Source organism: Hydractinia symbiolongicarpus, chromosome 8 (genome assembly GCF_029227915.1).
Source record: "Hydractinia symbiolongicarpus strain clone_291-10 chromosome 8, HSymV2.1, whole genome shotgun sequence".
In the NCBI taxonomy this organism is placed as follows: Eukaryota; Metazoa; Cnidaria; class Hydrozoa; order Anthoathecata; family Hydractiniidae; genus Hydractinia; species Hydractinia symbiolongicarpus.
Window position 1 is genome coordinate 4,543,335 of NC_079882.1, and position 61,819 is coordinate 4,605,153.

The following is a 61,819-nucleotide window of genomic DNA, read 5'->3' on the forward strand; positions in this document are numbered from 1 at the left end:
CTTTTATACCTTTTACGACGCGCAAAACTGGGTATGGTCCAAACGACTTCACCAACTTATCAGGTTCCTTTGAATTCAAATCAAATGTGCTTAATCCTGTCGGTGTATTGCCATTCGTTGTCAGTTGGTTCAACTCGTTTCCTTTTGTTCCTGTCCCACCGCGAGTGTGAATGGTGAATTTGTATAAAACATCCCCGTTCCCTGCGTACAATGTGGCAGTTGTTTCGATATTCCGATCGCGGTGGATAGGTACATGCAGTTTATACTTGCACCAATCAGGAATCGTCCCATCGTCCTTATACTGATCATGCATCAACAATTCGATGATTTTTTCTCCACTTGAAGGATTCAAAACTCCATCAACAGGTGTCAAATCAACGGATTTTTGAAAATACCTTAACGCATCTTCCGTACTTTTGTCAAACTCTCCGTTCGCGGTAAGATTTATGCCAGGATATCTTCTTAAAAGATTTTGCAGTATAACCACGTCCTTTCCTTCAGTTGCTGGATCAGTGAGCTTTAGAGTTCTTTTGAAGGGCAATGCTTTCGTCCAGTCGTCACCCATGATAGGATGTTGATCAATTTTAGATATACACTGAAACAATAATAAGAAAACGATCAATGCAACTTCATTGTGCTCCATATCTGCGTCCAACAATCTTAATATTAAAATTGAAATACATATATAAACATATATCAGATTGTCAATACTCTCGTGCCTTTCACACTATGTAGTTTCAGCCTATGCAATTAGCGTTTCAGCTTGCCCTCCATCGCAGCTGATTTTATTAAATTATAGCACATGATGCTGCTAAAAAAAAAAAATCTCTACCGCAAAGGTTTTTATACTTTCAATAAAAATTTGAATAGCTCAATAAATAAATTTAAGCAATTTCAAGATATTGACCCATCCATGTGTAGTCGAAAACAATCAACGACTACATTCTATTTGAGAAAACAGTTCCATTTTAATGCTGACTGTTGATCTCTTTATGCTTGCTTTGAACTTTAACGACTAACATATTACTATCGTTTCATATCACTTTGCTGTAACTATGCTTCTATTGCGACATCGTGTCATACTATTGACAACTTTTTAACCAGGCATAATAAGGATGTCTGCAGAGTTTACTTATTAAAATACTGGGCACAAGTTTACACTTTCAGATTTTTATAAATACTTTGCATAGTGTAAAAACAAGTCTTGTTTATACAAGTCATGGTTTTTCTCAGAATATTTAAAAATGAAGATAAATAAGTTGTTTATATTTAATATTTCTTTGGCAATATTATTTTGTTAAAGGCTAGATTACTAAGCAACTAATTTCTAGAGTGGCTCATACTTTTTTACTACACTTAGTATAAACTTTAGACATAACTAGCTGGGATTACTTATTCGCAACTATTATCCGCAATGTCAATAAAAATGCGCTCACTCGCATTTCTTTATTCCGCATTTTGCACTCCCGATTTATTTTCTTCCCTTATATTTGACACAAACCTATTTTTAATATATTGCCATGTAATCTGGAAATGTAGCGTTTATTAGAAAAAAAGGTTTTATAGTATGTAAGCCATTGTCAGAAAAGAAAAACAAAAAGATGAAACAATAAATGAATTAGCACAATTAAAAAATAAAAGTAAAAACGCTATTATTGCTATATTGTGGAAGAACTACTTTGTTCATCACTAACATACTGCCTGGCAGTGAGCAGGATTCGATCCGCGGTCCCCAAAACTGGGAGCCGCAGACAAACCCACTACACTACGTGCGGCAATATGTTAGTAATGAACTCAGATAGTTTAACCGGTTGGTGTGTATATATAGGTAAATATTTATCATTGCATATCCGTATTTCATTCTTAACAAAGAATGCTTTACCTCGATCAGACCTCATTATTATTGCTATATTGTAGAAGAACTACTTTGTTCATCACTAACATACTGCCTGGCAGTGATAGCTCTTCTACAATATGACTTACACGCATTATACTCGCCCGTCATGATCAGAGGTCTGATCGGGATGAAGCATTCTCTATTGAGAATGAAATACGGATGTGCAATGATAAATATTCACCTATGTACTATTATTGCTACTTTTTTGTCAGCTTACCGCATATACTCAAACGGGCGCATCCCTTCAAAGAGCGCTCCCTGTTACTACCCATTAACTTCCCTTCATTAAGCGCTCTTGTTTTTAAACGGGAGAACTGGTTGACAAAAAAGTCAGAGATAGAACGCTCATCATGATTAAAAAAAAAACAAAATAATACAACGAAATTAGTTGTATTACCATTTGTATTTCGTACATACAGTTGAACTGCGATATGAATGTATAATTCGAAAACATTTAAAACAATTTAGTCACCGTGAAATTTTCTGAAATGCTCTTCAATTCATAAACAAAATTTCAAGTCCTTACAGAAAGATTTCGCTAACTCACGTTATTTAAACAAATGACTGACCCGTCACCTCCAGGTTTTTTGCGTTTTTTATATATAAGGGAGACGAGAGTGAATAAATGACGTAACCGTTTAAGGCACTCGTTTATGTTTTTTAATACACACGTTTTTAAAAAAATACCAAAATTTTAACCAGGCTGGCCATTATTTCCTTATTGTTCTAAACAAAATACGTATTGTTGAATCTAAAATCCTAGCCTGATATTTTTGGAAGTAAATGTGCTTTGCTTGGTTAACACCACCATGATTTTGAGGACTCTCGGTAGCCATCTATTTTTCCATTTATTGTGTCTCTTGATAAATAAAATTAATTACTTTGCTACTGATCTGAATTGATTCGTGATATTATTTTATTCATGCACAAGCTTCGGGACCTGCTACAGTATTTTAATAATAATATTTTTATTCGTAAATTGAGCACGTGTTAGCCAAGCATACTTCAGCAAAAAGTGAAAAAAATTATACAGACCATGGGTGTACAATTGCGGACCAGATTTTTAAAATTAATTGTGAAGAGAAAGTTTGGGGCCACATGCAGAGAAGTGTTAAGTGCAGAAGAGAAGTGTTTGGATCATAGAAGAGAAGCGTTTTTAAATTGAAAGAACCGTGAGCTAAAGGGACATCGTAGATGTTAGAAAGCATGGTTTCCGTTATTTTTAGGCTGGTAGTTTAATTCGAAGTACTTTTAAAAACAATTCCGTGGTGTAAAATATTTTTAAGCATACCTGTCACCAAACATGACTGTTTTACTTGGATTGATATCACACCTAAACATATGTTCAATGCATGTTATAACAAAAGACAAACATCTGATCTTAAACTCATAAATAATCAACATACAAAGATTTAGCTACGTCAAATAACAAACTATTTGGTTTCCCCAGAACGTTTGGTTCTCTTTGAGCTGCAGTTTGAACTGCTGAAACAATACAACCAGTACCTAATATAAAAATAAAAACGGTAGTTTAAAGAGAAAAATCAATTTCAAAACACAAAAGCAAAATTAAACAACACAAAAAACATTACAACTGTAATGTGTGAGAAGCTCTACCTGGTGTAAACATGCCGTTTCCTACAGGAAATCTGTTGTCAGTATTTGTTGCAATGAATGGAAGACCTTTGGCCAGGTATTGCATTGCTTGTGAAATTTTATTTAAATTAAAATGTGGATCAAATCCAACAACAACAGCCTCTACCTAAAAAAACAGATAAGATATACCAATGCAAAAGACAAGGAAAAAATATAAAAATCTGAAATGTCAAACTTTATGCAATTATTATGAAACTATTCCAATGAACAAAGTAATATCTTAAGGTGGTGCAGCAATTCGACTCTGCATTACAGCAAAGTTATTTCAAGCTTTAGAATTACCATTTGGTGATAAAGATACTTACATCATCTTGTACTGTTACGTCATAATTTAGACAATAATGTTTAGTTTGGTCATTTTCAGGTAATTGTGGCTGCAAAAAAATTTTATTACGGATATATATGATTTAGTACAATCAAAAGATAATATAATAATAAACTAGTCGTTAGCCCGCGGAAAAACCCATGGGGTCGCCCGTCCTTGAAATTAACCCATTGCAACAAAGTGGACAGAACAATATCGCATTTGGTATTGATGCGCATTTTAAATATTTTGTGTTTCCCCTACGGGACACGGCTTTCGCTGACACACAGAGACGATGGCTATTATTAAAGAAATTCTTATTTAAGCATAATAAAAAGAATCCAATGATAAATATCTAAGTTAAAAAGTTGGTTATTTTAATTATGCTTATAGTTTGTTTAATAATGTTTTTAAGTGATAGTACCACTGAAAAAAACTTACACCAAAACCTATAAATTCTATCCCAGCATTTTCAAATTCTGTTGCCATTCCAACATTTCCAATCATATATACTTTTCTCAATTTCAAAATATTTTTGACATAGGCTGCAGCTAAAAAAGCAGTGGATAATATTTCATTCTAAAAAAAATTGCATGAGAATTTTACACTGGAAACTGGAAGTAATGCTCAAAAGTTTCGTTTTTATTCAAAAACATAGCCTTAAATATTTAGTAACTAAATGGATATTAAACTTTGTAGAGTACATAAACGCATAATAATAAATATCTATTTCTTGTTTATGTGACAATATGTATGAAATTAAGGTTGCAGTGTAAACAGTATATTATTACTAATAAGAAGGAACTAACCTCTTCAATAGCAATTTCATATTTAAGGAATTTTTTTAAATAATCTTTTCTTGAGAAACTGCTATTATTTGTAACAAAGAATACCTTTTTATTCTAAAAGAAAACAAAAATTTTATCACTGTAAAATGAAAACTTGTCATACTGCATTCTATCAACTTGAGAAAAATAGCATGACTTGTGCTACAGCAGTAATTAAGAAAGGAAAGGGGATTTAAAATAACATTCAAACGATTTTACGCATATCAACATATGGAGGGTACCCCTCTTAATCCAGGCAGAAAACAGTTCTTACAATTATGATTACATATCTAAATTAAATAACTATGAAATACCATAAGTTTTAATATCTTGATTGTTTTAATAGCACCAGGAATAGGTCCATAAGAATTCCATAAAACACCTAAAAAAAAAATGTTTCCATAAATGCTTTTAGTTATCTGGTACTGCCAATCTACATAAATCCACAATTGTAAATGCAATTTAACTTACCATCACAATCAAAAAAGAATGTCTCTACTGTATTCATTAGGTTTTTAGCCACACTTTTGCTAATTTTATTAACAGCCATATTTGGAACCTAAATAGATAAAACAGATTCACAATAAATGCCTTGGAATAGTATAATTGGCACACAAGAATATATCAGAGGCAGGTAGTTAAAGGGGTTAAAACATTTTCATTTCCTGTGGGATGTCAAACAATGACACTAGTGTGTTGTAAATGCATTTGTTTTGTAAATTTAAACAAATATATAGTAGAAGTAGATTTCCTCTCTTTTCAGCCTTATGTTTATCATATTACTAAATTAACTATAACGTTACAATGTAATCATAATCTGAATCAGCCAACAAATATTTATTCTTTTTATCACATGGCATAAAATAATGAATTGTTTACCATTTTCGGCACCGTACAATTTAACGGACCAATACCCAGTATTTTTGGCTCAGTTTAAATAACGGTGTAACTAACAGCAAGGTTTAAGGCCAAGCTTCATAGTCCACCAACCACAGTCAAAATCACACTCAAAGGTTAAAAAAGGAGCAAAAAGTCTTCTTTTAGTGCCTCGGCTGTTTGTTTCATTCGAAGAATCCTGTCAACTTTTTCTAATTTTTTGTTTTTTATTTATTTGACGTATTTGGCTCAGCGCATTTCCACTGAATAAAAACAACTGAATGTTGTCTGGCCAGATAAGAAGATAGAAATATCAAGATTTTTTGACCTGATCCCTTGCTAAGGAAAACCCATAACCCAACAAAGCAACTGAGTTATTCTAGGGGCTAATTAATTTGTTATCCAAGTTCTAGGTATTTATTTAATTTTAATGTATAAATCTTTAGTAGCAAAATAATATATCACATCAAGTAGAGTAGTGGTAAAGTCATTCCTCACTCTGTAGATGATGTGGTAAAACTCTTTTTAGCTAGCTAACAATTCTTGTAATAGCATGTTGTGACATCAATCCTTACTAATGACATTCCAGACAGATGGATAGTTCTAACCGATAGATAGAAGGCGAAGATGAAACAGTTTGATCGATTACCATGGAGCACGTGGGAACTTTGTTTTTTATACGATTCGTTATACAATTCAACCGAAAGGGGCATCTAAAATTTTTCGCTTGCGAACCTAGGGGACTCAGTCCCACGCTCCGCAACACTTTCTATACTAGTAGCGAGAAACTTTCTCATAATGATCATTTGTTGCTGGTGCTTAAAAAGCTAAAACTAGGTCTATTAAACAAAGATTTAGCTTATCGTTTTGGCTTAATGGATCCCTATCATATCTAGAGAGACATGCCATTTAATAATATGGCCTGATAGAGAAGCATTGCAACGTCATTTGCCAAACAGTTTTTAAAAAAATTTTCAGAATTGTACATGCATAATTGACTGCACTGAAATTTTTGCTGAACGACCATATAACCTAAATGCACGTGCACAAACATGGTCCAACTACAAAAATACTTGCACAATGAAATATCTTATCGGAATAACACCAGCTGGCGCTGTTAGCTTTTTGTCACGTGGTTATGGTGGTCGAATTTCTGATAAGGAAATAACAACACAAAGTGGATTTCTTGATAAGTTGCAGCATGGTGATTGTATACTGGCTGATCGTGATTTTACGATAGCTCAAGATCTTGCTACTAGGGGTGCTTACTTGAAAATACCTAAATTTGCACGTGGGAAAGCACAAATGAGTGCAAGTGATGTGGCGATATCCCGAAAAATTTCCAATGTTCGTATACATGTAGAACGTGTTATTGGAAGACTTCGAAAGTTTCGTATCCTGCAGTCAATTATTCCAATATCGCAAATTGACTTAATAGATTCTGTTATGTCAGTTATATGTGTGTTAGTAAACATTAACAAAAGGGTTGTTGCACAATAGGTTCTTTATTGTAATGTTTTTTTGTTTTTGCATGTTTCGCAAAACCATTTTCCAGAAGGTGCACGGGGTAAATTTACACAGCAATAATGATACCATTCTATTGCACAATTTTTGCCATTGCATGCAATCATTGGTAGGAAGCTTGGTCTTTTGCAAATACAATACAGCTTTTCTGTCTTGTCACTTTCTTGATCCATGCTTCGTGTCACAATTTCTGGCAAAATTATTGTGAAAAAAACGTGCTCAATTTTTGATATTAATTTTTTACAAAATTCTGTGTCTTGAGGAACATTGGATAGTTTCTAATTTTTATCACTCCACACAAAAAAGTAACCAAATTTTGTGTTTGTAACAATCATTTGCTGTTGGATTTGGAAATAATACTGATGATTTGTTTTCATGTTGCCATCCCAATCAGTAGGGAATGTTTTATCACACTCCACATCATCCAAACCTGAGCTGTATTTATAAGGACATTTTATTTCTAAAACGCCTAAGCCGTGACATTTACACAAAACAAGAGCATCAGATGATGCTCCCATAAATGGGTATTCTTCTGACACATGTAAACCAGTTTCTTTAACAATAACGTTTTCATGGTTTTTTGTGAACACCTCAACAAATTTTTTTCTAGCAGCTGCTTCCTTGTCAATACCGTATTGTTGTGCTCTTACAGTTATATTTGTAGAATATTGCATGATTGATTCTGTAAATTTTTTTTTAGAATTTTCATTATTTAGGTTTAAACTGTATGCTCTTTTTGAGACAGATGCTGTGATTCTACCTGCTCTATGAATTTGCCATGCTGTTGACAAGCGCTGTTCTCTTATAACTTTCGTTAAATTTTTGTACTGACTGTCACAGTAGCCATTTTTGTATTCGTAATAAAACTCTCTGCACTCCGATTGAATTTCTTCAGGATTATTATTAATTAATTGTGGCTCAAAAAGGCTTGTCAAAGGTTCAGGAATGCTATTTAATTCGGTTTCGTCAGCAGTGTCAGTTTCACTATTGGTAACTGTAAAATCTTCTAGATCATTGTCGTATAGGCTAGTAAGAATTGCAGCATCTGGATTTACTGTATAAAGTTCTTTTAATTTTTGTTTATGAAACTCATTATTTAAATGTGTGGGATCCCTGAAAGAAAAAGGCTTCTTCATTCTATCCGATACAACTTTTTATTCTTTGGGTACTGTTTGCTTCTGCTTTGGTCTGCTGAAGTCTATCTCAGTCATAAGAGCTGGTTCTGCGAATCGTCTAGAGCGTTTCCAAGCGCAAAGTTTACTTGTACATGCAATTTTGTTTATTCCTAATAATGCACCGGCTTGCAGCTTAAATAATAGAGCCCCAACATGGCTGCATGCTGAACCAAGTCTATACAAAATGTAGTGTATTAGAGCTAGGTTGCCTAATAAGTTATATACACAATGTTTAATAACCTGCTTACCCGGCCATGCATGTGCAGTTTGCAGTAAGGACCCAGCCACCCTTCTTATGTAATGCAACCCATACTTCATATAGTTTTTGTTTTTGGCCTTGTCTTTGACTTGGTAAAACCTTTAAAATGCAAGTAAAGCATTAAGGGGAGCAGTCATAAAAAATAAAAAGCTAACAATATAGCAAAGGCAAACAAACCTCTGTTTTAATGTAACAAAATTCGCTTTTTGCATCAATGTTATGATAGTAGACGTCTTGTACATGACCACATAAAAAAACGTTGTATGAATCCAATGATTTAAAAGCCTTCATCGACTCGTGAGTGATACCACTACTAGGACTTTTCACTAAGTACATATGGTATCTCCAAATGTTATATCTGGTAAATACTTTGGATTGTTTTGCTAGTCTTTTTTTAAGGTATAAGGATCTGGCAATACCTCATCATTGGCTAGGGTGAGCTTTTTAATATACGAAGTTTTCTCATCTTTATCAAGCGAAAGAAAATAACTTGAATCTGACCACAAATTTCGGCGAAGGTATTTTTTGTAAGCCTTGGGAGATGTGAATTTGGTGGCCTATGAATTAGAAAAGCTCTATACGTGCGCTGGCGCTCGCTGTTTTTTATCCTGCCAGCTTCCACAAGGTCCGAGAAAATGTAAACAAATGACGTCACAACGCAAGCCGTCTATACTCCAAAATCAAATAATTTGCTATGTTAAACACATTTTCTAGCTGGGATAACAAACTAAATACTGGCCAGCTAGTTAAAAGCCATGAAATGGTATGTTTGACATAATTGCCATAATTTCCCTATTACTTTTTTGGTAGCTGTATAGCTAAATTCAACGTAATTCAACTCGTGTAGCTACCGTCTGCTTCGCTTTGACCGCTGTTTGTTTACATCCGAATGCTGGATCAGCATTAAACTAAGCAGCCAATAAAATGCCTGCATTTATAAGAACAAAGTCATTATAACTCTCTACGGAGTAATAACTTCCCCATCCTCATTTCATGCTGAATCATTCAAACAAAATGGCGAGCCGAAGGTGATGCTTCACGAGGGAATTGAAAAAAAGAAAACAACTTACATAAGCGTATTAATATATTATGTTTTAAATGATGCAGATATTCTTTAGTAATAAGTACATATTAGTTGATATAATAAAACTTATTTTTTTACCGGACAGTCCCTTAGAAATAATGTAACCATATTATGTTAGGGCTGTTAGTACATCTTTTTTTGTAAGCATTATTTTCTGACCGTCAAAACTAACTACAATAGTATAAATATACTAAGACGCTGGGCAATATGCAAGCCTAATATGTAGAGCTTGCCACACTTTTTCTATAAGTATTTCACAGTTTCTTAAGGCGGATTGTGGTTTCTCTGAAAAAATTCAGTTTTACACATGCTGCAGCACCAACTGTATTTTGTTTATGTCTTAATAGCATCTGCAATTAATCATTGGACACATGTAAAAACTTAAGATCTTGTCTATATTGCCACTTTTAAGGCTCTATTAAGTGTTTATATGTGAAAAAAAAATTTTGATAGCGTATTTGAAATATTGTTTAAGATAAGTATATATGTATCCATGCTTAGATGTTCAAAATGCTAAGCATATTGAGGCTAAAGCCATTTACCCCATTTTTATTAAAAAGTGTGTACTGGAGTGACCACTGCCTGAAAGAACTGGAAAATTTGAAAAATTGATTTAGTCCCTGGAAACATGAAAAAAAAGTCCTTTAATCTTTGTTCTTTCTTCTGTTCTTCCTCCGTTTTTTTCTCCTGTTGAATGCTGCCTCTAATAATTAAATGTGAGTTTTTTAAGTACTGACTTATAATTGATTACATTGAACTCTTTATTTTGTAACCTTTGTATACATTGCTACAACTCGAATCAGCTGTTAATTCAACTTGTTTGTAACGCAATTTTTGTAAACATTGTCCTTAAAAATCACTCAATTTCTATTGAAGTTGTTTAAAAAAGTGTTGGGAAGTCCTGGAATTTTGTTCAGAAAAGTTACAAAGGTTTGGCTAAATGATCAAAATTTAATTTGGTCAGTTGATTTTACGAGATTTTTGAAGTCATCGTTTCCTTTCACCCTAACATCTCATTCATCTCCAGCTCTAGTCGCTTGTTTGAAGTTATAAATATTGAATGTCTTTTTATTTTACTGTTTTCTGTTTTCTCCAGTTCAGTGGAGCTTAATATTATTCTTTTATGGGTTTATATAAACTTTAGTTGTTATGAATAATATACTGACTACATCTTGTGTTTTTCAGCAAGCCACAGAAACTCCTGCATCTGCAGCAAAACTGTCAGTTGCACATCAAGTAAAGAGCTCCTCGATGAATAATTTGTTGTCTTTGGATCATTCTGGACCAACCACACCAGATGTAAAACCGTCTGCAAGCAGTAATGATTTACTCAACTTCGGCGTAGTAAGTGTGTTGTTTATCACACGTGTGAATTTAGAGTAAATTCATCTAGCTATGGTGATATATCTAACTTCCAAGATATTTTTACCCTTTTTTTAGTTTTCTGATCCCGTTCCTACGCATCAAGCACCAGATCCGTTTCAGATGAATGATCTGTCAAATAGTTTACGGCAAATTCAACGTACAAACGACCTATTTCAAAATAGTGAAGTCTATTTTCACATAGATCCTCCTGTGGTAAGGAAAGGAAAATGATTCTGAAACTATTTTGACCTGAGGATTTACGTTCTGGGACGTTTCGAGAGATCCTCGCATCATCCGGCGATGCGAATTAGATGAAATAAAATAATACTATATAACGAATGTTTCATCTAAGTCGCATCACCCGATGATGAGGGGAGGATCTCTCGAAATGCCGCAGAACATAAATCCTCAGGTCCACCACATGATAAACCATCATATAGAAAAAGAGAAATGATATTACTGCAGTATTGTTTTAGAAATAGAATAAATGATTGACACCACCTGTAAACTGAAATACATATAGTGTTGTGGTGTGTTTTACCTTTATTGTTTTTCCTTTTCTAGATGCCGCCTCCTTACCAAATGGACAGGATGCATCTTAAAAATCAGCAACAAATAGTCTTAAATCAGCAAAGAGGTTATAACCCGCTAGCGTCCACTCGAGGTTTTAACCTACTTCAAGGTAATTACAATCAATTTAATTTTGGGAACAAGTTCACCCAGCAAGCTTACAACCCAAATATGTACGGTAATTTGATGAATCAGCAAATGGGAGGGTCTTTCCCAAGCAACACGCAACAAAGTCATGTGGGTAACACGATGGGACAAAATGTAATGGGGAACATTACCCCTTGGTCAGCTAACCAAAACATGTCTGAAGGAATGGCGCAACAACAACAGTTATAGTAATGTGTCGATGAACTTTAATATGAATAGTGGAATGCAAAGTATGTATGTACATGCAATGAATAATCAACTGTATTATTAGCTAATTATAGGTTAATTTCGTTAAGGTTATAAATTATTGCGGACAGTAATAATTGTAGCATAGATATTCGCAGTTTTCGACTTCGCTAAGGATTTTACGACAAATTATTCTGTGAGGTCAGTGTCAATTTTCAGTTTTTTTGGGGGTTTGAGGATGTACTAAGGATTTTGTTACAATTTGAGATTTCAGTCAATTTGCGGTTTGTAACTGTTTTCGAACGCCTATTCGTGTTTAAAATATCTTTGCGTATCGAAATTAAAGGCACTTTTTGCATGAACTGACATAAATTATGTCAATTATGCGCAAACTGACATAAATTATGTCACAATAATTCATATATTAATTTTTGTCCGCAATACTTTACAGCCTTTCAATGTTGATTTTACACAAGTTGTTTAGTGAAGTGAATTTCAAACCCATCCAAAGATAATTCTCTTTTCCTGCATATCATTTATTATTTTTAGATTTTAATCCCCCTATTATGTTTGCATTTTAACCTGATTTTTGTAGCATTTTACTTCATTGTTATTTTTCATCGATAATCAATATTTTTTTTTGATCAAACGTTTTTGTTGTTAGCCTAAAGTGAACGTGTGAACAATTTTAGCGGGTTTATTGAGACAAACTTGAGAAGCACTAACATTGTTATATATTTCTTTAAATTTGTAAATTTCGATTGGTTGCAGGGAAATGAATGTTAAATTTCATAGAGCTTTTTTGTTTTGTTTTTATTATTCTCACAAATAAAACTATCTTTTTTACCGCACGCTGATTAACTTTAAGTGAATTTTTTTTGGTGTGAAATTAATTTAAAGATTGATTAAAATGGGATTTCTGTTTTTTTAAAAACAAACTTTTCAAAGTAGAGTCGAAAATTGCGACATTTCGTTATTTTTTCGCTTTTGTCAGATCGCAAAATTTCCTTTTCAGATTCCTACATGACCGCGTAAACTGAAATTGAAAAATAATGCATTAACGCTTTTTCAACACAAAAAGAACTGTCTAGGGACGAGATTGACTTAGACCTATAGAAAAAATGTAGAAATTTGCGTCGACTGTTGTGAACTTTTTGTAAAAAAGGTTTTCACTGGAAATAGTAGGAAGTAAAAAACTGGCGCAATTAATGGGTTCATCATCATCCCCCCCTGAGAAGGTAAGCGTTGTGAGTTCTTTCAGTAGTGGCAATATAGAATCGTCCTGGGGTGAATTAACGTGTAAACGGCCCTTTAGTTTTAAATTTAAATCCAGGTAAGATATATCCCGCATTTCAAATTCAATCAAACTCCAAAATCACTAGCTTTTGTCAAAATCGTATGCCAACCGTATTGTCAAAAAAAAGGACCCGCGAACCCTATATTTTTCATCCATCCAACTCCTCCAATTTTAAGATATTTTTAGTTTGGTTATCAGTCTGTATTTTGGGTATTCTAAATGGTTGCGCACAGCTTTCTTCCAAACCTTCAGTATGCACGATTTTTCTTTTATAATTATTATTATTTTTCCGAATATTTATACAGGATATAGACACTTCAGTGTTGGTAACACTGTTATCAACGTGAGTCCTGTGTTTTACATATATACCTTAGGTATACACCGGGATTACCTACTCAATTTCCCATCACATGCCATGGGTTGACCTGTAGTTGTGGTGAAGACACTCGCTAAACACTCCCGCGCTGTGGACCGAACCCCGGACCTTGTGATTGCGATGCTAATTCCATAACCACAAGCCCACACGCCACAATAATATGCTTTAAGAATATAAGACAGGGATCACAAGTTTAGAACAATAGAGAATTAGGAGTAATGACCAGCCTGAACCAACCTCGAAAATTAATTTTGGGGTTTAACTTAAAAGAGGACGAGGACGAGAATGCATAGTTTGCACCAATTAAAGTTCAAGAATAACGATCCTAAAATCTTAACCACTTATCAACAAATTTGGAGAAAAATCCCGCAAAAATTTCTATCTTTAAGGTTTATACAAATTTCAAATAGGTTTTTAAATGTTTGTATCATTTAAGCAGCAGGTCGAGATTTGATCCAATTCGCGTTAGCGTTGCTATTTTGTAACCACTTAATTTCCGGGGTAACATAATACGACATTAATGTCTAGTTCACATTTTCCCTAATTATAATTATAATGGTATCTTATATTTACATCAGTCATAGTTTTTAAGAAACTAATTGATTTTTCAATTGAAATAATTCCTTGTGGCTGGTATGGATAGGGTAATTTACCGAACGGATTTTCATTGACAATGGCACCAGTTTTACTTATTAAAATGTCCACGATGGCCTTCTGGTCAGACGGGGCGACATGCATACAGCCATGACTATTTAGCATTGGTTCCCCTTCATGCCAGCCATCCCACTGGCCAGTGTGCAATAAAATCCCAGTTCTATAGTTACTCAGAAAAGTATCACGTCCATCTATACCAGTGTAGTTGTCTTTTCCAATTGCTGAATTCCCTTTTATCCCTTTCACGACGCACAAAACTGGGTATGGTCCAAACGACTTTACCAACTTTTTAGGTTCCTTTGAATTCAAATCAAATGTTTTTAATCCTGTCAGTGTACTGCCATTCGTTGTCAGTTGGTTCAACTCGTTTCCTTTTGTTCCTGTCCCACCGCGAGTGCGAATGGTGAATTTGTATAAAACATCCCCGTTCCCTGCGTACAATGTGGCAGTTGTTTCGATATTTCGATCCCGGTGGATAGATACATGCAGTTTATACTTGCACCAATCAGGAATCGTCCCATCGTTCTTGTACTGATCATGCATCAACAATTCGATGATTTTTTCTCCACTTGAAGGATTCAAAACTCCATCAACAGGTGTCAAATCAACGGATTTTTGAAAATACCTTAACGCATCTTCCGTACTTTTCTCAAACTCTCCGTTCGCGGTAAGATTTATGCCAGGGTATCTTCTTAAAAGATTTTGCAGTATAACCACGTCCTTTCCTTCAGTTGCTGGATCAGTGAGCTTTAGAGTTCTTTTGAAGGGCAATGCTTTCGTCCAGTCGTCACCCACGATAGATGTTGATCAATTTTAAATATAAACTGAAATAAAAATAAGGAAACGATCAACGCAACTTCATTGTGCTCCATATATGCGTCCAACAATCTTAATATTAAAATTGAAATACATATATAAACATATATCAGATTGTCAATACTCTCCTGCTTTTCCACTATGTAGTTTCAGTCTATGCAATTAGCGTCTCAGGTTGCCCTCCATCGCAGCTGATTTTACTAAATGATAACACATGATGCTGCTAAAAAAAATAAATCTCTACCGCAAAGGTTTTTTATACTTTCAAAAAATTTGAATAGCTCAATAAATAAATTTAAGAAATTTCAAGGACCCACCCATGTGTATTCGAAAACAATCAACGACTACACTCTATTTGAGAAAACAGTTCCATTTTAATGCTGACTGCTGATCTCTTTATACTTGCTTTGAACTTTAACGACTAACATATTACTCTCGTTTCATATCACCTTGCTATAACTGTGCTTCTATTGCGACATCGTGTCATACCATTACCAACTTTTTAGCCAAACATAATAAGGATGCCTGCAGAGTTAGTTTACTTATTAAAATACTGGGCACAAGTTTACACTTTCAGATTTTTATAAATACCTTGCATAGTGCAAAAACAAATCCTGTTTATACAAGTCATGGTTTTTCTCAGAATATTTAAAAATTATGATAAACATATTAAAATAAATAAGTTGTTTATATTTAATATTTCTTTGGCAATATTATTTTGTTAAAGGCTAGATTGCTAAGCAACTAATTTCTAAATATGACTTACACGCATTATACTCGCCCGTCATGATCAGAGGTCTGTTTGGGGTGAAGCATTCTCTATTGAGAATGAAATACGGATGTGCAATGATAAATATTCACCTATGTACTATTATCGCTACTTTTTTGTCAGCTTACCGCATATACTCAAACGGGCGCATCCCTTCATTAAGCGCTCCTGTTTTTAAACGGGAGAACTGGTGGACAATATAGTCAGAGATAGAACGCTCATCATGATTAAAAAAACGATAATAATACAACGAAATTAGTAGTAGTACCATTTGTATTTTGTACATACATGCGATATGAATGTATAATTCGAAAACATTTAAAACAATTTAGTCACCGTGAAATTTTTTTTTTACACTTTCTTTCCCTAATTCGAACTCTTTATTTCATAAACAAAATTTCAAGTCCCCACAGAAGAATTGCTCTTTTTAAACTGGCCATTATAACAGCATCAAATTTTGGATTATTCTCTTGGCTTTATCAATAAGTTCCAGGAATAAGACTTTAAGAATCAAGATCGGCTCCACCTAGAACGACCTCCCCTTGCTTGTAATAAGAGCATAAATAAAAAAGATAAAAATTCGTAGTCAAGTCTAAAAAGTTTTTTGAAAAAAGACTGGTAAATAAATATCCTCTTCCAAGTCCTCTAAGTATGGCATTTTGTAGGGCATCTTTTTGTCTTCCACGATAATTAATCTTCCAACGCATCAGCAAAGTCTTGTAACTAAAAACAAAATACAAACTTAAATTTCTCATTATGTGCCTAACTTTTTAAACATGTTTTCTCCACAATTAGAAGGGTTAGAATAAATGAATACAGAAAACATAACAACAACAAACAGTGTCGTATGAAGCTTTTTGTTCGGGAGAACGAAGAAACGATATTGTTATTTTTTATGTTTCTATTTTAGGGTAGCAACAACAATAGCAACAGCGAAAACAACAACAACAACAACAAAAACTAACACTATCTGCAATAAATTGTGGGTAGAGGTCTGTATCTTTATTTGACAGCATCGCTTCTAACTGACTTTCATTTGTTACACCTGATAAAACACAAACGGTTTGGAAACCACATTTTTTCCCAAATAAAATATCAGTTTCCAGCCTAAATGTAATAAAGCATTAGAATGAGTTTCTTCTGGGTGTCTTTTTAAAAGTGCATTTCAAGCTTTTATAATATTTATATTATTTGTAATGTTTTTAAATTGAAAGATACATTAGCCAAAGGGGCCATCAGATGTTACAGATGTTAGATGTTACAGATGTTAGAAAGCATGGTTTCCGTTATTTTTAAGCTGGTAATTTAATTCGAAGTATTTTTAAAAACAATTCCGTGAAGTAAAAAATTTTTAAGCATACCTGTCACCAAACATGACTGTTTTACTTGGATTGATATCACATCTAAACATATGTTCAATGCATGTTAAAACAAAAGACAAGCATCTGATCTTAAACTCATAAATAATCAACATACAAAGATTTAGCTACGTCAAATAACAAACTATTTGGTTTCCCAAGAACGTTTGGTTCTCTTTGAGCTGCAGTTTGAACTGCTGAAACAATACAACCAGTACCTAATATAAAAATAAAAACGGTAGTTTAAAGAGAAAAGTCAATTTCAAAACACAAAAGCAAAATTAAACAACACAAAAAACATTACAACTGCAATGTGTGAGAAGCTCTACCTGGTGTAAACACGCCGTTTCCTACAGGAAATCTGTTGTCAGTATTTGTTGCAATGAATGGAAGACCTTTGGCCAGGTATTGCATTGCTTGTGAAATTTTATTTAAATTAAAATGTGGATCGAATCCAACAACAACAGCTTCTACCTAAAAAAACAGATAAGATATACCAATGCAAAAGACAAGGAAAAAATATAAAAATCTGAAATGTCAAACTTTATGCAATCATTATGAAACTATTCCAATGAACAAAGTAATAGCAATTCGACTCTGCATTACAGCAAAGTTATTTCAAACTTTAGAATTACCATTTGGTGATAAAGATACTTACATCATCTTGTACTGTTACGTCATAATTTAGACAATAATGTTTAGTTTGGTCATTTTCAGGTAATTGTGGCTGCAAAAAAATTTTATTACGGATATATATGATTTAGTACAATCAAAAGATAATATAATAATAAACTAGTGGTTAGCCTGCGGAAAAACCCATGGGGCCGCCCGTTCTTTAAATTAACCCATTGCAACAAAGTGAACAGAACAATATCGCATTTGGTATTGATGCGCATTTTAAAAATTTTGTGTTTCCCCTACGGGACACGGCTTTCGCTGACACACAGAGACGATGGCTATTATTAAAGAAATTCTTATTTAAGCATATTAAAAAGAATCCAATGATAAATATCTAAGTTAAAAAGTTGGTTATTTTAATCAAGCCTATAGTTTGTTTAATAATGTTTTTAAGTGAAAGTACCACTGAAAAAAACTTACACCAAAACCTATAAATTCTATCCCAGCATTTTCAAATTCTGTTGCCATTCCAACATTTCCAATCATATATACTTTTCTCAATTTTAAAATATTTTTGACATAGGTTGCAGCTAAAAAAGCAGTGGATAATATTTCATTCTAAAAAAAATTGTATGAGAATTTTACATTGGAAACTGAAAGTAATGCTCAAAAGTTTCGTTTTTATTCAAAAACATAGCCGTAAAATATTTAGTAACTAAATGGATATTAAACTTTGTAGAGTACATAAACACATAATAATAAATATACATAATAATAAATATCTATTTCTTGTTTATGTGACAATATGTATGAAATTAAGGTTGCAGTGTAAACAGTATATTATTACTAATAAGAAGGAACTAACCTCTTCAATAGCGATTTCATATTTAAGGAATTTTTTTAAATAATCTTTTCTTGAGAAACTGCTATTATTTGTAACAAAGAATACCTTTTTATTCTAAAAGAAAACAAAAATTTTATCACTGCAAAATGAAAACTTGTCATACTGCATTCTATCAACTTGAGAAAAATAGCATGACTTGTGCTACAGCAGCAATTAAGAAAGAAAAGGGGATTTAAAATAACATTCAAACGATTTTATGCATATCAACATGGCTATGGAGGGTACCCCTCTTAATCCAGGCAGAAAACAGTTTTTACAATTATGATAACATATATAAATTAAATAACTATGAAATACCATAAGTTTTAATGTCTTGATTGTTTTAATAGCACCAGGAATAGGTCCATAAGAATTCCATAAAACACCTAAAGAAAAAAAATGTTTCCATAAATGCTTTTAGTTATCTGGTACTGCCAATCTACATAAATCCACCATTGTAAATGCAATTTAACTTACCATCACAATCAAAAAAGAATGTCTCTACTGTATTCATTAGGTTTTTAGCCACACTTTTGCTAATTTTATAAACAGCCATATTTGGAACCTAAATAGATAAAACAGATTCACAATAAATGCCTAGGAATAGTATAATTGGCACACAAGAATATATCAGAGGCAGGTAAAGGGGTTAAAACATTTTCATTTCCTGTGGGATGTCAAACAATGATACTAGTGTGTTGTAAATGCATATGTTTTGTAAATTTAAACAAATATATAGTAGAAGTAGATTTCCTCTCCTTTCAGCCTTATGTTTATCATATTACTAAATTAACTATAATGTTACAATGTAATCATAATCTGAATCAGCCAACAAATATTTATTCTTTTTATCACATGGCATAAAATAATAAATTGTTTACCATTTTCGGCACCGTACAATTTAACGGACCAATATCGAACCCAGTATTTTTGGCTCAGTTTAAATAACGGTGTAACTAACAGCAAGGTTTAAGGCCAAGCCTCATAGTCCACCAACCACAGTCAAAATCACACTCAAAGGTTAAAAAAGGAGCAAAAAGTCTTCTTTTAGTGCCTCACCTGTTTGTTTCATTTGAAGAATCCTGTCAACTTTTTCTAGTTTTTTGTTTTTTATTTATTTGACGTATTTGGCTTAGCGCATTTCCGCTGAATAAAAACAACTGAATGTTTGCTGGCCAGATAAGAAGATAGAAAATGGAGCTAAACTGCAAGTTTTGCTCATGTTAATTGTGTTGACAGAATTACAGTATTGCACAAGGAGGCATTAGATAAAAAGCTTTGGATATCTCATCAGAAGAGACATTGCATGTAGCCAGGTCAGTTCTTTTCATATTATTTACTATCTATTAATGTTAAGAGGAGAGTTAAGGCAATGTCACTTTTAAACTATAGAAGGCAAAGGGCATGTCTCTTGCAACTGTAGGCCCCAGCATAGGGTTAACAGCACACTTCTTTCTAATAAATCTGGTTAGCCGTGAAGGTATTATGGAATAGAAAGCTTAGTTATCCAAATTAGTTATGCACCTCTAGTAGCCAATATTGATTTTATGCAAGTTCAATTTGAACCCTATGGTTTTAATTCATCATCCTTTTACATTTGTTAATATTAAGTAATAGTAGTTAGGGGCTACAAAGGCCAACATTGTGAGTCGTGGTAGGTAGGATTATCTAACAGATCCTTAACAGGAAAACCTATCTGTTGTTGTGGCTCATTTTGCTTTATTTCTAGATTCACACACATATATATACATTCCCTCCTTTAAGTTGCCTAGCTTCCCTGTTTACATACGGTTGTTAACATCCTAAAACCTGTTCGAAATTCCTAGAACAACAGCGTCAGAACGACTACACATAGCTGTTTTATTATGAATTCCTTTACCAGGTGGTACTGCAAATAAAAGTTTTCTATATGCGAAGCTCCAATTCTTATACATGTTTATTTTATGAGCATGATATTTATAAGCATCCCTAGGCTTAAATTTAGTCATTTTAAGCATATATAAGCGTTATGTGAAGCCGAAGATAACATTCTTAAGTTTTTATGTTTTGTTTCGTTAGCAGTTTTTTCTTTATTCTTTATATCTGCATTAACCAGTGTGTCTTAAGATTTAAATTGCAATTAATGATGCTGAACACAATTAGACTATTTTGGGCCTGAACATGATTTTCATAAGCCTCTGTAAGCCCCATTTTATAATTTCAATTGCTTATATAAAAATTTATAAAGATACTTGGGAAACATGTAAGAAACATCACCAGGCTGAATTGTCAAAAAGTGATGTTTTTTATAAGGTTATCATGTGTTCTAATAATTAATTGATTAATATAAATATGCTCTGTATGAGATTAACAATACTTCCATCTCGTTTCAACTCTGTCTCGATTTTCCGTTTCCAAAAAGGTAGGACTGATATACTAGACCTGATCAACCATGGCCGGCCTCCTTTAACACTGAAGAATTTAATAATGTAATTTAGCCAGGCCAGTTAAGGAACACAAAAGAGACAACTCTCACAAAAATGAAACTTTAAGCAAACAATTCTTTTAACTAAATAGCTTATAATATCAATCTGAGTATCTGCAAACAAATCAAAGATGTTCCAATTATGATGGGCTCTTAAGTCGAAAAGCCTCTTAAAAAGGAGTTTAGCTCCCAAGACGATTTCATCTAAACACTTATTAGGGTAACATTATCAAACATCGATGTTAAATGCAATTTTGTGTCAAATTAGGCTACTCTTGTGCCTAGGTACATGACTTTTTGTCAATTTAGAACAATTTATAACCTTATTGGCTGATCCCTAGATCCTGAGCGATTGGTGGTATAAAACTAGACAGGATTTCCTTGTAATTCTTCTTCAAAATTAAGGAAGTGCATATTAACTTTATCATGCTTTTGCTATGACTTTATAACGTTCACTTGTTGTGAGAATAATAAATACAAATTCTGTTTTGCAATCATCACACAATTTTGTTACAATCATATAAATTAGATCACTGAGTGTTTGGAAATCAGGAAATAAATTGTTAAAAACGATCCTAGATGCAAAGTAAGTGAAGGTATAAATATGGTCAAGCTTTCCATTTACGGGAATTCTATTTTGGGAACACCCATAGTGACAAGGGGGTTCTTTAAAAGAAAAGGAAAATTACAGTACATTAAACACTTTATATGTTGGCATTCATTTGGTGTTACAAGAATTGTTAGATTAGGTCACTCTTGTGCTTTGACTGTGATGTTTATTGCATTATAAAAATAACTACTAATTTAATAAAATCTCACATTTTTTTAATTCATATACATGTTTTGAGCTACTCTTATGTCATCTTCAGTCTAAATATTTACATAAAGCTTGTAGTATATATAAGTACAAGGATTAACAGAAGCTAAATTTACAAACAATTTTATGAAAGTATTGGTTTTCGTGCATACAAAAGATTCTGCTATAAATTGTCAACACCTTTATTTCCACTTCAGGAATTAGGTTTAAAATCTTTGAGTACCTCCCTTGTGTCAATGGTCAAATAAAAACCATGAGAGTTTGTCTTGCTGGAGTCCAATGTGAGAGTGTTATTATGGTTATAACACAATGCCAAACATAAATAAACTATGCATGTTACACGGTTTTTTTTATAAGAAACCAGTCTATAAGAAACCTAGGCTTGGAAAGTCAAAAATTTTAAGAAACTTTTAAAAATTTGAGCAGGATGAGATAATCTTCAACATTAAGAAATTTATTTTCATATAACAGACAAAAGGGTGGACAGAATAAAAAGAGTTTCTCATAAAGTAGAATAAGAACACCAGTAATTAGCATGTACCTGACGCTCAGAACATGTTGATGCGCCTGACGCTCAGGGCATCTCTAGTGCAGTTGTCATGTGAATAAGAAACATGTGCCTGACACTCAGGGGCATGATGAAGCATCTGAAGATCAGGGCATCTCTCATACACCTGACGCTCAGGGTATGAATAAGAAACCAGTCTATAAGAAACCTTCGGCTTGAAAAGTCAAAAATTTTAAGAAACTTTTAAGAAACTTGAGCAGGATGATATAATCTTCAACATTAAGAAACTTATTTACATACAACAGAAAAAAGGGGGCAGAATAAAAAGAGTTTCTCATACATGCATCTATTTATCACAAACTAATTATTGAAATTTTAAACTCCAGGCTCAACGGACTGCTTAACATACATGTGTAACATGTACTTTGCTTACCAATTACTCCAGCTCATCTATCTGAAATTTTGTTGTTTTAGAGGGATAGCCAATTTCCTAACTACGATAAAACTATGTTGCATTACTTAGTATTAGTGACATTTTCAGCCATTTTCAGTATCAGAGTACATCTCTCCTACCAAACACAAATGGAATCCTCTCACAAACTTATCACCACATGATTTTAGTTCATAGGACAATAACATTCTTAACATTCATATCAAATTTCATTTGGAGTCTGTAAGATCTGGTTAGCCAGGATGTGACTGTTATCGCAGATATATTCACTTAATTACAATGTTTTAGAAAACTGGTCTAATAATATTGCCAATGATTAATAAGATCACTAGGCTATGGAATGTGAGGCTTCTTTAGTGTGTTCAGTGTAATTTGATGACATATTTAAATTGTCTTAATATTATTTAACGTTAACAGTTTCTTTATTCAAAATTAATTTTTTTTATGACTGCATTGTGTATTATCAGCTGTGAGTGTTGGTGCAAAAAAGTGTGGCAGTGTCAGTCGATTACATATGTGAATTTATTATTGTGTTATTACATTGTAGTATACATAGTGTGTTTCTTCTTGTTCCTTTTTACAATATGGGGCAATTTGGGTGTGTTGGGCCTCCTTCGTCAGCCATTTAGGCAAGTTATGTGTTGATAAAAGTCATTGTAGAAAAAGAACACAAGTAATTAGCATGTGCCTGACGCTCAGGACATGTCGATGCGCCTGACGCTCAGGGCATCTCTAGTGTAGTCATCATGTGAATAAGAAACATGCGCCTGACACTCAGGGCATGATGAAGCCGCTGACGCTCAGGGTATCTCTCATACACCTGACGTTCAGGGTATGAATAAAAACACCAGTAATTAGCATGTGTCTGACGCTCAGGACATGTCGATGCGCCTGACGCTCAGGGCATCTCTAGTGTAGTCATCATGTGAATAAGAAACATGCGCCTCACGCTCAGGGCATGATAAAGCCGCTGACGCTCAGGGTATCTCTCATACACCTGACGTTCAGGGTATAAATAAAAACACCAGTAATTAGCATGTGCCTGACGCTCAGGACATGTTGATGCATCTGACGCTCAGTGCATCTCATCTGTCTCATGCACCTGACGCTCGGAGGAAGGAGGCACCTTCATTCCTACCCATTCCCCAAAAATTTCCATAAATAGTCTACGCATACTGAATGTGTTGTATCAACTCATTCCAACAGAAATACATTGTTTCTATCAATTTGTGTTATTATTCTGGAACCCAAAGCAATCAATATCAAGATTTTTTGACCTGATCCCTTGCTAAGGAAAACCCATAACCTAACAAAGCAACTGAGTTATTCTAGGGGTTAATTAATTTGTTATCCAAGTTCTAGGTATTCATTTAATTTTAATGTCTAAATCTTTACTAACAAAATAATATATCACATCACGTAGAGTAGTAGTAAAGTCATTCCTCACTCTGTAGATGATGTGGTAAAACTCTTTTTAGCTAGCTAACAATTCTCGTAATAGCATGTAGTGACATCAATCCTTATTAATGACATTCTAGACAGATGGATAGTTCTAACCGATAGATAGTAAGTTTTCCCACACAACTTTCTTTGTCAATCAGAGATCTACCACTACTATATATATTATATCTAGTTAGATTTAGATTAATATAATAAGAATTTTTCAGATCCAGAGGTAAAAAGTTAATGATATAAGCCTATATATTCATCTTCCAAACAAAGTGTTAACACAGTAGTGTTCTAAAATGGCCAACCTCAATGACGTGCCTAATTTCTGGGACATTCGATCCATTTAAATTTACAGAGTTTTTGGCGCCGTAGATTAGTGGTTATAGCTCTCGTACTCTGTGCGGGAGACCGGGGTTGGATTCCTCTTGACAGCGATTCAACATGGGTGAGTGAATGTTACCATAGCCCTGGGTTAACCCATGCCATGTGAGGGAAATTGGGGAGATGGCTCCATGTGTGGGCTGTTGAATGTTGCCAGGAGTTGTCTAGTAGGGTGTGCGCCCTAATTGGGTCTGTGTAGCTCAAAATGAGCATTAAATACTCTAGGACTCTCCATCTAAGCCATGGCCCCTCCTGGAAATAATAGACAGGAAATATCCCTCGATATTAGTGAGACTAGTCATGTAAAATATGCACATCCATCTATCTATCTATCTATCTAGTGATCCTTGTTATTTACTGTAATTATAATTGCTAGACTAGGTCCTGTGGTTACGTGCACAATTCGTGTAGTATTATGGTTTTTTATATGTCAAGTATTATGATATTGTGTTTATTTAGCTATAGACTGTTATTTGCTTTCTATAGCTATTGTAAAGTTTTACGTGTCTCCTTTGTATGTATGTATGTATGTATGTATGTGTGTATGTATGTCATTGACGCATATAAGCCGGTACTCTTAATGACTGACTTTTTCCCATAAAATACCCACACTAATTTGGGGAAATTTGGGGATGCTGGGCTTCCTACGTCGACCATAAAACATTTGGACAGATGCTTGTGTAAGGCTTGTGTATCTTATTATTACTTGATATTATATCACTTATTATCATTACAGTGAGGCACATCCTTTTATGAATCCTGATATTATTATGTGGTAACACATGCTGGGCCAATACTGGACCAGCTTGTGCATTCTACCTTTAGCTCATGATTATTGTAAACATATGTTTATTGGGTGGAGAAGAAGACACCATATGTGATTATCAGTTTATAGTGAAGAGCAAGTGTACCTTTATGATTAAAGTGGAAAGAGAAACAAATATTCTTCATGCATGAGAATAAAATATTAAATAAGTATAAATAATAAGTGATAGGTAAATGTATAAATTAGTTGTGAAATGTACCTCGTGAATAGAGGAAATGAGTATGTAATTCATGCATAAAGAGATCTGGGTCATGCCTTGGAAACCATTATTTTATATAACAATATTATGATACATGAGGACAAAGCTTGTGGAGGGCAACCAAAACGTGCATACTCTAAGGAAATTACCCTTTTGGCCTTGGGCAAGCATTTTGGTGTGATTAGCTTGTTATGATTACTATAGCAGCATGCGTTATCTGTCCTACCTTACTCATTTATTTTCTTACCTGGCATCCCGATCCATTCCCCAAATTTACAAATTGCGTTCCATGCGTATGATGTTGTATACTAAAAATGTGCCATAATACAATATTCTAATTAATAAGGGTCTGTTTACTGAGTAACTAAGAAAATTAGTAAACACACAAATTTAATTATGAAAACTTTATTTCTGTAAAATAAATATAGCGTATCCATGCCTAAACTCTAAACACGTTTTTCTCTCACTGAATTTATCTCCAACAAAAACACCCACCAACGCTCTATGTTTTGTCGTTTATGAAGTAAATTGTTCTCTATATGAAGAGAACAATTTACAACACTGCAGATTCTTTGAGGCAACCGATCATTCACTTAAACTGGATCATTAAAGTACTTTTAGCTCCAGACAAGCAGCTCTAACTCTGAACATGGTATATTTAGTTAAATATATACCTGTTTTCTAAATTTCAGAACTATAAAATAACTACATGTTATTTTACGCTTTTTTTGATTTTATAATACTGGTGGTTCACCAGAGAATCACCAGTATTATGAAGCAACCACCAGAGAACCAGCTGTTTTTTAAGTAAACACAAAAAGACCAGCAGTAACAACCATGTGAGAAAAACAAACTTATATTTTCTGCCGGATGTCACAATGTTTCTCCACAACCTAAATTCATTCGAACTTTACTTTGTCTACCAAAAGAAAAAATGTCTCATTAGTTCGTTATTTAAAATATTATTTTGTTTTTGTTAATTCTCCCGTGTGGTTTTAAAAGCCTTCTGTCTCAACTGTTGCATAAAGCCTGAGTTACACCAGACATTAACATTTCAGAAAATGGGCCATGAACTGTTGTGTACATTATAAAATGTTTCACATACAAGCTGGTAGTTGCATTTATTTCGTTTTATCTATTTAATTGGTCGTTCTTTTGTGGTCACTTAAAAAACTTGCTGGTTCTCTGTTGGTTACTACAAAATACAGGTAGTTCTCTGGTGGTTACTTCAAAAAACTGCTGGTTCCTGCTGATTACTGCTCATTCCTACTTTTAGTATCTACAGTTATTTTGGCCAAAAAACATATTCATACAAAAGTAGTTTTTATTAAAACTAGATATGTTCAGAGTTAAAAGCAAAAAACACAGAGAATCCAGTCAACCTTTTTCTCTTGTCTTGAGCTAGGTGCATTTGAACTGTCCATACTATCATCAGAGCTAGAGCATCTTCAATGACTTTCTCATCTGTCTCGCTTTCTTCCGTTCGACTCATTATATATTTTTTCCCCGTATATTTATCTTGCAGTATATTTTTTCTATGGGATCTTTTTGTTAACCCACTCATTCCACCTCCTATATCATCTCTATTGTTCAGCTGGCATTCTTTGTTCAGGTCTACTTAAGATGAAGTGCTGTCCATGCCTGCAATTACATTACTTGTCTAAACTTTTAGTTTCTTCTGCTCCTTCACCTTCTTCTTCTTTTTCAACTTCTGCTTATCTTTTTCTTTCTTCTTGCTTTCTCCTTCTTTCTTACACCGGGACTTTGCTTTTTCCTCTACCTTTTTTAGGCCTAATTTTTTTTTGAATTAGAAATACTTTAGTGGAATTGGGTATGGATACTTCGTAGATTAAAGAAACTCATAAACGCCATGTTCCTGTTCCCAACTTTTGTCTGCTAAATTTATTTATCTTAAACCTGTAGTCAACCTAACTCTTGTTTTTAGCACATGAAATATTTTGCTCCTTATTTCCTCATTCTGCCCAACTAAATTCAGGCGCAGCATTCTCTTGCACCTGCATTGTATTTACTATACTGGCTCAGGGTATATACGCACATATCCATTATATACACAATATAATAGCCAAACATTCCCTAGCAAATAAAACATTTTTACTACCTTTGTAGAATGACCATTTGCTTAGACTAAAAACTTGCTGCTTGCCTTTAAGCGGCAAAGTTTTAGTCTAAACTTAACAAGTGCAAAGAAAGAGGCTAAAACACAGTAGCACATCTGCCCAATTCCATAAAGGATATTCAGTGGAATCCAAACCAGCATGTTGAAATGATGCTGGTGTGTCTTAAAAAAGGAAAGTATATAAATTATGTTGAATAGAATCTTTTGATATTTTATTTTATTGTCAGACTTATTTAGAAAGTAGGACATTTTTACATTTTTGTTGTATCCAACGTCATAACAGTAAATTTTTGAAATCATGTAATATAACTTAGAAAATACTATATTTTTTAGTTACAATTATATACATGTAACACTGTTTCCAAACTGTTATGGCTGATATCCAAGTTACTCAAGAGGTTGTTGTGGAACTGAATAATTTTTACAATGTTGATTTATTTCAAAGAGGGTAAGCTTCTTTTTTCCTAGTTAGTCATAATAAGGGAATTAACAATTATTTTCGCATTTTTTGAAAAACATTTTGCGCCTAAAGGGAACCTGAGGTATAAAATGATATCGGGCTTATATTATAGAGCTTAGAAAGTTAGCTAACAAGTCTTTTTAAATTTTTTAAAGAGCTCTTTTCATTTTTAAGATATTCGCATTTAAAGACTTTAAGTCCAGCCTGTTATTAATTGTTATTTCTTATCTAATAGAAATTGTTTTATATTTACTTTTTTCACAACAGATATTATCAGTTGAGAATCCATGTAGTGAATCCAACCAAATTAAGCTCCATCATAGAGTGTGAATTAGCAGAAGAAAATGAAGGTTAAAAATTATTTGTAATCCATGATTTTTTTAGATTTTTCTCTTGATGAGTAAAGCTGAAACATAAAAAAAAGTTTGGTCCGAATTATTATATTATTTATATATATATACATACACCTGTTACCCATACCACTTTGATTTTTTCTTTAGCTTCAAAAGCTGCACCGTGTTTGTTTAAAGCTTTTGTTGACAAGCATTCGCATTCAGGAATCTCAAAAACATTTGAAGTTTATTACAAACATGAAGAAGTTCCAATCAAAGATAAATTTGTCTTTAAAGTGCACATGTTAGTTGATGGAAGCAAGGTGAAAACAAAACAATAATTCTTTGATCGTTGTGAAAATATTTTTATTTTTTATTTTCACATGAAATTTTGCATTATAAAGTTGTTTATAATTCCAGCAATATCTCTTTACTTTAGCTTGAGTCTCAAATCCCAAGAAAATTGGATATTGTTATTGATTTATATTTTGTGGAATGTTCACGCAGATAGTAAGTATTAGGGCAAAAAGTGATATCTCACACATTATTTGATACTTTGTTCTAATGTAATTCATTTTTCTTTTTTAGTCCAGCCACGCCTAAATCATTGGACTTAGCAAGCTCTCAAGCTATAATTTTGCATTTGCCTTTTGGAAAAACATTTCATGCATATCGGCCTGTTCTGTTTGATTATTTTCATCTTGGTGCAGTTACATTTACTGTACACTCGTGTTTGACAGCGTTTCGTCAACCATGGTCTGCCTCACTCAAAGCAGTTCATCCAATTTGGAGTGGAAAATCTGGAAATGTTCGCCAATATTGTTACAATGCATTGTTTGGGAAGTCAAGTCAAATGGCACCAACACAGAAACTTGATAATAGACAAAAATCCAATGCATCATTTTTACATAGAAAACTTTGTTTGCAGCTGTTAAGACTTTATGAGCAACTTTTAACCTACTACCATTCTGCGATATCATGTTTACCTGATTATGCCCAAATGAGATTGAGCAAGGTAGATATCAATGGAAAATTAGATGTTCTAAACACTGAATTTGATTTACTAGCAACAGCAGAAGAAAATTATACCAGGATGGGGGATGACCTTTACCTATTAAGTACTGAACTTTCAATGTTATGGTTGCAATTTATAGAACAGTTTTCATTTGATGATTCTCTACTTGAACACTTGATTAATGAGCATCATATACTTCGGAAAAATCATATGAAAGAAGCGTTTTTTACCGAGGAACATCCATGGGAAGCGTTGTGTACCTCACTGGAATTAAGTACATCTCAACAAACAAAAATGTCGAATGCAGTTAAGAACTCTCTGTACTACCAATTAATACCACCTGTTAACCTTGAGTGCAACAGTTTAGATGGTGATAATACTACTATGCCTATTATTTTTGAAGATAAATATATTCCTGGAAAAAAAGTTGATCAAGGTTTGTAAATAATTAATGTTAAATGTTAGCAGTTGTGAATAGGAGTAATCTAAAAAGTGATTTTGTGTAGCTGCAACACGAAGGCTCCCTTTACCTTCACATTGCACAAGGTATGACGTATATTTTGATTTTTTGTAGATTTAAAGAGGGGTTCAAGTTTTTCTATGACTGTCGAGGAGTCAATTGTTGGCGATGATTTTGTGGATATGGATGTCAGCATAGAAGGTTAGGTTGTAAAAATTATAATAACTAAGGACGTTAACAAATAAAAAAAAATAAAAAATAAATAAATATTTCAGACTAAGAGTAAATCATTTAATGACTGAAGTATAATATTGCAATTTTTGAAATATATAGATTCAGCTGGTCATGTAACGAAATTAAAAACCTCTGATGATGAAAAAGATGGAAAAGATGAAAATGATGACGATGATAATGACGACAATGGATTCACTGTTGATGAAAGTTGTTTAGAACCCTATGATAAATCTAGAACTGATTCACTACTTCGAAAAAGTGAAATGATAAAAAAATTTCAAACTGGCAGTGATCAGTGGGAGTTAAGCAGAGAAAAACTGTCATACGCCAAAAATGTAAAGGAAACAGATTTAACTGGCTCCGAATATTCACCAAAAACAGAACATTATCATAAGGAATTGACTTCTACTACTTCGAATACAGGCTCCCCTCTAAAAGAGTTAAAGTCACCGAATTTTCCCAACAAAGAAACAGCTGTATTTTATACTAGTTTTGATGACGACGATTCCAGTGTTTCAAATCGATCAAAACTGCCATCTGTTGGAGAAGATGCTCTAACACTTGAAGAGCTTGACATAGACAACGAAACAGCGAAAGAGAAGCAAAAGCTAGACATACCAAAGAAATATTTAAAGAATTCAAAGCTTGCTATTGGCGAACCACCCTCGCCTTCAGATCCTCCCAAACCAAAACTATGGAGTTGTTTTCCAGCCCTTAAAACAGGTTCAAGTAAGCGCAACTCATACAAGATGGTTATGCAGTCTCCACCATATATGCCTGCACCAAAAGACAGCTCAACAAGGTATATTCTTTGGAAAAATTTCAAACTTAATTACAACACATTTAAATCAAAATTATATATATAAAAAACGTTTTTCGCTGAGTATTGCGTTTTTTGAGCTCACCCTGAATATGCTTAATCAACTAGAATCCGCGTTTTTAGATTGATCTAGCTTAAGTTTTCCTTAAAATTAGACGACGCTGGGAACTACTTATCCTTCTCATTTTAACCCTTCACTTGCTCAATTTGTAATTCTAATAAATAATTGTAAACAGTAACACACAAGAAATATTTTTTTATTTTGTATTTAATTTAATCTTACTTGTACCTGATTTTGTTGTTGATCTTTTGTTAAAATGTCGTCGAGATCTCCTTTGATTTGTTTAACACTAACTCACTAATATGTCACAGATTTCAGAGAGCTAAAGACACACTTGAAGCTACTGTTTGTAATTTACCTGGACATCGATACAGGTGAGACAACAGAATTCTTTTGTAGGTATTTTTTTAAATCCTTGTTGTTTTTAGTTAGCCACTATTAAATTTATTGATTGCATGTTGCTTTATCGGGGAGTATTATCAGTACGATGGTAATTAATGATAATTTATTTTCATTATTTTAGTTTTGTGTCCAATGCTATTACGCTTTTCTTTTTGTTACAACAGAATATATTTTTCTTGGGTTTATTTATTGGGTGAAAAAAATAAATATGTTATGTTGATTTGAAATCGTTTTCAACATCACCAAATATCATCACCAGATAGTTTTTTATGCTTGTTTTGTCTCTTTTATTCAACTTGATTAATATACCTCTTCACTTATTAGCCATCTCACTGAAGCAACTACAGTGAGACCATACTTCTCAGAACGTATTGTTGCGACAACAGAGAATGTCCATCTTGTTGTGTGTGTTCACGGACTTGATGGTATGTGGTTTATTTATTTATTTCCATTCCAACGTTTCATTCATTCATTTAACGTTTCATTTCATTCATTCATTGCCCAAACAAATTCCAACGTATAAATGTTTTTGTGATAAGATTCTTTTTTTTTAATCTTTTTGACCTTATTAACCGTTATGAAGTGTTTTGATTGATGTTAAGGCTGTGGACATACTGTACCAAATGGCATTTTAACTGGATTAAATATTTAGCCTGCCAATATAACAAAAATCCTCTAAATAAAAAGACTCGTTCTCTTGAACATCTCTTTCATAATTATTCCTGTGCCTAGTTCTTTATTTTAACTTTTCCCTGTTCCATCTGTTTTGTTAGTTCTTGAACTAAGTTGGCTTAATTTCTCACAGCGAATTTTATTTTTACGTTTTATTTTAACATTGTTAATATTTAATTAGGAAATAGTGGTGATCTGCGTTTGGTGAAATGTTATCTTGAAATGGCTTTACCGAGATCAAATTTTGACTTCCTCATGTCAGAAGTGAATCAGGTTAGAGTAAAATAAATTGATGTTGTTTATGCTCGTTCGTATAAAAGTGTGTTGGACTTTAACTGTGCACAAAGGTTTCACTTTAGATGTGTTTTTCTTCCTTTTTTCTTACCACGTTCTTTTGTTGCAGGATGACACATTTTGCGATATTGACGAAATGACGTCTCGATTAGTGCAAGAAATTTTGCGCCATATTGAAGAGCAAAACTTGGAAGTGGTAAAACTGAGGTAAGTAAAAAAACATGTCGTAAAAACATAATGAATGCGATTACATTGTTTCACGCGAGTGCACACATTTTTAGTATTGCGCGAAGCTTACGGTAATGACAAAAATTTTTTCCCAAGTTATAAGTAAACGTTAAATTTTCGCTTAAATTTAATGTTACCTTATCGGCAATAAAACCGGCTAAAAATCGTAAAAAAATTCGCATGAAGTAAAAATGGATTCTTAACAATCATATATGCAAAGGAGATCTACCTTTGATTTAATTAATTTTATTTTTGCCTAATTAATTTGGCGAAAATTAATTTTCGCGAATCAGTTATTTCGAGATTTTCCTAAAGATTTTTTTCTCGGATGAGCTATTTTAAGGTTGCTTTCCAGAAATTTTTGTCACGAATATGGTATTTTATGACACCTAAGTTATTTTTAGACCTCTTCATTAAGATAAGGTAGCCTTTAATTGAACTTGCTGTTTTTACCATCAACAACAAAAAAAGAAAGTTTACCGAGAAAAAGTTGAAAAGTAAAAAGTAAAAACAGTTTATTTTAGCAAAAAAGGCATTTCTAATACCTATGCGAAGATTTGTTTTTGCTGCTTGCCCTTTTTTTCGGATTTTTTCGCGCATATTGCGAATATTATTGGACGTACAATGGTGGATGCGGAAATTTAGTCGAATGCGTCCGGTTGTACCATCAAGAAACATGACGTCGCTAAAAGCAAAAAATACATTTCTTTATTTTTTTCAGCTTTGTTGGTCACTCTTTGGGGAACATTATCATACGCAATGCGGTTGCAAATTCATCACTGTTTGAATATCGAAACAAACTTCACACGTTTTTGTCACTTTCTGGACCTCATCTTGGCATGCAGTTTCATACTAGCAACTTGGTCAGCACAGGTGTGTGAAGGTGTAATCTGCAAAAATAAAGTCTTATTAGATCAGTTGTGAGAATGAGTTTAAATTACAATCATCAATTCTGTTTTTTAATTATTATCTTTAGGTATGTGGTTAATGCAAAAATGGAAAAAGAATGGTTCGTTGGTGCAGTTAGCGTTAAATGATTCCAGTGATCCTCGTGATACTTTTATGTACAGATTGAGTTTAACAAATGGTGAGTTCGTGTTGGAACTTTCGTGGTCCGTAATTGATCGCCATTCTCAATTTTTATTTTTTATTTTTGGTGGATTTAGAGCAAAAACGCGAAATTAAAGGGTTTTCTGCATTTCGCGAAAGTTTTATAGGAGAAAAATTCGTGAATTTTTTATGAATAAACCACAAGAAAATATATTTTCTCTGCTCGTTGGTTGACTGTCGTCCGCAAAAACCTACATGAATTGACAATTAGCATTCGAGTATTATACAGTCAAATCTTTCCATACCAAAATTTTATAAAATTTTAAAAAAGTTCTTCGCTTCTCGTCACAAACGAATCGTTAAGTTAAAATGATAAAATGACACTATACTCGTTTTTTTTACTCGTAGGTTTCCAATACTTTAAAAATGTCCTCCTCGTAAGCTCAGTTCAGGACCATTACGTCCCGTTTCATTCCGCACGTGTCGAGATGAGTAAACAAGTGGTGAAAGATCATTCTGAAGGAAGTAAGTACTTGTAGTTTTTCACAGCTGGCCATGTCTAAGAATATATAAACCAGGAGGATTACTACTGGATCAATTTTTTTTTTCTGTACACGCTTTTGTGAAGTCAAAGGACTTGTTGATTGATTTTTGATTTTTAAATTGGATGCAAAAATGCTCAGTGGTTGCGTTCCTCACGATTTCTATTGACTTGCAAAAGGTATTCGGAAAAGGGGTTTACAAAAATGCGTGTACAAATTTTCACGAGGAGATATTTTCGCGAATTTTGCCCAAGTTCGCGAAATTAAACCCTCGCGAAATATTACCAAATGGGAAATTCGCGAAAATGAATCCTCGCGAAATTTTTAAAATGCCTCGATTCGCGAAAATAAATCCTCGCAAATTTTCGAAAACCATTGATTTGCGAAATAAATCCTAGTGAAATGCAATTTTTTTACCTTGCCAAAATAAATCCTCGCGAAAATTTGTACACTTGAGGTAGATAACCAAAAATAGTATAATAGTATTTGTTTTATTCCGTTTCTTGTCCTTGAGGCAAAATATGTGATTGCTTAGGGGTCTGCATGAGGTGGAAGGTAGGCATTTTGTTATAATTTATTATAAATAGGTTGGTTAAGGGAATTCTACCAATTTTCTTTTAAAAGTGATACCTAATTTTTGATTTATTTTGCACCAGGTCGAGTGTATAAAGAGATGCTTGACAACATTATGAATCCATTGATGGTACAAGAAGAAATTAACATCAACAGATACAGTGTTTATCATCCCATGTCGTCCTCGGCTAACACTTTCATTGGACGCGCAGCTCATATCGCCATGTTAGATTCGGAATTATTTCTAGAAAAGTTTATTCTAATAACTGCTAGTAAGTATTTTGCATAGATTAGAAAATATTTTTATATTTATTATTTTTTAGACATAAATATATACAATATTAATTTATGATTACGTAAACAGTAGTCTTCTAGTTTTTGTATTTTAGCTTGGTGACACGAGATAAAGAAAAACAATATTTTCGAAGGGGTATAGTTTATGCACGGGAGGGGCACAAAAAGTTGCGGAATATTTTTTTCGGTAAACGAGACTTTAATTTATGTACATACATATTATTTTTTGTTCTTATGAGTTGGTTTTTCCACGACATTTAAATTGTATAAGTTTTATATTTCGAACATTTTTATTTTGGAGCGTGTTTCTTTTTCTACTTCGTTCGACACTTAAGCCACGAGACTACGATCATTTTTCTGGTGCATGCAGCAAAATCTCATTCCTTTATCCTCATCCAATTTATCAGTGGCGCCCTATCTTGCAACAAAAAAATTTATCAACAAAAATGGCATTGGAGCAAAATACACATCAGTTTACAAGATCGCAATACTCCAACGGGAACGAAATCGCTGCGTTAGGTGATGGCTTAAAGCCACAGGGATACCAGGTAACGTTGTAAGGCTATGGTAACAGGTTTACGTTACTCACTATCGCCTGAAAAAGTTGCTTCGTGTCCCGCTGGTTAAAGTGGCGATTTGAACAGGGCTGTTTTCACAATCGCTTTCGCAAACTGCTGCGATAGAGGAAAACCATTTTTTGATATTATTTGTGCCATGGATAAATTTTGTTGCAAATGTATAAAACATACTAAAAATGCAAAAAACTGCAGCAATATCGAATCAATTTTGATTCATGCTGGGTGAGGTTCTACAGCTAACTAGGATCCCTTTTATTAACGCCGCTTGTTTTTTTGCAAGAAAAATTTAACCTCTGTTGGAAACTAGAGTTTTCTACTTTTCTGTGTCGACATTTTTTCTGGACTGTATAATGCAAAGTAGAAACGGTTTCCATGCTCGTGTTTCGACAATAACACGCATTCAAAAAAAAAAAAAAAATGTCCCGAGTTTTATCCTTTAAAGCGAACAAGTGAAAGTTAAAAAGGAAAATATGTAATATCCTTTACAAAATATATTAACAATAAAAATTTTTCATAAAAGTCTCTATAAAATATACTATAAAAAAGCTGTAAAATATACAAAGAATTTTTAATATCTTGCTTCTTAAGTTTAATTTAAAAACAATTTTAAAATGAGAAGGCTTGAAAATTTCTCACACCAGGGTTAAGCATGATTCGAGAGGAGAAGAGTATCAAAGTTTTAAGTGAACCTGAAGTTTCTAAAACAGTACGCGTTTAAAATATTTCTTGCTTTGAACACCTCATGCGCTTTCATGGCTTACAAAACGTTTTGCATAATTCAAAACAAAAGTTAACCAATTTTCCTCTCAAAATACCAATTCTCAAACTCAAAATACCAAAATACCAATGCAAATTATTTTCCACCTATATATTTTCGGAAAAAAAAGAAAAGAATTTGTTGCCGAAAAAACTATAGTCACCTTTTCTCAATTGCGTTTTTCACACATACAGGTGTCGTTAAGGTACCGTGTAATTCACGATAAAGAATTTGGTAATAACATATATTAAATAGTTATATCTGGAAATAAATATTCATATACCAAAATAGTTTTACTTCTTCGAGATGAGGCTATAAAACAAAACAAAACTGAGCACTGGAAACAAGGTTGTCAGTACCACCTGACGTTGTGACTATAATAAGGAATTATATCAAGATGAAGAATACTTTTCTTTCGTTGTATCTTGCGAGATTATCTGAGTCTAAAAAAAAATAGAAAACGTAACAAAACAATCATAAAGAAAGTCTACTTAAAAACAACGGCTCAAGTAACATTTTTAAACTAAAAGAAGATTTTTGATCGAAGATCGATCTCTCATTTCTAGCTTGATTTTATTTCTTTATTATTCCAAAATAGCATTATTGTTTGAGTGTTGGGTGTACAAGCTGAGTGTAATCACGTTGCTTTTTATAGGTTTTCGCCAAAACAAGAGCAATCCCAAAAAACAGCCATGTTTCCTCTAAATTTATTATTTTTTAAGCACATCTTTTTCCACCGCAAATTTATTTGTAACCTGGAAAATAAGAAATCTCTTCGTGTGAGGACGACATCACATCACAATTTGTCAGTTTATGCTTCATGCTTGTGTGCATAAGAGTAAGTTAAAGAGTAACGCCTTTGCTGATTATGATTTGAAAGAAGTTTATGGCGCGCATTAAAATATACACTGTCAAATGTTTGTTGGTACCTACCGGAGCTGTGGGGACGCTGGATGGATGCTCAAAGTACAGATACTGTGGTACGTGCGGTTGCATCAAAGCTGGATAGGTGGGTGGATGCATTAAAACAGGTTGTCCAGGTCGATGCATCAGTGTAGGTTGTAAAGAAGAGGAAAAAATGGGTTGATGACCCTGTCCTTGGAAAATATGTGGCGGTATCAGTCCAGAATGTACAAAACCTTGATTTAAAGCAGGCTGTAGTAGGGTAGGTTGGCCTGGTATTTGTAAAAATGCTGGATGACCTGGCTGCATGTACACACCTGTGGGGATTAACATCGGTGTTGGAGATGGTGCTAAAAAGAACATAACTTATAGCAAAAGAGCAATACAACTTTTAAATTTCTAAAAATTTTCCTCGCCTTGGATACCGTATTTCCTCTAAAGAACGCCGCGGCGTTCTTTACAAAATGCAATTTTTAGGTGCGGCGTTCTTTAGAGGGCGGCGTTCTTTGGAGGGCGGCGTTTATTACAAAACCATGAGTGAGACAAAAAGCAGAAGTTGACGTTAAGTATTTTCTTTAAGATTAAATATAGATAACAAAAGAATTAAACTATGAAAAGTCTATTAAACAATGTCAATGTCAATGTCGCTATCTCCGTCCGAGTCTTCGTCGATAACATGAAAGGACTCATAGCTTTCATTTACATCACAATCGTAAATTTCAAATGGGTTGTCAGAAGATTGGTCTTCTTCCAATGCCTCAGTTGCTTTTTTCATTAAGGTAGCACCAGATGAACAGGACGATCCTTCTTTAAAACAATGGATTTGTCCATCCTCTGATCCATCAAGAGCTAAATTTAAACCACACGACTTGAAAGATTTGATAATCATTTCCGTGCTCAAGCCATTCCATGCGTCTAAAACCCATTGCACTAGCTTTCGTCGCGATAGAGGTTTCTGGTTTCCTCCTTTTGTGAACTGTTGAACACCTTCAACCATCCATTCGTTATAAAGATCGATCATCCGACTCTTAAATGGTTTATTCCATGAGACATCTGGTGCCTGTATATATTTAGTGCAGCCACCGGGAATTATGACATTCTCAATTCTGCCTTTTGACAATTCTTGTTTCACGGAATCCATCATGTGGCATTCAAATGAATCCCAAGCTAAGAAGCGTCGATTAAAGGAAAACTTTCCTAAAACTGTTTGCACATAGTGTAAGGTGAGTTCCTCGTTCATCCATGCATTTTTTGAGGACACAACTACGCATTTATTTTTGAATTCAGTATTTAGTTCTTTGCATTCGCGTTTTGCACCACCAAAAACAATAAATGGTTTAAATTTACTTCCGTCTGCCTTTGCTGTCAAGCATACAGAAATTCTGACCTTTTCATGACCAGTCGATTTAAGCATAATTTCTCGTTCGCCACGCTGTGACACCGTTGTAGGTGCTGTCATATCCGCCCAAACAGCAGTCTCGTCCATTGCAAGAATCGAACCGGCGTTGAATTGGTATTTCTTTGACATTCGGCGGACATGTACTACATACTGCACCAACCTGTCCACAAGATACGCTGGATCCTTTTGAACTGTTGTCGTTCTACGACGTAATGAAAGACAATTTCGTTTCATGAACTTTTCCAACCAACCTCGACTAGCCTGGAAACTATTTTTTGCAACAGTGTCCTCTCCAGCTTTTTCATCGTGCATTGCTTTTGCTTTTCTCATTATCAGTTTTCTCGAAACACGCAAAGAATTAGCTCTCCTATCATGTATCCATTCGAGCAAATCTTCTTCTAAATCAAGATTCTTGATTTTGCAACCTCCTCCTTCTAGTTTGAATCTTTTCGCTGCTCCTTGTTTCAACTTCTCCACATTAGCTCTCCATTCTCTTACTCTTTTTTCATCGACACCGTACTTTCTTCCTGCTTCGCGATTTGATGTACTAATTGCGTGATCAACAACTGTTGTCTTAAATTCAAAGGCAAAGCTTCTTCTTTTTTCCCCTTTATGGGATATTAACTGCTTCTCCTCGTTGTGCGACATTTTTCTAATGAACTTTCACTTACAAACATAAAAGTGTGTAAGGTTGATATATACAGATTGGGAGCAATTATCTTGTAGTATTGTTTACTGGTGTCAACTTTTTCTTTAAACACTATTAACAATCCAAGGGAGTGTTATTTTCGACGAGATCAAAAGCGCGGAAAATGATTTTGAATAGAATTTTTTCTCTATAAGAAAAAGTTCTATTTTTATCAATCGTTGATTGCACGCTCATACGAAATATATGATAGCTACACGTGGAAGTCAGAGATTTGAGAAGAACATGGCTCGAGTGATTCCTAAAACATTTGAAATGTATTTCATCATTAAATTCTCTACAAATATTCGCGGACATCATGTTTATAAAAATATATGGACACCCATTATAGGAGAATCTTTGGTTTGCAAAGAAGACAAGAGAGTAGAGGCTCAAGAACTGGACAAGAATGCAATTGGAACGTACAAACTCATGGACGGCAACGAAACCTTAGTGGGACATTTGCCAATAGAGTTGTCAAAGCTGATATCGTTTTTTATTGAAATTGGAGATAATCATGTAAATGCGACAGTTACTGGGAAACGAAAACGAGAGATTGGTTTGAGTGTACCTGCAAAGTTCATTTGTTTTACATCTAGCAAAAGTTATGCTAAAATTCTTCACGGTGAACTGTTAAAGCGTAAAACTAAATATTCGTATTTGTCATTAGATGTAGAAGAATTTTGTGAAAGAAAACAGATCAAATTGATATAAATACCAACCTTTACTTTCCCTATTAAAATGGGTTTTTTCTAATAAACGCCGCATCTAAGGTGCGGCGTTCTTTGGAGGGCGGCGTTCTTTAGAGGGCGGCGTTTATTACAAATTTTCATATAGAAGTGCGGCGTTCTTTGGAGGGCGGCGTTCTTTAGAGGGCGGCGTTCTTTAGAGGAAATACGGTACTCATTGGTCAAAAAACATAAAACCTTTCCTAACCTTAAATACTCATTGGTCGAAAATCTAAAAAAACATTTCCTCACCTTGGATACTCATTGGTCGGAAATCTAAAAACATTTCCTCACCTTGGATACTCATTGGTCCAAAATCTAAAAACATTATTCGTCACCTTGGATACTCTCCAAAATCTAAAATCATTTTCTTACCTTGGATACTCATTGGTCCAGGTACTGTAATCGAACTTTGTTTTCCAGCAAGTAAAGCATTTGCTACGTCAAAGCCACCATGATGAGCTGCAAGCATGCTGATACTAGGTGTAACCATGGGAAATTGGTTTGCCATTGTAGACATCAAGCTTGTTTGTCGAGCTGGCACCATTAGTTGGTGAGGTGACAGGTATTGGGGGGACATTAAAGGTTGATAAGTCGAACCACGTAAAAGAGATTTATCATTACCGAGGGTATCGTCTGCAACAGAATAAACTGACGTAAACTTATTTGTAGTAGTGCTTCCTTCGATTTTTACAGGTATAAGCTTCAAGCCGCCCTCTCCAGACACAGGAATCAGAGGTATGGTACCCATTTCAGTGTCGATACCAGCTAAGGATTTAACAGAGGTATCACAATCATTTGGAGTGTTATTTAACGCATGCAATGTGATATTGCCACCGATGATCTGATCAAGCACACTCACAGGGATGTTAACAGTAACTGTTTGTTGTTCCGCTTCTTGAATAGGCGATCGACAATCAGAGGAAGTTATAGGACTTGACCTGTTGCTTCTTGATCCATCCGTACTTACTATCTCAATGTCATTTTTAACAGGACTGACATTTATACCATTTGGCGATGTGGTTTGCTTCGAAGCAGATGCAACAATCGGCACCGGCAAAACGGGTGGTTGCATTTGGTGACTAACAGATCTTTCCTTCTTCAGTTCGTCTGCCGTAATATTCAAAGGTATAGCTTTTATGTTTGAAGGGAGTGTACTTAGAGCGAGAGACGATATTACTGGAATTTCATTATGATGAAGGGGAAATTTTGTCTGATTTAAACCAAGCTGCATTAACTCTGGAGGAGGGTGCAATGAATATTGTAGTGCTGTATGAGGAAATGAAACCGCTTGTGACGCGAGAAGTGAAGGGGTAATGGTTGAAATAGGCGTTGACGAAGCAGATTCAGAAACGGTTTTTGCAAGAAATGTTGATTGACGAACGGTTTGTTCAAGCTTCTGAAGTGGATTTCCTATGTAAATAAAATATTTTAGATCATCGTTTGGATGTTTACTTCCATCCGCAACTCCCTTAGGCATAAAGCAGTAAAAAAGGTAATAAGTCATACCTTCGTTGATGCCCGCCTCATGTTTTGAAGTATTTAGCGCCGCGGGCGCATCATCTGCTTCAATGTTCTCGCTCATTGTTGTCGTACATGCGGGGTGAAGATTTCGAAGAAGCGATGCGGCTATATCATCTCGATGGAATTGCCTTCTTTTAAATATTCCCAACTTTTTTCGTTCATTGATTTCCAAACGTTCTAAAGTGATAACACCATTGCATTAAACACCCACATTAATCCATAACGGTAAAAATCAAAACACAAGTAATACGGTATGGCATGGTATGCAGTGTACAAAAACTTTTAAGTGCACGAAGTGTTGTGGAATTACCTTGTGTTCGTGCTTCTCCGCCGGTCCAAGTTCCTGCAACCATTGGAAACCTTCTTGTTTTGGGTTTCTTCACCATGATGTTCGTGTTGGCGAATTTTTCAGCTAAATGTGTCGAGTCGAGTGGAATTATTATTTACGTTTAGATCAGCCAGTTAAGCTATTTGCTATAGGCTTCTTTCTCTCATCAACTTTAAGCTAACTTACATCTATTAATCTTTATTGATGATATATTTCTTTCGCGTAATACCTTTTGATGCAGTACATCTAAAATTATCAACGATACGTTTAAAAACAAAGAAATTATTTAAAAAAGGTAAGGATTAATTAAGTTCCTACCTATTTCCTGTAATACTTTGAACTAAAAGTACAAAGAATATTTAGCAAAACATATGTAGCGTGTCAATAAAAAATAACAAATGTAAACTTCAATAAATTATTTTTACTCCACTTAGCCTTACAAAGTGTCAATAGCCTAGACTTCACATGAAGCGACAACATAAAAGTTTCACAAAAGAAAAGTATTCAAAAACCTTTTCATCACTGAGAAGTTCTACTATGGCTTGGTAACATTTTTCTTGTGCTATCGCCAATGCTGTTTTATGAAACTGAAAATAACAAGAAACAATTTTAACAATTCATGCAATTCCTCACAAAACTCTCTCGTCTTCTTAGTTTGATTGATGTAGAAGTACCTAGAAATTTTGTACTAGCTACGTATATTTGTAATCACAAAAGTAATAATTTTGCTTCTCTTTTTAGACTGTTTTTTAAATTGTAATTTATTTGTTTTTATAGTGGAAATCTAATGATGGGACATAATTCTCAAAATTGTAAATACATTGTTTTGGAAAAACGATGTAGATTGTGTTGTGGTTGGTAAATCCTGCAAAGGTTTCAGTGATATACTTTTTTCATGAAGCATAACTGTTTGAAATTTATTTTCGACTTTTTTAGCATTTCCTTTAGTATTAGCTAAGCATATTCCGTTTTTAACATTGACATTGGGAGGAAAGAGAAGTTTAAACCTAGGAGAAAAGCTGAAACTGAAATTCCCAGTAAAATTCTTCAAGAGTGTGAAGGAAGCAAGTAACCAGTAAAAGTTAAAATAAGCGTAAAAATAAACAGAATTACTATGTAAAAAAGTATTATGGTAAATACTAGGAGGCAAATTTCTCAAGGTCGTTTTGAACTTTTCATGGTTCAACCGAAATACTCTCGTTCTCAATTTTTCCAAGGTTTTCAAGGCACGCCGTGTAGAGACAGCATCAATTTATAAACTTTCAACGCAGTAATAATATTCAATATATTCCTAACCTTGTTTTTCATGTCTGTCCTAACACCAGCCTTTAACAAGAGCAGACAAATATCAAAACTGTTAGCTTCTACAGCCCAGTGCAAAGGTGTCATCTTCAACTGAAATTAATTAAGCATATGATTATAGAGGTTCTATTGAAATCCCACAAAACTTTATTTTTATATAGCTTTGAAATAACTTCACAAGAAACAAGTTACTAACTAGATAATGCTTTGATTTTAAGCATTGACTATTTTAAACAACATCTCTCAATTGCTTGCTTGCAAAAAACTTCTGTTTACTGGTGCTTAATTTGAACATTTAAAACAAAAACCACCTCCTCTTATTTTGAAATATAGGCAGATATTTAAAAACAACAGGAAAATACGAGAGAAAAGCACAAACCATATCAGCAGCATTTACGTGGGCACCTTCGTTTACCAACATTTTAACAATCTCAAAGTGACCATGTTGGCAAGCAAAGTGAAGTGGAGCCTTGTCAACCTAAAAATTCAAGGTAAGGATGGCTTTGAAAGTAAATGTACAAGAAGCGTATTGGTAATAGCTAGCAGGAGAGATAAACAGAAGGAGAAGCATCGTATTTCGTAGCTGTTGATATCTATTTAAATTTTGTATTGTTTTAAAAAACAATTGAATCACAAGCTAGTCTCGCTCTTCTGAGTCTATCTGTTCAAAATATGTTCAAAGTGACTTTCTTCTAACAAACGGCGTGCAGGAAAGACTAGTAATTTGATGTCGATTCATTGTGCTTATTTCAGCAGTTAAACATATTTTGTAAATATCTTGTATGTTGGTGTATCAACAAATAACATGTTTGAGAAGAGAAACATTTGTGCGGAAGGACTTGAAAATCGCCTTTTGAAGCTTGTCTACTGATTTATGAAAATAAATTAAAAACGGCTGCAAAGGGGTTGCAATACGATTAAATTCCAAAGTGTATTGTCAGATAAAAAAAAAGTTGATAAACAAACTAGAAATGTGATTTAATTTCTCAAATTTTACAACATTCGAAGATAAACTGTGAACTCTGTGGTCAAGGTGATTGGAAAGATGGTACAACTATGCGAGAGATGACATGATGGCTTAGCAATTTTGTGTTATTGAATTACAAAATAGAACTGTTATGGAAGCTGTAAAATTGCAACTTGTAATATCCATTGGATGTATAAGTTGTATAAGGGGGGTCCTTAGGAATAAATGTTCTACAATAATATCCGTCTGGTCTGGCTGAAAGTCATAAAACAAATTTACAACAGTTGTCTCTTTACTTACAAATGTATAAACAAGGGAAAGAACATTTTTTCACTGACAAATGTAGATAAAATATTGAGAAAATAAATAAAGTGTTATGTTCACTTCTCTTGGTAACTCAGTTGGCAAAGAGAGAGAGTACGTTTCATGAGTTATTTATCTTCTAAAGCAAGTAACTCTATTCAAGGAGCTATTTTAACATTTTCGTATTTCTTAATGGATAAATTAATTTGACTAGAATAGTCGAATTAATTTAGCAACGGTAGTACACTCAGAATCCATTTTGAGGTCATAAAACAATTGCTAGGGATTAAATTTTGATTTCAACTAGAAAGTTTCCAAAGTTAAATATTTAATTTCAGCTTTAAAGTTGATTACAATTAGGAGGATGGTGAGAGAGATAAAAAATATTAAAAATTTGTTTTCCAGACTGTGCCATATTTATTTATGTCTTTTAGAAAATTAAGTAAAATTTAATAACCAATCATAGTGCGATGAATAAAAACAAATGAGTGCGCCATATTTCAAATTTCAAATAATTACACGCAGGAGCAAACAAACTTTAAAATTAAAGTAATACAAGAAAGATCACTTAAGAGACATGCCTAGCACAATGGAAATTAAAAAAGATGTTTCTTAAGTTTATTTTTCATATTACGTGATATTTATTTGTGTACATAAATTAGGTAAATTACACTAGCTATTTTTTCTTAAGATAGGTATCATAGTTAGAATTGCGCAATGGAAAAGGCAGGGTATAAGCTTAATTGGGGGCTTTTTATACACCTTATGACAGTATCTGAAAAAAAAGGTAGATCTTTTATATATAAATTGTCAGGTTGGGGCGTAATTATGTAAGACTTTTCAGTAACACGAAGTTTGCATGTATTTCAACGATAGACAAATTATGTATACTGCTACGTACATGGATAATATGGCTGATTAATGTTCAATTACATGTAACATCAATAATAAATGCCCATAAAGTTGTTGTTGTGTGAAGTATGTAAAGAAGTTTTGATAAGTGGTTAAAAGGATACTATTTTCTCCTTAGCATACAATATAGGAATGACTGATTTCTAAATTGGACACCCTGGTAGTACACTTTAAGTAGTCAAAAAATAACTTACAGCACTTCAACATACTGCAGAAAAAGCATAGGTACCTTTGTCCTGCCATCCCGGCTGATACCAGATTTTATCAATATCTCAGCGGTACTTGCATGTCCATAAATGGCAGCTAGATGTAGAGGAGTTGTTCCTAGCTAAAAAAAAACAGCAATAATACATGTGAGAAATAAACAATATCTGTCTGAAACTAAGATTTTGATATTGGGAGTGCTGTGCTGATAAAGGGCTTTTAAATTGCACAAAAACATCACCAACTATTTTGTCCACTTTTGTTGTTTCAGCAATAATACGCTGATTATATTGACGTTAATGACAAGACTATTTTTATTATTATGCACCTACCCAATCTGTAGTTAATGGAGCACCATTGCACATTAAATTATTAACTTCATCTGTATCACCAAGGCGTGCTGCTTCCAGCAAACGTTTACCCAGGTCACTCACAATTTTAGTACTGTTGGAAGTTCCATATGACATTGCATTATCTTTGTATATATGTAAAAAAACATAAAAATATAAACACACAAATAAATTACTTTAGCTGGTAAAACTTTGAAAAACGTTGATATTGTCAGGTGTACAAATAGCTAATCAAAAGCCTTTTACATAAATAACTAAACCTTAAATAAAAAAACAACAACATTATGTCTGACCTCACAAAACACATACTTTAAAGGACTTGTAGCTATACATCATCCCTAATATAACTTTAAAAATTAAAATCAAAAGATAACAAGGTAATTCAAATCTGTCTCTTTAAATCAACCTTGTTTGGCATCTATTTCGTTTTGTCTTTATCTACCAAACAAATTCTTTTTAAGTTTGTATTATTATTATTATTTGTAAAGTCACAAGTGAATATGAAAAAATATGCTTCTGGTAATAAACGTCGGTCGCTTGTGCGTGCATAATTATGTGTGTCTGTTCCGCCTGCAGTCCTCGAAATTAGCCCACAAACCCATCGGCAGTAAATTGCCGACGACATAGTCGTTTGCAGCAGCAATACCTCGGCAATAATTTGCCGACACGAGAGAGTGAAGTGTCAGCAATTTTGAAAATGTTAATTTTTGAAGCTTCATTAGTCTTAACAACCCTTTAGTCAGTCTCTTTCAGGAGAGGAGAGGCGTGCGCCTTGCACACTCCTAAATCGTTTCAGGCGTGTGATTAATCGCACGCCTGAAAAATAGAGTTTTTAAAATCAACCTTAAAATCCATTTTGTAGCGATGGCCTTGAAATAATTTTTGGAGACTCGTCAAACAAAATTTCTGCCACATTTTGTCGGACAAAACGTCCGATAGATTTTCGTCATGGTCGAAGACGTTTTGTCTTAGAATTATTGAATAGTCCTGGTCTTTTTAATCCACGAGCAAGCCTATTCATAGCCAACCTGAACATCCTAGCTAATTCACCGACTCCTGACTTAGTTAAAAGAACTACGTAGACCTAAATCTCTGTGGCCTGGCCCCTTCGTCATTGGTAACCAGGTCTTACACAAGAAATCCAGCCTTGCGGTCCTTAACTAATGCGGAGGTGAACGCCGACGGAGCACGGATGAATTAAGTCTGCATAACTGGACTTACAGGCGGAACAGACATTTTATCGTGGATTTAATTGTAGATAATTTCTTCATTTGACAAAGCAATTGGAAACCATAGCAGGTCCGAATTTATTGGATTTTCTTTATGCCACAAGTGTTAATTAAGCAACTTTAAAAACGAAACCCATGTGCGGTAAAAAACATTTGTTTGCATAAGTGTTGTTAAAATGTAGCTGATGGCAGGGAATTCCATGAGACGCGTGCGATCGCACGTGCACGTGCGCACACACGTGCAACAGCTATTTAGGCGTGCGATTCATCACACACGCTAATTACGCTCTTTACTCGCGTAAAATAAAAAAATTAACGAAGGAATTATAAAAGTTGATTTTCTACAGCGTAGCTAATGTTGCCGCTTAAGGCTATGCTTTTGGAATACAGTTTTTAATAGTTAAATAACTATTAAAAACTGTATTCCAAAAATCAATCGTTTTACATCGACAGCTTCAACTGTATCATTAAAAACAGTTTATAACCACTTGTGGTTAAATTAAATTTTTTTAAAAACGTTAATTAAATGCCGTGTTTTTTTCCTGTGTTTAAATTAAATGTGTTTTTTTCTGCCTGTGTGAAATTAAATGTATGTTGAACAAAAGAACATAACATACATCTAAAGAACAACTTTAAATCTAAAAACAACTTTAAACTATTCCAAACAAGCCGTCTCCCAAAAGCTAACAAAAAAAACTTGAAACCTCAATAAATAAAAAATGACTTCCATTTTTATAGATAATAGATAACCTACGGAGAAAATATAACCCTGGGAACAAGGTTGGGGATAAATAGCACTACAAACAAAATGGCAGTGTGTGTGGTGTTGAGAGCGTTTAATATTTGCTCTTCATCACAAGACCTGAAATACGAACTAAATCAATTAAAAAATATGTTTATAAATATCAATGGTTATCCAGAAGCAGTTTTATCCAATGTAATTAATAACACACGGCGAAATTTCAACATTCAAAATGCCGACACTGTGTCTAAATGAAGACACCAATGAAGCTCCAATAACACCTTTCATGGTTCTACCATGCAAAGGAGATCATGGTAACTGCTTAGTAAAGCGTCTAAATAAAACTTTCAAACAGTTTCTACCAGCCAATGTCAAGCCACGCATTATCTTCGCTATTTTCTGTGAAAGATAGAACCAAGGATGAACACAAACATGGTGTTGTGTACAAATACACTTGTCCGGTGGAATCGTGCGATGCTACATACATTGGTGAAACAGCGAGAAGGCAGATATTTTGTATAGGCAAAGATCATGGATACTTCAAGCAGACAGACGGAGCGAAAAAAACTGAAGAGAAGAGAGAAATCACCACAAAAATCACAAATTATTTTCTAAAAATGGCGATTTGTTTTGACGAATATCACGGCGCACGGATTTGGTAACGTACTTAAGTAGTGCTATAAAGCTACTTCTGTACAAAACCTAATTGTAAGAAAATGGCAGAATCGTTGTGGTAGTGAGGTGTAAGTGAATGATGGACTCTTGTCCTTTCAGCTATTTTTGCTTTTTTGTTGTAAGCTACTTATTATATAATATAGTTAATACATTAAGAATTAAAATAATTTACTTGCTAGCTAGGTTTTTAACTTTTTAATTCTCTTTTATTTCAATTAACTTTCTTGGCTTGGGGGTCCTAACAAGTACTTTGGAGTCCTGGGTAAGGGTTTGTGCCTTTCTGTTTCAAGGTAAGTTTCGAATTGAAAAGACCCCTTCCCGCTAACATGGATTTTTCTGGTACCTGTGTGGGGTATGGTATACAAAATCTAGCTACCTCCTTTGCATATTTATTTTTGATTGAAGAGGGTGCAGATAAGCCGCAAACGCTCACATAGCTATATACGGGTGAATGCGGGCGACTTTAAAGGTTAAATTGACGGTTGTCAGCTGAAACCGCCCACACTTTCCCAAACACGCCCACACTTTCCCAAACACGCCCGAACTTGCCCTGAATATTCCCGAAATGCAACACATTGTAACATCATGGTGAACGACAGTTGAAAGAATGTGTTTGAAGAGAAAGGAGTTAATAAAGTTTATATATAAGTTATTTTTCAAGTAAATCTTACCAAAAATCATAAAAAAAGTTCCTTTAAAAACTTTGCTATCACATAGTTCATTTTACTTTTTATCCTTTTTTAAATAATTCTTCGAGAGTGAAGCAGGAAGATCTTGACCGTTTAGAAAGGAATGATATGAGAATGGTTAGGTGGATGTGTAACGCCAGTCTGAGAGACAGAAAGAGTTCAGATGAGCTAAGAAGCAGGCTAAGTCTCCGTAGAATTAAAGATGTTTTCCAGATAAGAAGATTGAATTGTCTGGGGCACTTCGAAAGAATGGAGGAGGATAATTGGGTAAGAAAGTGTAGGGACTTGATATTTCCTGGGGCAAAGCCCAGAGGCAGACCGAGAATGACTTGGCAGGAGGTTATAAGGACAGACTTGATACAGAGGAAGTTGAGTTTAGATCTAACACAGTCTAGATCAGATTGGAAGAGGGTCATTAATATACACCGTCCAACCCATGCTAGCATGGAAAACGAACGTTAAGCCGAGAATGATGATGATGAGTCGTTTGTGGTGAATCCTTTTTTTTTTGGCATTGGTCTGGACTATGTGAGTTTTTTCGGGCAAATACCTGATTTTTTTTCAAAACGCCGAACTCGCCCGAAAATGCCTGCACTTTTTACGCCGTATGCGGCTAATCGGCACCCTTGTTGCAATAGTTTACAACCAAGTCACACATCTGCCAGGTAAGGTGTATAGATGAGTTGCAAATGTTTGCAAAGTTATGTATATGCGCGCATATTCTGACAGGCAAGAAAAGAAGGACCATGCAGCCAAATTGAATGTTTATGCTTATTTTTAGAATTTTAGGAATATAAGGTTGAAAATGAATTAGAATTGTTTTGCTTAACTATTATATCTTCTCTGTTTAAGAGCAGACATTCCCAATTATAGTGTCATTTTTTTTTTACACTTAAAATTTTACGATCTTTGCGGTCTGATCAAAACACTACGTCACTCTGTAACTCATCTATACGCATGATTTGGATGTTTGTATGAACAGTTTTGATGTTAAGGAAAACGAATCTTGCCAACATGGCTTGCATGTTTTTTTTTGACAACACCTGAGTGTAATTAGCATTGAAGTTACTCTGAAGTCATCTGTACATTTAACGTATGGAGTAAAACAGGTATTCACCAGTCGTCACAGAATTACTATAACCAGCAACGAACAAACAGTCTATACCAAATCACAAGAGAATCAACAATGAACAGAACAACCAGAGAATTGGCAGCAGATGAATTGGGAGAACACAAACAGAAGCCTTAATTTCAAAGCTAAATATATTTTTCTTCTTTCCTTTCATTTCAAACATTTCGAATGCAATGAGACAAGTATATGTACATCAAAGTAAGACGGGTTATTTTTTAGATATATAAATATTGATTAATTTAAAACTACTTCTTTAAAAAAAACATTATTTTAGCCTAGATGTGTCTTACCTTGTAAGTAAATTAGTGTTTCATTCTTATTTTGCCATAAAAATCTGCTTAGAATAGCTAATCACAGGGAAGGTTGATCATTGGCATCACAACGATCCTAATTCTTAACCCTAGCGTCTTTTTCAAAGGGAATTCTAGTGCATCAATTCACCCCTTTATGCTACAGACTTTCCGTAATGAATCATTAGATTGTTTTATGAGCCTGTCTGTTTTATTTTATGAGCATTTTTTTAGTCTGATTGTTCACATTTTGTTTACATTGATTTTGTTTTTATTAATAATAAGAAAACCTTATGGTTTGATCACACATTCTTATGATCAAGAACTTACAATTGACACTACATTACGCAACAGATTCTAAAGCGTCAGGAGCCAACCTTGTCCTTTGAGCCTTTTTCCATTGGGATGTCCCATTATGAAAAAGAGACAAAGTGGTTACTTTGAACATCATCATCATTCTTGGCTTAATTCTTGGCTTCGTTTTCCATGCTAGCATGGGTTGGACGGGGTATATTAATGTCCCTCTTCCAATCTGATCTAGACTGTGTTAGATCTAAACTCAACTTCCTCTGTATCAAGTCTGTCCTTATAACCTCCTGCCAAGTCTTTCTCAGTCTGCCTCTGGGCTTTGCCCCAGGAACTATCAAGTCTCTACACTTTCTTACCCAATTATCCCTCACCATTCTTTCCAAGTGTCCCAGCCAATTCAATCTTCTTATCTGGATAACTTCTTTTCTACAGATACTTAGCCTGCTTCTTAGCTCATCTGAACTCTTTCTGTCTCTCAGACTGGCATTACACATCCACCTAACCATTCTCATATCATTCCTTTCTAAACGGTCAAGATCTTCCTTGTTCATTGCCCATGTCTCACTACCGTACAACATAACACTTCTTACACAGGCCTCATACAACCTTCCTTTTAACTCAATTGACAAGACTCTGCTAGTCAACAAAGAAAGTAACTCCCTGAACTTTTTCCAAGCAGAACCTATCCTGTGCAGTATTAAGCTAAATTCACACTGAAAACACAGTCTCTTCTTAAGCAACTCCAATTTAATTAGTTGTTCTACGGGCGAAGTCGATAGTAGCTTACGGTCGGTCGGCGAAATAAAAATAATTTTATCGAGAATGTATGGTCGGAACAACAAAAAAATAATAAAATAACAACGGAGGAGGGTGTTACGACAACCTTTTTTCTATGTATTTTTGCATAAGGCATGCAGTGCATATTTTTTAGCTGCGAAGAAAAGATAAAAATACTTGCATGCTCTAAAACTTGTTTTTTAAAGTTATGCAGCAAGAATTTTTCTTGTGTTGTTTTGAAAGTTGTACAGAATATACTTGTATTGTTTTGAAAGTGTTACAGCAGCTTATACTTGCGCTGTTTGGAAACTTATACAGCAAGTTATTCTTTTACTACTTAAAATAATAAAACAACCAATTTTAGAGTTCTTTTAATGTTTTTTGCACAGTTTTACAGGAAAATCTAAATTAAGTGCAAATTAATTTCTGGTATATGGTTGTTTAGTTGAGAATATTCAAAGTTTTTCACAGCGGTAAAATCATTTTTGTAAAATTCATAACGGAGGAGGGTGTTGCGACAAGCTTATTCTATCTTGTTTTAATTATTTTTCCTAAATGGTATCGACTGTGTTACAGTTTAGCTAGCGTAATTTTAAACATATATAATAATCATAACGAACGAGGGTGTGACGACAATAATCTGTCTTGTTTTTCGCTTTTACTGTAACTATTTTAGAAATCACATAAAAATTTAAAAACTCCTGTTTAACCACGTAACTATTTTTGTGATTACAAAATCAGCGCATCGCACATTTTAGTTTTATCGCAACAAATTACCATCCACAAAGAATCAAATTCCAGTGGCCTTAATAACAGTGGTCCTAAGTAAAGTAATTGAGTAAAGTTATTGATTTACCTTGTTGACATTCAACCAACAAAAAAATAACATCATTGATTATCTTCTATGCTCATTATATTTTCACGAGATGGTATGAGAATTTGTTTTTTATCCCTTTTTTTTCTTTAAAACTTTTTTGCTTGATATTATTTTTTTTTGTCTTCGTGAAAATGAGGGTCGGTCGGGCCCGTAGAAATTTAGCTTATTCGTTGCCTGTAACGTGTAGAGGTTGAAACGTTGATCAAAATAATGTATAGTATCATATCTTTTCTACGAACGACTAAGGACATACGAGGGTTTAAGAATTTTGCTGACGCCAGCAATGGCCAGTTAAAACGCAAAAATATTTTTTCTGAAATTTATATCCCTGTTACCTTCATCGTACGGACCTTGCAACAATGATCAAGAAAATGTATAGGATCATGCACTTTTGAAAAACAGTTGCAGAGATATTGGGGCTTAGAGGACGTCATTAACCCATCCATTCCGAAACGACTTGGGGAACCAGGTTTTGAAAAATTACCCAAATTGGTCCTAGGTGCTCCCTAGTTACCTACGCGTTAAAAAATCATTGACGTCATCACCTCGTTTCCAAGTTATTTGGCCTCAAAGGTTTAGGTGCACTGTAATGGCTTCATTAATTTAATATAGGAATTGACATTAAAGTAGTGTTATTGACATCGCGCTATAACGTCACAAAATTTAACATATTAGACATAAGTTTTTCGGCGACTTCAAAAGAAAATGACGATGTCCACTTTGCCTGTTACGGACAGACACAGTCTCTGTATTATTATGAGAGATTATAAAAAACAAGAAGCCGTCTTTGCAACTAGGAGAATCAGCGAATTAGGATGTACTTGCAATTCACGTTAGGCCATATGCAGTGGATTCTTTGTTTATAGTAAATCGCGGCATTTGTATCATTGACAAAAATAATGGTACACCTTTGTTCATTTATACAAAAAAACCAAAAAATAATAAAGTAGTGGCAGTATTTATTATGTTAATACAAAACTATTTATTAATGTATTATACTCACTAAGAAATCATTGTCACTTTCTCCACTGTTTTTAGCCTTGCCTTGTTTCTATGGTGTCAAGGTGTGCAATTTTTAATTTTTAAATTACTTTGTCTACCACGGAAAAGGGTGTTATGATGAGCCTTGTATCAAAATTAAGCCTCCAGAAAAACACTGAAATGCACCTGCAAACTCCGGACTCAAGTACTAAGTTTAACTACTTATGTGTAAGTATAGTTTGACATTTATGGCCTACTTTGTGTCCCTCTCCTGGTTAGGCAAGAAAACCAGGTATAATAGGATTAACTTTCAGCATTTTAGGACAGATATGTGGTCATTTGACTAGTACCTGTATTCCATTACCTGTATTAAAAAACATTAAAATAATTTTACGTTTTTTTCAAAAATATATACATGGAAACACTTTGATACCTTCAAACTTGTCTGGAAACCTTACTATTTGCAAAACCAACATATTCCAAAACACATTTGTGGTCTTTTTATATAATTTATAAATAAATGACCCTTCTGAGCACTATTTTATTGAATGAGAAGCTGTTTAAAGAGGGGACAACGTTAATATTTTTATTTAGTATCTTCCATCTAGAACTGTTGATTAACCCTTTTTTGTCAATTGCATTTTAATAAACCTATTATTTAATAAACAGAATTCTATATATACAAAAATGGCTGATTTGCTTGGTGAAGATCCTGCTGCTGAATTCCTGCAACAAGAGGAAGACCAGCTTAGAGAACTTGGCATTGACGAAGGTCAGTTTAATGAAGTTCCGAACACTAATGATGCTGGTCTCATTGATGAATTTCAAAGCGAAATGGATTCTGCACCTCAAGAATCAATGACAAATGGATTTACTGATACTGCCCCCGTTCAACAAATCTCAATCCCTGCAGAAGAACCTGAATCATTGAAAAAGTGGAGAGAAGAAAAGGCAATTCAATTGGAAAAACAGGTCGGTTTATCTTAAAATTTGTAGAATAAATAGATAAATAAAATCGCAAAAAATACTAAACTAATGAAAATGAATCATTGTAAACAACCTTAGATTGGTTTATTTGCAAAAGAATCTGCACAAAATACTTGACATGCCTAATTTGCGAAAATTGACCTTCATGAAATTAATCAAAATCTATATAATAATTATACGAAGCTTCTGTGTCTGTCTATGACTTTTTCTTTCTATTTTTTCTTTTATAAAGTTTATATATAAAATATTACCTATAAATTTGTTCTCTACTTTACCAAACTTTTATATTAAAATATTGACGTTGAAGGAAAGTATATTAACATTAGTAAAGCCATTACAATGCGCTTAAAACTTTGAGGCCTTGGAAACAAAGTGGTGACGTCAGTATTTTTTCACCACGTGGGTAACTAGGGACCAATTTTATTTATTTATTTTTTTTATTAAAGACAATTAATTCTGATATATATCACAACCAAATCTCGTTATAGGTTACGGGAAATAGCAAAGCATGGTTTTCCTTTGTTACGTGGTGTCATTCGTAAAGAGTGAGCCAATGACATAAATTTTCAGGATTTACACACAGGGCATTTTGGTTACACTCATAAGCGCAAGAAATGAACACATAAAATTTGGTACTTATTACAAAAATACCAATGGGTTTGTTTACAAAAGAGAACAGCCTCGATGTTCTTTGATGTTGTTCTTACAGGTAGCTTAGCTACCTTATACTTAGATTTAAGATTAAACTAGCATTTATTACTTAATACTCAGTAAAATAGGTCAAGTTTGAATATTAAACTTTTTCGCTATAGCTAGCTAGACTAAGTATGAAAGGACAAGACTGAGCTTTTTAACTGGGTTAAAAGTCAAAACTTAAAGAGGAAAATTACATCACATTTTTTAAGATTATACTACACATATTTAAGAACACCTGCAGGAAAATTCATTGTTCATCAAGTTACCCCATATGGCTAATTATGGAAGATTTCTTCATAAAAAACATCAGAAACTTTTTTCATGTGGATTACTTTTACATTAACAAAAATTAAAAATTTGAAGATAAACTTTTGCGATTTTGTCATTCATTAGTTTTCAAATTTCTTGCTAAAAATTTTTAAGGTTTAAAACCCATGTTCCATAGTAACTTTTTCGTCCTTATCCTAATGTTAATACTTAAGCTATGCAACAACTTTTGCAGAAAATAAAAACACATAAAGAGAAAAAGTTTGTTATTAAAATATTATAAATTAATTTCAAACCGGTTAGTCCCTGTAGCCATTTTTGTGTCAGCGGTATGAAAAACTATGCTAAAACTATACTAAGTAAAAGTCCTATTACTTCAGTAAAAATTGAAATAATGACTTGAAACTTAGTATTACATGTTTTTAGACCAGATTGATGAAATGAACTTAAAAATTTTTTTTACTACTATCATAGTTTCTGAGTTCTTAATTTTAGTCATTTTTGGGAACGCAGATAAACTGTTTTTGACAGCATATCAATTTTGACAAGCCATGTGTACAGAAAACATTCAAAGTGATTTTCAGGATTAAAAATAATTCAAACAGATAAAATGTGTCCCAGGTTTAGGACCAAATACCTTATTCAGCTCAGAGAAAGTGGGAATTTGCTTATAAATACAAAGTGGTTAGAAAGTTATTTTTTTGTTCACCTGGATCTGCAACACGTTTACTTTGCACTAATCGCCCAGTCTGGTGCCACTCACAATTAATTTTTAAATATCCACAGGAACTTTTTATGCAAAATGAAAAATGCTAAATAACTGTATTTGCTTTGCAGAAGTAATAATAGGCTTTATCTTTTTCATAAGTCCTGTGAATGTTGGTTTATGAAAAATATATTATACCTTTAATGCTATAAGCGCTCCACTGCATTTGTAACACATTACACTAAGTCTCCTCAGTGTGAAACAGTTTACGCTTTAAGCGAATATTACTTCTGGCTATACTCTCCCAAATTTTGTTATTTCATAAAAGAAACCTGAAAATCTACAAAATTATTTATGAAAAATAGGTTCCCGTTCGATAAAAGAAACCTGAGCATATGCAGAAGTTTATTTATGAAATATAGGTTTCAGTGTGTCGTGAAAACGTGTTTACCAACATGCAATGCCCTGCATACCTAACTAGCTATATACTCAAGTCTTGAATGTTCACTGTTATGGGAGGTCCAAATAACTAGCTAGCTATTTTTATTTAAAATGACAGAATGCCTTGAAAAATATTTTGTGCAGCTAGCTACATAAAAATAATATATGTAGCTGTTGTACTTCATCACTTAATTATTTAATAACAAATGAGCCCTGGAGTGCTGGCATGGTACTGGCTAGGTAGCTTAAAATCACAAAATAAATATTATCCAGATGTGACCATCCCTGATATACATGTCAACTGTACATGTCAACCTTGATATACATGTCAACTAAAAGCTGTTATAAATATGTGTCCCGTTAAAATATATAAAAAGACATTAAAATATAAATATAATATATTTTTACATAAATAATAAAACCAAGTATGATTGGCACACAAAAATCAAGGACTGATCAAAAATAAAGAAGTTGGGTAAAAAAAGATTTAAGCAGAGACAAACTGGGAAACTTTAAAACAATCTATTGACACCAATTTTTGGTAAATTTCCCAAACCTGGGTCCCAGATCCGATTCAGAATGAACGGGGTTAATGACGTCATCAAAAAACTTTTAAATCACAATATTTCCGTAGCCATTTGTCAGAAGTACATGATCCTATACATTTTCTTAACCAGTGTTTCACGATCGTGTAGATGGATGTACACAAATTTCTTGAGAAAAAAATTTGTACTTTAAGGGGGTCTTTTGATAAACCTTTGTATCTCCTTAACGGTTCGTCAAATGTGAATTATTCTATACGTTTTCTTTATCAGCGTTTCAAGCTCTACACAATAGAAGCAACGTGTTACAAATTACTGAAAATTTTTTTTTTTAACGATATATCTCCTTAACTTTTCCTTAAACGTACATGTTCATATACATTTTTTATCATTTTAAGCTCTTCACAATAAATGCTATGCGGGTTAACAAAATTCTAAAAAAAATAATTTATATATGAACTACACAGTGCTGACATCATCAAAATAAATGACAGTTCTATGTCATTTGTTCTTTGCCTAAGTGGATTTTTCCACAGGCTTTATCGACTAGTGTGGTAATATTGATCATCTTCAAACTTTCTTCAAACCTTAAAATGTTTTTTATGGTTTCTACATTATTGGTATCCCATCCATTTTGCCTTTACCTTACACTGTTTGCTTATTGCTACTTTAATAAGCGACCAGGGTTTTGTCGGACTTTGAGAAGGCATAATAATAATAATAATAATATATTTTTAAACTTTTTCACGTTATCACAGATGAAGAAGGGAAAATGTGAATGATTTTGATTTTTTTTGTTTACTTTTTCTGGATACCTTAAATAAATAAAAATATTCCTACAAACAAAATATTTGAAAGTCTGCACTCAAATGAGCACACCTTGGCTCGATTAGTAGTGAACTATGTCTTTACTTTGTTGCTTTAATTTCTTAATGTTATTAACTAATTCTAAAGTAAAATTATCCATTTTCTTTAAATTTTAAAAATATTAGAAAAAATTAATTTAAAGTGCGGAGAATTAAGAATGGAATAATATTCGAGTTTATGATGAAGATAGCGTCGAAGTAAACCGCCATCTTTCTTTTTGCTCTTTCACATTTGCTATCGCGCTAGTGAAATTTGTTTCCGTTACAGGAAGAGGAAGAAGTGGAAGCGAGGAAAGCTTGGAATGATAAAGCCAAAAAAGAACTGGAAGACTGGTATAATCGTTACAACGAACAGCTAGAAAAAGTGAAAAATGAGAACCGAGCTGCCCAGGAACAGTTCATTGAAGAAATGACAGACACCAAGCCTGGGAACGAATGGGAAAAAGTAGCTCGGTTTTGCGATTTTAATCCTAAATTTAGCAAAAATACAAAAGATGTGTCCCGTATGCGTGGTTTGTTGTTGCAGCTAAAACAAAACCCGCTAGTTAGATAAACAAACCAACAAGCAGCTCTCATGGGAATATGCATAGAATATATTGTATTGTGTTTGTGTATGCTAGATTTTGACTAACTTTCGATACGGTGGTGCTTTAACCATTAAAAATGTCCAACCTTTTAAATCCATGTCTTTTTAGGTTGTTTCTTTTAGTCTTTTTTTTTTGTTATTTGTGGTCCTTCAAATGATTTATATATTTTTTTCTACCTGTAATTTATCAATTGCGATTAACATGTCTAGTCAAAAACATATTTTTTCATCTTTTACAACCTTTTAAGGTAGAAAAGAATGTAATCGCGGAGGGGGGAAATATGAAGGTCTACTTTAGATTGACGCTTTTTCTCAATGAGTGACTCTCTTATACCTCGTTCTTTTTGTTCTTTTTTTGGGGGGGTGGGGGTCTACTGAAATACCGAATTTCGCAAATTTTAGGTGAGGCTTGTGCTCTTTCTTTTTCCGGTCCGTCAGTTTACCCCAGACTGACCCGTTAAAAATTGAATTTACGAGGAATTTTCCGTTCAAGAAGATCTCACAAATCAATTTTGAAAAATAAATTCATAGTGTGTAACAAATATTAGCTAATTAGCAAAATTTGTCGTGCCTAACTTCGTAACAGAAATCACAATCTGGTAGGTCGCTTACGTATATCATACGTCTTGTTTACGTTTGCAACGGTGTGAAATAATTGTTTAGAATCCACGCCTTTTATACTACTTCTACTTCCACTACTGCTTTAAAATGTTTGCTTGACGATAATCAGAGATATTTAGGAAAGTGTGTTAAAACTGCCAAATTTCAGGGTGATCACTACTCCCGCAAAATTTAAAAAGTAGAAAAATTGTTTTTTTTTCTTCTCCCCTTCCCCAACATAAGAAGCTAAATGAGACCCTGGAAACGAGGTTGTCAATAAACAGGAAGGTTTGTGGAGCATGTGTATTTACCTTTTCAAACAGCTAACTCGCAGAAAACACCTAATTTGCTTTAAAAGATGCAAAAAAAAAACCCCGTCCTTTTACGTAATTTTGAAGTGCTTTCAGAGTTATTTTTACTTTTACTTTTGCAAAAAAAGAAAGAAGCACCTGGAATGATAGTGAAAGAATAAATTTTTTTGACATTTTTTATAGCTGTATATTGACATGACGTTTACAATTTTTACAATCACGTCATAGTATAAGATACATTTTATGGGTTCGTTCTTGAAGGAGAAACAACTTTTTCCTATCGTTTTGAATTTCAACAAAATCAGAGAGTGAGGTGCTCTACCGAGTCTTTTTGCGCAAAAATTATTATGAACTTTCTTTATTCCATGAAAATCGAGTAAAATTATTTACTGATACTTATATGCTGGAAATATACTGATGTATGTTCATAAACATTGCATGCAAAAAGTTTAGCAAGAAGTTTCAAAGTACGCGTAAAGCTTGCATATTACTTATATAGGTCAAAGTATACCCGACTGATTTTATAAAAAGGGCTAGTTGTTTTGAAACGAGATATAAACTTTCTTTTTTTGTTTACAATAGTGTGTAGAGCACGTGTTTTTGAATTTCCGCGCCCGAAGGCGTAGGAAATTCTTTAAAACCGTCGTTTTTTCTTTTGGAGCATTTTTTGAGAAAAAATCGACCCTGGGATTTCACGTTCCTCTGATTTTTTGTTACCTAAATGTCATTTTAGGCCAAAATTGGTTCAAAAATTAAAACTACTTTATTTTCCACAAAATTTGGCACAGTTAACAAAAAAAGTATGCTGAACATGATGGTGACATCAAAATTTCGATTTTTGGCCACCTTAAATGTCATTTTAGGCCAAAATTGGTCCAAAAATTAAAACTACTTTGTTTTCCAAAAAAATTGACACAGTTAACAAAAAAAGTATGCTGAACATGATTGTGACATAAAAATTTCGATTTTTGGCCACCTTAAATGTCATTTTAGGCCAAAATTGGTCCAAAAATTAAAACTACTTTATTTTTCACAATATTTGGCTCAGTTAACAAAAAAAGTATGCTGAACATGATGGTGACATCAAAATTTCGATTTTTGGCCACTTTAAATGTCATTTTAGGCCAAAATTGGTCCAAAAATTAAAACTACTTTATTTTTCACAAAATTTGGCACAGTTAACAAAAAAAGTATGCTGAACATGATGGTGACATCAAAATTTCGATTTTTGCCCACCTAAATGTCATTTTAGGCAAAAATTGGTCCAAAAATTAAAACTACTTTATTTTCGACAAAATTTCGCACAGATCACAAAAAAATATGCTGAACATAATGGTGACATCAAAATTTTGATTTTTGGCCACCTGAAATGTCATTTTAGGCCAAAATTGGTCCAAAAATTTAAACTACTTTATTTTCGACAAAATTTGGCACATTTAATAAAAAAAGTATGCTGAACATGATGGTGGCATCAAAATTTTGATTTTTTGCCACCTGAAATGTCATTTTAGGCCAAAATTGGCCCAAAAATTTAAACTACTTTATTTTCGACAAAATTTGGCACAGTTAATAAAAAAGTATGCTGAACATGATGGTGGCATCAAAATTTCTTTTCTCTCAACTAAATGCCGTTTAAGACCATAAACGTTTCAATCGGAAGACTTTTAACCATGAATGATAGGCTATAATTTTTGTTCGCAGTTTCTTTTAAAGTGTGAGTTTATTATGACACGTTTCGTTTTGTTTGCGTTTGTTGTAAGATGTAATGTCACTTGTCAATTAGCAGGTTTTTATCAAATATTTTGGTAGCGAGCGGAAATTCTTATAGCACCCAGGGCTTCTTGTTGTTGTTAATTATGCATTAAT

General features: G+C 33.7%; 6 protein-coding genes across 12 annotated transcripts; 3 read left to right on the forward strand and 3 right to left on the reverse strand.

Moving 5' to 3' along the window:
- Positions 1-491: 491 nt before the first annotated feature.
- On the reverse strand, positions 492-9,203 carry LOC130654781 (glycerol-3-phosphate phosphatase-like). 4 transcript variants are annotated; one of them, XM_057457406.1, is made up of 11 exons: positions 8,696-8,835; positions 8,508-8,617; positions 5,156-5,243; positions 4,999-5,066; positions 4,667-4,759; positions 4,299-4,436; positions 3,859-3,927; positions 3,515-3,659; positions 3,304-3,403; positions 3,189-3,230; positions 492-595 (listed from the first exon to the last, which is right to left on the reverse strand). In XM_057457406.1, the coding sequence occupies exons 2-11, from the start codon at positions 8,517-8,519 to the stop codon at positions 520-522; spliced, it is 831 nt and encodes a 276-aa protein (XP_057313389.1). In that variant the 5' UTR covers positions 8,520-8,617; positions 8,696-8,835; the 3' UTR covers positions 492-519. The 4 variants fall into 4 exon arrangements, with proteins under 4 accessions (XP_057313389.1, XP_057313386.1, XP_057313387.1 ...); XM_057457403.1 differs by lacking the exon at positions 8,508-8,617 and having other exon boundaries at positions 8,696-9,203; XM_057457404.1 differs by lacking the exons at positions 492-595; positions 3,189-3,230; positions 3,304-3,403; ... (4 more) ...; positions 4,999-5,066; positions 5,156-5,243 and adding an exon at positions 7,215-8,423 and having other exon boundaries at positions 8,696-8,728.
- On the forward strand, positions 9,198-12,666 carry LOC130654783 (uncharacterized). Of its 3 annotated transcripts, none has more exons than XM_057457408.1 (4): positions 9,198-9,281; positions 10,788-10,946; positions 11,043-11,180; positions 11,532-12,666. In XM_057457408.1, the coding sequence occupies exons 1-4, from the start codon at positions 9,213-9,215 to the stop codon at positions 11,871-11,873; spliced, it is 708 nt and encodes a 235-aa protein (XP_057313391.1). In that variant the 5' UTR covers positions 9,198-9,212; the 3' UTR covers positions 11,874-12,666. The 3 variants fall into 3 exon arrangements, with proteins under 3 accessions (XP_057313391.1, XP_057313393.1, XP_057313392.1); XM_057457410.1 differs by lacking the exon at positions 9,198-9,281 and adding an exon at positions 9,624-9,642; XM_057457409.1 differs by lacking the exon at positions 9,198-9,281 and adding an exon at positions 9,675-10,561.
- A 3,371-nt stretch (positions 12,667-16,037) lies between these two features.
- On the reverse strand, positions 16,038-19,668 carry LOC130654782 (glycerol-3-phosphate phosphatase-like). Its single transcript, XM_057457407.1, has 11 exons — positions 19,523-19,668; positions 19,119-19,206; positions 18,960-19,027; positions 18,624-18,716; positions 18,239-18,376; positions 17,799-17,867; positions 17,470-17,614; positions 17,259-17,358; positions 17,144-17,185; positions 16,748-16,889; positions 16,038-16,505 (listed from the first exon to the last, which is right to left on the reverse strand). The coding sequence occupies exons 1-11, from the start codon at positions 19,523-19,525 to the stop codon at positions 16,473-16,475; spliced, it is 921 nt and encodes a 306-aa protein (XP_057313390.1). The 5' UTR covers positions 19,526-19,668; the 3' UTR covers positions 16,038-16,472.
- A 130-nt stretch (positions 19,669-19,798) lies between these two features.
- LOC130654777 (protein FAM135A-like) lies at positions 19,799-35,610 on the forward strand. 2 transcript variants are annotated; one of them, XM_057457400.1, is made up of 17 exons: positions 19,799-19,957; positions 28,207-28,321; positions 28,601-28,683; positions 28,834-28,988; positions 29,105-29,175; positions 29,254-30,116; positions 30,255-30,341; positions 30,474-31,176; positions 31,567-31,629; positions 31,982-32,082; positions 32,511-32,602; positions 32,733-32,830; positions 33,573-33,724; positions 33,828-33,938; positions 34,310-34,426; positions 35,100-35,288; positions 35,406-35,610. In XM_057457400.1, exons 2-17 carry the CDS (start codon positions 28,245-28,247, stop codon positions 35,411-35,413), a joined length of 2,970 nt encoding a protein of 989 aa, XP_057313383.1. In that variant the 5' UTR covers positions 19,799-19,957; positions 28,207-28,244; the 3' UTR covers positions 35,414-35,610. The 2 variants fall into 2 exon arrangements, with proteins under 2 accessions (XP_057313383.1, XP_057313382.1); XM_057457399.1 differs by having other exon boundaries at positions 35,100-35,610.
- A 1,045-nt stretch (positions 35,611-36,655) lies between these two features.
- On the reverse strand, positions 36,656-46,572 carry LOC130654778 (uncharacterized). Its single transcript, XM_057457401.1, has 12 exons — positions 46,233-46,572; positions 45,926-46,024; positions 43,894-43,992; positions 43,509-43,607; positions 42,725-42,799; positions 42,531-42,552; positions 42,399-42,458; positions 42,195-42,296; positions 41,870-42,061; positions 40,736-41,773; positions 37,579-37,898; positions 36,656-37,088 (listed from the first exon to the last, which is right to left on the reverse strand). The coding sequence occupies exons 1-12, from the start codon at positions 46,365-46,367 to the stop codon at positions 37,038-37,040; spliced, it is 2,292 nt and encodes a 763-aa protein (XP_057313384.1). The 5' UTR covers positions 46,368-46,572; the 3' UTR covers positions 36,656-37,037.
- An 8,021-nt stretch (positions 46,573-54,593) lies between these two features.
- LOC130654786 (clathrin light chain A-like) lies at positions 54,594-59,261 on the forward strand. The gene is made up of 2 exons (XM_057457412.1): positions 54,594-54,923; positions 58,725-59,261. The coding sequence occupies exons 1-2, from the start codon at positions 54,639-54,641 to the stop codon at positions 59,007-59,009; spliced, it is 570 nt and encodes a 189-aa protein (XP_057313395.1). The 5' UTR covers positions 54,594-54,638; the 3' UTR covers positions 59,010-59,261.
- Positions 59,262-61,819: the final 2,558 nt, after the last annotated feature.

Bases quoted from the DNA above. Each gene is read 5' to 3' on its own strand.
- LOC130654781 (XM_057457403.1), bottom strand. From the start codon at position 8,854: ATGTACTTAGTGAAAAGTCCTAGTAGTGGTATCACTCACGAGTCGATG. The intron at 4,760-4,998 runs GTATTTCATAGT...GTTTTCTTTTAG, and splicing joins TCAAGATATTAAAACTTATG to AATAAAAAGGTATTCTTTGT. The intron at 3,928-4,298 runs GTAAGTTTTTTT...ATTTTTTTGCAG, and splicing joins TAGAATTTATAGGTTTTGGT to CCACAATTACCTGAAAATGA.
- LOC130654777 (XM_057457399.1), top strand. From the start codon at position 28,245: ATGGCTGATATCCAAGTTACTCAAGAGGTTGTTGTGGAACTGAATAAT. The intron at 28,684-28,833 runs GTTAAAAATTAT...TTTTTTCTTTAG, and splicing joins ATTAGCAGAAGAAAATGAAG to CTTCAAAAGCTGCACCGTGT. The intron at 30,117-30,254 runs GTTTGTAAATAA...GATTTTTTGTAG, and splicing joins TGGAAAAAAAGTTGATCAAG to ATTTAAAGAGGGGTTCAAGT.
- LOC130654782 (XM_057457407.1), bottom strand. The intron at 18,377-18,623 runs GTTAGTTCCTTC...AATTTTTTTTAG, and splicing joins ATGAAATCGCTATTGAAGAG to AATGAAATATTATCCACTGC. The intron at 16,890-17,143 runs GTATGCTTAAAA...TATTACATTTAG, and splicing joins ACAGTCATGTTTGGTGACAG to GCTGGAAACTGATATTTTAT.
- LOC130654778 (XM_057457401.1), bottom strand. From the start codon at position 46,367: ATGTCATATGGAACTTCCAACAGTACTAAAATTGTGAGTGACCTGGGT. The intron at 46,025-46,232 runs GTAGGTGCATAA...GTTTTTTTTTAG, and splicing joins CTCCATTAACTACAGATTGG to CTAGGAACAACTCCTCTACA. The intron at 42,459-42,530 runs GTAGGAACTTAA...TGATAATTTTAG, and splicing joins CAAAGTATTACAGGAAATAG to ATGTACTGCATCAAAAGGTA.
- LOC130654783 (XM_057457408.1), top strand. From the start codon at position 9,213: ATGTTAAACACATTTTCTAGCTGGGATAACAAACTAAATACTGGCCAG. The intron at 9,282-10,787 runs GTATGTTTGACA...TGTGTTTTTCAG, and splicing joins TAGTTAAAAGCCATGAAATG to CAAGCCACAGAAACTCCTGC. The intron at 10,947-11,042 runs GTAAGTGTGTTG...CCCTTTTTTTAG, and splicing joins ATTTACTCAACTTCGGCGTA to TTTTCTGATCCCGTTCCTAC.
- LOC130654786 (XM_057457412.1), top strand. From the start codon at position 54,639: ATGGCTGATTTGCTTGGTGAAGATCCTGCTGCTGAATTCCTGCAACAA. The intron at 54,924-58,724 runs GTCGGTTTATCT...TTTCCGTTACAG, and splicing joins CAATTCAATTGGAAAAACAG to GAAGAGGAAGAAGTGGAAGC.